This window comes from Notamacropus eugenii, chromosome X (assembly GCF_028372415.1).
Source record: "Notamacropus eugenii isolate mMacEug1 chromosome X, mMacEug1.pri_v2, whole genome shotgun sequence".
Taxonomy (NCBI): Eukaryota; Metazoa; Chordata; class Mammalia; order Diprotodontia; family Macropodidae; genus Notamacropus; species Notamacropus eugenii.
In genome coordinates this window covers 5,621,975-5,694,063 of record NC_092879.1, presented here as the reverse complement: position 1 = coordinate 5,694,063, position 72,089 = coordinate 5,621,975, and the positions used below count along the sequence as shown (strand labels likewise).

At 40.6% G+C, this 72,089-nt stretch overlaps 1 pseudogene; it reads left to right on the top strand.

The window, feature by feature from the left end:
* Positions 1-46,366: 46,366 nt before the first annotated feature.
* On the top strand, positions 46,367-46,975 carry LOC140515839 (cyclin-dependent kinase inhibitor 3-like; annotated as a pseudogene).
* Positions 46,976-72,089: the final 25,114 nt, after the last annotated feature.

Here is a 72,089-nt window from a genome sequence, read left to right as displayed (position 1 = left end):
TCCTGGGGCTCGTCTCCCGGCGCTGAGGCTTGCTTGGGTCTCAGTGCGAATTTTCTCTGCCTTGGGTCGTCTGTCCTTCCGGATCGCCTCCACCACAGTAGGAAGAATCCCCCCTTGCCACTTTTCCAGCCTCTGGTGTTATGAGACCACCCGCCCCCTTCTGCTGTTCCCGCTGATCCAGGATTAATCTGGGGAAGAATTTTATGGTTCCCTCACGGTCAACAGGGGGGAGGAGAGAGCACTTACTGATCACTCCGCCATCCCAGCTCCTGGAAGTTCAAGTAGTTGACCCACCGAAGTCCAGTCTTCAGGCTGAAGGTTTCAAGGGCTGCTGCACTGATATCTGGCGCTCAGCGGCTCTCATCAGCTCGGCTCCGCTGGTCTCGCCAGCCACTCTCGGGCCCCTCAGGTCCCCTCCGCCCTGCTGCGCCGACCAAGCTGCGCTGTGCCCCCGGTTCTTACCCCCGAGGAACAGATCCCTCCCGTGGACCCTCCAGTCCAACCTGGGCTCCGAATCCATCAAAGTCCGTCACCCACTGGATTCTACACCTCCAAAGTCTGGTCAGACTCTCCCCCCAGAGATATCCAGAGGAGTTTTCCCAGGAGCTTAGGTGAGTCGTTGCTTTCACTCCACCATCTTGGCTCCGCCCCAAAGCATAACATTTTTAGAGAAATGCCAGGGCAAGTGATCACTTCTCAAAAAGATCACATTTATTCAGAGATTTGCAGACATGAATCTTCAGTTTCCCCATCATGACACATCTTGCACTCACTTTGATGGTTCTTCTTTTTGACAACAAAGTATGCAGGTTAAACAATTTTCGGGTCAAATAATATTTTACACATTGAATGGTGATGTGTTTAATCTTCTATTCCCTTTTAAAAAATCACTGTCAAGGGTCAGTTTTCTTGCAGTCATTTTCCTAATAAGGATGTAATCCAGTCTGGAAAATAAATACTGTGAATTGAATTTTTGTTCAATAAATAAATTTTCTTTTTAGAAAGCCTTCCAAAAATCAGGGAATATAAAGAGACACATTAAATTGCCTTTCTGTCAGGATGGACCAACAGAATTGTATAAAACTAATGTTCAAACACTAAAGGAAGAACTTTAAACACACTAGTATGTTTCAGTTAGGAGAGACATCTAGTATGTTTGTGCTAAAGCTCCAATGGGGGGGGGGGGAAGGGGGTGTGTGCTGTGCTCCAAGTAGAATTAATACACCAGAATCACTGCAATCATTTTGAATACTCTGATGGTAAATTTTACAAACTATCACACACTAAATTAACCTAGAAATGTCTTTATTATGTTGAGACCATTTTTTTTTTCAGGTAGCATCAGTTGCTTTTTATAAGCAAACATCGAACATTATTTTGTAATTCAGAGTTTAAAAATTCCTTGTGGTCACCTCCACCAAGTAATTATGCAAACTTCAAACCTTTCTCCTTATAGTAACTAACAATCCTTTTTTTTTTATTATTTAACTTTTAACATTTATTTTCACAAAATTTTGGGTTACAAATTTTCTCCCCTTTTATCCCCTCCCCCCCACCAAACCCAAGCATTCTAATTGCCCCTTTGACCAATCTGCTCTCTCTTCTATTCTCCCTCTCTGCCCTTGTCTCTGTCTTCTCTTTTGTCCTGTAGGGCCAGATAGCTTTCTTTACCCCTTAACCTGTATTTCTTATTTCCTAGTGGTAAGAACATTACAGTTGATCCTAACACTTTGAGTTCCAACTTCTTTAGCTCCCTGCCTCTCCACCCCTTCCCTTTGGAAGACAAGCAATTCAATATAGGCCAAATCTGTGTAGTTTTGCAAATGATTTCCATACTAGTTGTCTTGTATAGGACTAACTATATTTCCCTCCATCCTATCCTGTCCCCCATTACTTCTATTCTCTTGTGATCCTTTCCTTCCCCATGAGTGTCGACCTCGGATTGCATTCTCCACCCCATGCCCTCCCTTCTATTGTCCCCCCCACCCTGCTTGTGCCCTTGTCCCCCACTTTCCTGTATTGTGAGATAGGTTTTCCTATCAAAATGAGTGTGCATTTTATTCTTTCCTTTAGTGGAATGTTTTTCTCTCGCCTCCCCTCTTTATCCCTCCACTAATAAGTCTTTTGCTTGCCTCTTTTATGAGACATAATTTGCGCCATTCAATTTCTCCTTTTCTCCTCTCAATATTTCTCTCTCACTGCTTGATTTCATTTTTTTAAAGATATGATCCCATCCTCTTCAATTCACTCTGTGTACTCTGTCTCTATGTTTGTGTGCGTGTGTGCATGTGTGTGTCTGTACTCCCGCCCAGTACCCAGATACTGAAATGTTTCAAGAGTTACAAATACTGTCTTTCCATGTAGGAATGTAAACAGTTCAACTTTAGTAAGTCCCTTATGACTTCTCTTTGCTGTTCACCTTTTCATGGTTCTCTTCATTCTTGTGTTTGAAAGTCAAATTTTCTTTTCAGCTCTGGTCTTTTCATCAAGAAAATTTGAAAATCCTCTATTTCATCGAAAGACCATTTTTTCTCCTGAAGTATTATACTCAGTTTTGCTGGGTAGGTGATTCTTGGTTTTAGTCCTAGTTCCTTTGACTTCTGGAAAATCCTATTCCATTCCCTTCGATCTCTTAATGTAGAGGGTGCTAGATCTTGTGTATCCTGATTGTATTTTCACAATACTTGAATTGTTTCTTTCTAGCTGCTTGCAATATTTTCTCTTTCACCTGGGAACTCTGGAATTTGGCCACAATGTTCCTAGGAGTTTCTCTTTTTGGATCTGTTTCTTGCGGTGTTCTGTGGATTCCTTGAATATTTATTTTGCCTTTGGTTCTAGAATCTCGGGGCAGTTTTCCTTGATAATTTCATGGAAGATGATGTCTAGGCTCTTCTTTTGATCATGGTTTTCAGGTAGTCCCAGAATTTTTACATTGTCTCTCCTGAATCTATTTTTCAGGTCAGTTGTTTTTCCAATAAGATATTTCACATTATCTTCCATTTTTCCAACCTTCTCGCTATGTTCTGTGATATCTGTCTTTCTCACAAAGTTCTTAGCGTCCATCTGTGCCATTCTAATTTTGAATGAACTGTTTTCTTCAGTGAGCTTTTGAATCTCGTTTTCCATTTGGCTAATTCTGCTTTTAAAAGAATTCTTCTCCTCATTGGATTTTTGAACCTCTTTTGCCACTTGAGTTAGGCTATTTTTTAAGGTGTTAATTTCTTCAACATTTTTTTGGTTCTCCTTTAGCAGGGAGCTGATCTGCTTTTCCTGCTTCTCTTTCATCCCTCTCATTTCTCTTCCCAGTTTTTCCTCCACCTCTCTAACTTGATTTTCAAAATTCTTTTTGAGCTCTTCCATGGCCTGAGCCCATTGGGTGGGCTGGGACACAGAATCCTTGATTTCTGTGTCTTTGCCTGATGGTAAGCATTGTTCTTCCTCATCAGAAAGGAAGGGAGGAAATACCTGTTCTCCAAGAAAGTAGCCTTCAATAGTTTTATTTCTTTTCCCTTTTTTTGGGCATTCTCCCCAGCCAGTGACTTGACTTCTGTGTTTTCTTTCCACCCCCACCTTGCTTCCAGATCAGCCAAGCCAGCGTTTGGGGACTGAGATTCAAATGCTGCTTCCTGCCTTAGGGCTTTTGGCGGGAGCAGGGCTGCTATTCAGTGTGAGAATTAAGTTCAGGTGGTCAGGTCGGGGCCCCGCCCACTTGGGGAGCCCCTGTCTGCAGCTGCCTCTCAGCTTCTATCTCCCGGGGGGGGTCCGAGCCATGGGGGCACCCTACTCCACTCTCGACCAGCCAAAGAGACTCTCTCACTGACCCCCGTCACCTGTGGATGGAGGGGCTTGTGCTGGCGCTGGAGATCCCGTCCCCGTAGCCCGCTCGGATCTTTTCCTCACGGTGTCGTGGCCGCTGGAGGGCTGCCCTCTGCTCCCAGTCCCGATGCCCAGTCCGCATCTCGAAGGACCCCCTGCAAGAGATTTGCAGGTCTCTCCAGAACAGAAATCTCCCTCGCTCCAATATTACGTGGCCTCTGGGTGCAGAATTCACCGTGAGTTGGTCCCCTCTAGCCGTTCTGTGGGTTGTGGGTTCAGAACTATGTGTATGTGCGTCTTTCTACTCCGCCATCTTGGCTCCACCCCCTAACAATCCTTTTTCAAGGAGCAGTAGGAAGCATCAACCAAATTGTTAAAATCAGTGTATAGTCTTGCACCCCAAGCACCTTTATTTCACCAAGTGGTATAAAAATAGTAGCAAAAAATGAATCATGCTGATTGCTTCTTAATTTAATAGATAAATAACGTGATCTTGCTGTAAAAGATAATAATGGTCTAGCTGTTAGATTCCACAAATTCTAAAAACACTAGATACATCCTTGGTTTGGAGATCAGATGTCATTACATTTTTTGAGAATTAGTCGTGAAAATCCTCTGTTTTCTCATCTTCCAAATTAAAAACACATTCGAGGTACACAGAGAATGTTTTTCTTTAACACACACACACACACACACACACACACACACACACACACAGTACAGGAGGTCTCTTAAGGAGTCTACTGCTGAGAAGGTAAAAGCATTTTGCTCATTGTTCATTTGCTAAAACAATCCAAGCCTGCTTGGTACACAGAGGGTATTCTCCAATAAATGTGTCTCTCTGGCTGCCAGCTAAGCCTATTGAAAACAGAAGGCAAACGTTCCTTAAAGAATGAGTATCTTAAACTGTTAATGTCTCTCCTCCACCCCCACCCTCCTCAACCAGTGACAGAAGCACACAGAGATGCTCAGACCCAAAATCAAGGGTTTACTCTAAAGCAGCTAGTTCTGTTATCTAAGAGATCATTCAGTATTTCTATCAAATTCCTTCTTCCCACTGTTTTGCTGCTTTTACAGGAAGTCAAAGCCACAGGGATATTGGAGAGTTTCTGCGAGCTGCTCCCAGACTCACAAAGCAGCAACTTTGGGGACTTGGCTCTCACCCATCCTGCCTCGGGAGCAGTCACGTAGAAAGATATTTTGATAAGAGAAGAGCACTTCAACTACGGTGCAAGTGTCAGAAAGCACAAAGGCAGATGCGTAAGAGTCAGGACCTGGCTAGCGGGTGTAATGGGAACAGTGAGAAGTAGTGGGGTGCGTGGATTGGGGAGTGTGTGTGCATCAGTAGACACGTTACTTTCCTTCTACCATCGCGGTTCAAGGTATGGGGATCCCTGAGCTAGAAACTATCCGAATATCCGAAAAATGATTTTGAAGGGTCGATTTCACTTTTAGGCTGACCTCCCAATAAAAAGCCCATTTTCTGGTGTTGTCTTTTCGGGCTAGAAGAGGAGTGCTTATTTTAGTTCCCGCGGGGCGTGGGAGTGGAGGAAAAAGAAGCTCACACAGCCCACTTCAGTGAAAGTGGGGGGAAATAATCTCTTCTCCCCGAGTAGGGAAAGGGGTGGGATCGGAGCCAAAGAGCACCTACCCTCCCCGCCGCCCAGGCCATGGGGGCAAGCCAAGCGGGCGAGGCGGAGAGGAAGCGTGGTCGGTTTAAGGGAACCTTGGCAGACAGGAGGGAAGGGAAGGATGCGGCCTCCGGCCTCTGGAGCTGCAGATACCGTGGGGAAGAGGGCAGCTCATTAAAGCCACAGCCATTACCTGCAACGCTCACCATCACCACTACCACCACCTCTTCCTCCTCCTCCCCCTCCCCGCAGCCAGTCCCCGCTCCCCAAGAAGACTTCTAATCCAGAGCTTGTGTCCTCCCCTTTATCCAGGAAGGGAGGGAAGGGGGCGGGAAGAGAAATGAGATCTTTCAAAAACTAAATGAAACGTTTGCACCCAAAAAAGGTGGTGGTGGTGGGTGTAGCCCAGACAGAGGTTGGAAGGAAGAGGGCTCTGCAGGTCGGCCCAGGGGTGGATACACAAGGGACTGGACTCGCACCCCGCACTGCCCAGGGGAGAGGAAACCACACGCGGTCAGCTGCACACAAAAGGGAGACCTGGTCCCTCTAATGGAAAAAAAGAAAGAAAAAAAAGAGGAAAAAAAAGAAAACCTCCCAGGGGCATCATCAGCACCAGAGCCACAATGGAGCCTTCCACGGAGTTTTCGGGGGCATTGGGGAGAACGACAGAAGCCGGAGAGGAGCGCCCAGCACAATCCAGGAGGCCTCGGACCCGGGGCCTCCCAGTGGGAGACTGCTGGTGTGGGAAGGTGCGGACCCCCGGGGGCAGCTGGGACTGCCCGATGGGCCATCTCCGTGGGCTTGACAGGGGGTGTTTCAGAGCGATAGACGGGGAGGGGAGAGGAGAGGAGAGGAAGGGCTGATGGGGGGGCTGGTGGAGCGAAAGTACAGCTGGGGTTTAGGTGCGGAGAGGGGAGCGGGGTAAGTGCGCGTCCAGGAGCGAGCTGCGGCCACTAGGCACAGATAAAGTTCCCAGAGCAGCCACCGCCAGCTCCTGGGCACCACCGAGATTCGGAGTGGCATCGCAACCCACACTCTCCGGGGCAGCCCGGCCTGCCCCCGAGCACTCCTTTCCCGCTCCTCTTCTCCTCCAGCTGGCTTCTCCTACATTTGGTGAAGGGAGCAGGGCAAGGAACCAAGAAAGAAAGAGAAGGAAAAGAAAGGGAAGGGAGGGAAAAAAGGTCTGGAGGAAGTGGCAGCCGCCGGTCATAGCAGAGGAATTTGACAACCCCACCGTGGCTGGCTCTGTGTGTGCGAGAGTCTGGAACGCTCTCTCCCATGCGTGGCACGTGCGTAAAAGCCAGTTGCGCCCATAGTCCCAGCCATAACCTCCTTAGCAAATGGTAACAACCTCAAACCCTCAGGTCTTACCTGAAACACTGAAGCACAAAGTCTCTCCAAGTCCCCTTCCTTTCCTCTCCCCCTTCCGATTTCTCTCCCAGCGATCTGCTCAGCTCCCTACACCAGAGAGAAATGCAATAGCTTGGCTAAGGTAGACACAACAAAGCACAGAGAAGAGTTGCTCCAGGGCTTTGAAACCCCTTAAGGCAAGAATCAGGATACAATTAGCTCATACCTCCACCTCCAGTCTAAATCAATCTGCAAAATAAAACTTAAATCAAATTAACTGGTCACACAGGTTGAAAACTGATCTCCTTCCCAAATAAAGCTGTATATATATATATACATATATATATATATGTATATATATATACATATATACATATATACATATATGTATATATGTATTTATAAATAGACATAAAGATGTAGGGATTTTTTTTTTGAGATTTTTTTGGGGGGTGAAGAACCAGTCTCATTCCAGCCTCCATCTTGCTTTTTACTACCCTCTTGCACAGAAAAGCCGATTTTGATGGTTGTGATTGGTTTTGAGGTAACATTTCCGCAGGCGATTCCTGAAAATGGATGGAGTGTTTCTTTGCCAAAAGAGGGAAAAGCATCAGATGATAATAATTATAAGGGTTGTGAGTTGTTTCTTATTATTTGTATCTACATCTTCCTCTTCACTTTTCCGAGTTGACCTGACATTGCCATTGCACTAAGTTCGGGCATCTTGTTGATTAATGTTGCCTCCTCTGGATCAGAAGATATGTGATAATTTGGCAATAGAGCAACACATTTTTCGGTTCCCTTGGCTATATAACTTCCCAAAAGAGGTGTATTAAAATAAGCACATGGAGTCTGACTTGCCCCAATCAAGTCTCAATCAGCGCCTCAGGGTGATACACAAACTCATTTCAAATGTTTAACCACGAAGAATTGTAAAAACATTGAAAGAGTTACACTGCTGTTTTTTTTTTTCCAAAATAGCAAATTAAAAGAAAAAATTCATGGAAATACATTCAAGCATCTACCATCCAGTTTCCTGTAATAAATGTTCCCAGACTAACTGCACCTCCTTTCCCCTTTCCTTTTCCTACTCAATGTCTCATCTATAGGGAAGAGTTCTCTTATACTTGCATTATTTGATGGAAAACCTCAGCTTTCAGGGATACTAAGCTAAAGGGATTTGATAACTTGAAAATGTTTTGATGGATTAATGTTACTTCAGTTCTTACCTCTTCTACTCATTTTCACTTCCCTTTCTTTGAGAAGTCTTTATTCAAGAAGATTGTGCTTGGGCTGTTCTTATCTTAATTTCTTTGTAGTTAGGATGGGGTGTGTTGCTCCTTTGTTGCCAAAGAAGAACACGCCATCAGAGAAATAATGACATGACTTGCACTGAACTTTGTTTTGAGTGAGGGAGTGCTGAACAGGTCACCAGCCTCACTTCTGCTCAAGAGCCATCTGAATCCAGTGACCAGATATTCATCAGCATGACTGGAGATGACTCAGGAGGAGGCAATTGGGCTTAAGTGACTTGCCCAAGGTCACACAGCTAGTGAGTGTCAAGTGTCTGAGGTGAGATTTGAACTCAGGTCCTCCTGCCTCCTGCACTGGTGCTCTATCCACTGCACCACCTAGCTGCCCCAATTAGGATGGGCTATTCAGTTCATGGGTCACCTCCCACTAGTGTCACTTACTTGGAGGATATTTTTTGAAATGCTATGCTTCTGAACACTTCACAGTCCATTAATTCAAAGACTTTGCTGACATTTCTTATGAAAAAGGCCAGACTGTAAGGCCAGAGATGTTCAATAAAATCCTAAATAAAATCAAACGTGTCTAGCAAATACCTGCAATTGGCAGCTTGGAATATTTTTTAAAAAATCATCCTTTGACCTTAAGGCAAGCCACTGCTCTAATACCAACAAAAAAGGAAGGTCTGATCTTACTGCTTGAAAATATAGTCAATCAGACTGGCTAATACCATGGCCCGATTATCACAGGCAGGGGAAAGGGGAGTTATAGGGGTCTTTATTATTTAACAGGAATACTATAACATAGCCTTCTGAGTTGAAAGTAACTACAGTTTTATAATTAAGACAAGAATGATATCCAAAATAATTATACACACACATACAAGAAGTATATTACAGCCTGGGATTCTGAGTGCATACATGTAAACATATACATGTGCATAAACATACACACATGCACACACATTGTATATATATATATATATATATATATACATATATATGCATACATATGCATAGTGGGCAGCTAGGGGACCCAGGGAATAGAGCAATGGGCCTAGAGTTAGGAAGATGGGAGGTTAAATCCAGCCTCAGACATGTACTAGCTGTATAATCCTGGGGAAGTCACTTACCATGTTGGCCTTAATCCACTAATGAAGGAAATGGCAAACCACTCCAGCATCTTTGCCAAGAAAATCTCATGGACAGTCTGGTCCATGAAGAGCTGGACATGAGTGAACCTCTACACAATAACAACATATGTGTGCATATATGTATGTCTATACACATACTAAGTAAATGTATATGCATGTGGATAGGTATGTAAGTAGATATAGACACATACTCAGAAACCCAAGCAATAGCCTATTACTATTTACACACACTGTCTGCCCAAATGTAAACACACACAGACACATACATTCAAATTCACACGGAGAGCCTAACTCTATATCATGATCTCCAATTGAATAAGTCCATAAATTCTGAGTTTAGGTTTAATTAAAAGTTGACCTTTCCCGTCACTGATAGATAAGATACAGAAAGTATAAAAATGTATAAGGAGAAAAGTATCCAAAATGGAATACCTCAAATCAATTGTAAATTTTCATTTTCATTTGGAATAATAAAATATGGTAGCCATATTAATACAAGATATGACTAAAAGTACTGTGACATTTTAAAACTAACAACATAGAATTTATGCTTTATATCCAAATGAGTGTTTGAGCTTTCTTCAAAAAAACAGCCACGTTGAAAAGTATACCCTTCTCTCAATGTTGACCAAAATATTTTTGTCTAAAGATCATTCTATTTAATTAAACACAGACACGCACACACACACACACACACACACACACACACACACACGCACAGTCCATACTCTTTAGTGGTAGTGGTTCTCCATGCTTTCACAATTTAATATTTATAAACAATTGGAATTATTCAGAACCAATTTCTGTGAATAAGGTTGGGAATCAAGTTGGGAAATATGTGTTATTGCTCAAAATAATGAGGAATAATTATAAAAGATGCAGGCATTTATTAAGTACCTACTATATGCCAGGCACTTTATACTTACTTCATTTGATCATCACAACAATCCTGTAAGGTGGATACTATTAATATCCCCATTTTACAGATGATGAAACTGAGGCAGAGGTTAAGTGTTTTGCCCAAGGTCAAAGAAGTCCAAGGCTTGGATCTGAACTCAGGTCTTCCTGACTCCAGACCTAGGGCTCTATCTTCTAGGCCACCTAGCAGCCAGTTTTTACTTAAGAGGTAACGAGAGGAATTTTCTCATCTTATTTATTAGTAGCCCTGGAAGGAATTCTTAGAAGAGAAGTTCTAAAATGGAATTTATCATAATCTGAGAAGAGTATGGCCTCCCAGTGTGGGAATTTTGAAGGGAACAATGCTCATTTGACTGTATATGTTCTGAGAGGTTTGTTTAACATAAGCACATGCAGACCTGCCCTACAACTGTTACTTTTACGTTCTTGCCGTCCCTTGTATAAACAATGCTTTCATTTTCTTTTAAAAGAACATCACTTTAAAATGATCTCCCTCTTTTCAAAAGAAATCGCTGTTTTTTATCAGTCTGTGGCTGATTTGTTGGGGTTCCCCATGGCAGATAGGCTGCAGGATAAGTCCTGATGTTATTGGAATAATGATCTTGGATCTCCCTCGTTTCAGTGGGTCCTTAAGTTTAGGTATGTGGGACTGTAGAGGGCAAACCTGGCCTGGACTAGAGTACAACAGTGAAAAGAATGGTTTTTAAATACCTGGATTTTGCTCAATACAGTGCTATAGAGATGAGCTTTAAACCCTTCAAATGAAAAGATAATGCAACTTATATAAAATTAGGAATTATTAATTCTACTTCAAAGTATGACATCCTTCAGACTGGGAGGAACACCACATCCCATCTACTAGCAATTTCTAAAATTAAAACTTTCATCAGCATAAATTTTTTTCATATTGCAAAAAGCTTAAAAAACCCATTTGTGGATGCGATCTAAGCAATACCTGTGTATAACAATCTCTTTTCTTGGGCTCTTGCTGTGTCCCTATTCTCATCACTGAAGAAACCCACATAGAATGTATATGAAATATAGTGCAGTATTCTTTTTCTAATAAATAAATGAACTAATATACCAGTGGCCAGGTATTCATTAGCAATGTGAAAGACTGAGAAAGGACAACTTCAGGAAGGAAACGTAGCTTGTAATATTTTAAGATCATAATGAAAATAATATCAAGAGCTGATTTTTAAAGGCACGAAAGCCATTTTTAGAGTATTTAGAACCAAACACAATGAAAATGAACAGAAGCTTAAATGGTGATGATTGTGGAAGAGAGACTAACAAGATATTCTTTAAAAAGAGCAGAGACTCAGCTGCACTGTGAATTCAAGACAGCTCATTTGGTAGCACTATTATCACTGAGGCCTCAAAGCACAGGTTTACACTGAATGTCAACATTTTGTCTCAGGATAACGGTGCAGTACATTACTGGTGGCAGTGTTAAATGATGTGTACCTTAACCTCTGGAGATGGAATGTGAAATTGAGTAGCCCTCCATTGTGGGACTGAGGTGCTCAGATCCAAGTTAAAGATTCCATTTCACTTTCTATTAAAGAAGTGCTTTGGTTTAGCCTTCTCCATTCGCTGCTACGTGCTTATTTGCTAAGTCAATCAACTCTTTCTGGTCACTGAACTACAGATATTTGGTTTTTAAGGTTTTGAAAATGATTTTTGTTTTTGTTTTGCTCTCTCTCCACTCTGTCTGTCTTTGTCTCTCTCATAACAAAGGAAAACAGTTTAGGACTGACAGCTGTGCACCAGTCCCTACTAGCAGTTTACCACCTCTCTGCTGAGGGGAGTGAAATGTGTGTTTGACCACTAGTTTTCTGGAACCAAGGTCAAACTTGTAATGTAGTGCTGTTTTTATTTACATCAGGACTGAGGAATGCCCACGGAAATCAGATCCACTGGAATCTATTCTCCTATTGTGGTTTCTTTGCTCTGCATGAGCTCATCCAAGTCTTCCCATACTTCTCTGAGGTCCTCATCCTTGTAGGTTGTTGTGGCAGTCATACACCACAACTTCTTCAGATATTCCTCAGTCAATGGACACCCACTTTGTTTCCTTTTTTTTTTTTTTGCTAAGGTGTTCTCCTATGAATATTTTTTATGTTAATGGAACCTAGGAAGTTCAACAACAATACCTTTGGACTTGGAGGTAATTTTAACTTGTGAGACACAACAAAACAGAAAGGCAAAGTGAGCTACTTTGTTTTTACTTTTAAAGTCTTTTGCAGGCAAATCACCTGGTTTTTTACCAGCTTACTTGAGGCCATGCATAATGCAGTGGAAAGTGAACCTTTCTTTCCCTGTACTTGAAAAAGAACATTAATGAACTCAAAAACCTGCTACTTGATTCCTGAATTTTTACTCAGACTTTCACCTGTTTATAATTAGCCTCTGAGAAACCTCACTAGTTTTCTAGATTATTGTCAAAGTTAACAGGTTACAACATCACTACTTTTTAAAAAGGAAAAGCTAATGGTAATAGTTTGAAGGTGTCTATCTGCTGAGGGCAAGACTTTTGACAACAGTAATTTTGATTGTTAACAATGTGACCCTTGTATGGCTCTTATTGAATTAATCTTACAGTCCTTTCAAAGTTTTCCAGAAAGTTATACAACTTTTATAAATATGATAATTTCAAATGAGAAAAAAGATAACATAGACATTAAATGAATATCATCTGAGAATTGTATCTGTTGGACCACAACTAAAGGCCCTTTTTTAAAAGAGGGAAACAAGGAAATCCAAAAAGGTTAAGTAGGAATCTATCTATTCATCCATCCATTTTTCTATCCATCTGTTAATCTGACTGTTTCTTCCTGTCCATCCATCCATTAGTCCATCAGTCTATCTATTTGTGTAGTTGAATATCTAGACTTTCCCTGTAGGCAAGGAAAGATGCTATGATCTGGCAGTATGGACTGAATACTTCTTATGATAGGATGGAGCACCCCTATCCACATTTATTATTTTGGCAAATGCTTATTAAGTGTCTAAAATAAAAATTAGCACCCATACCATACAAATTATTCTCAAAAATTGAGAAAGAAAGCACTGTACAAGAATCCTATTATGAGACAAATGGACTCCTAATACATAATCCATGGAAGGATAAAACGCACATGAATTAGATGCTGATATCACTCATGAAAATTGATTCAAAAATATAAATAAAATCCTGTAAAACAAACTGCTGTCAATCACCCAAGAAATCCTTCATTATGACTAAGTTGCATTTATACCAGGGATGCAAGGATGGATAAACTGCAGGAAGACACTCAAAACACTTCATCATAGTGAAAATAAAAATAACCTAACCCACAATATTATCTCACTACACGAAGAAAAAACTTCTAACAAATTACAAGACTCACATATGCTATAAACCCTACAGAAAACAGGCAAGGAAGGATATTTTTTAAACACCTTAAAAAGGGTCTAAAAGCAAAAGCAATGATGATATGCAATGCAGACACACCAGAAACTTTGCAAAAAGGATGGGACTAAAACAAGGATGCCCACCCTCTCCTCTGTGCTGTTTGATATGGTTGTGGAATTGTTAGCAACAGCAAGAAGACAAAGGAAGGAAATTGAAAGCCTACTCTGTTATATACTATTTGTCATAATGCTTCCTGGAAGATGGGGGGGAATTGGGTTAAACTTTGATTGTGTAAAAAACTTAAGACTTCAGTGAACTTTTATTTAAAAAGAAGTTTGAGAGCTCTTATCAGAGGAACAACACAAGTAATTGTTCTCAAAACTTTCAGTACCTTGAATGAGATATTGCAGGTCCTTGGAACTAAGAATTATTTGATTGCCATACTGGGGTCTTTGAAAATAGGCAGAAATACCAAGACATGGGCCTATTACTAGCACACTTGGAAAGACTTTTAGTGTTCATTCAATCATACACCCACATGGTCTGTTTGCAGGCATGGGCTGTCTTCACACTTTTGACAGATTAGTGGCAGCTGGGTGAGTCAGTGAATCAAGCCCTGGGAATGGGGTCAAATTAGGCCTCACACACTTTCCAGCTGTGTGGCCCTGGGTCACTTAACTCATCCTTTGCCTCCATGACCTCAAATGAAATTAATGGGGATAATAACAGCATCTATCTCCCTTGGTGGTTGTGAGGATCAAATGACATGATAATTGTAGACTGATTAGCATGGTGCCAGGCACACAATAGCTACTATAGAAAATGATGATGAGACAGGTGCAATATTTTCACATCCTCCCATGGTGCAAGTGTATTTTTAGGCCCAGGTTTAAACAGGTGAAGTCAAGCAAATTTATTATCAACTCATGAACCTAAGAGTGATAGTAATAAGGAGACCATGTCTCAAATATGCTATCTTTACAATATGTTGAATAGTATTGATTTTTTTTTCCTTGATAATTTCGTGGAGGATGATGTCTAGGCTCTTCTTTTGATCATGGTTTTCAGGTAGACCCAGAATTTTTACATTGTCTCTCCTGATTCTATTTTCCAGGTCAGTTGCTTTTCCAACAAGATATTTCTCATTATCTTCCATTTTTCGAATCTGCGCGGTATGTTCTGAGATATCTGTCTTTCTCGAAAAGTCCAAAGCTTCCAACTGTACCATTCCAGATTTGAGAGATCTATTTTCTTCAGTAAGCTTTTGAATCTCCTTTTCCATTTGGTTAATTCTGCTTTTGAAAGCATTCTTCTCCTCATTGGCCCCTTGCACCTCCCTTGCCAGCTGAGTTAGGCTAGTTCTCAAGGTGCCAATTTCTTGAAGATTTTTTTGGTTCTCCTTTAGCAGGGAGCTGATCTGTTTTTCATGCTTCTCCCTTATCCCTCTCACTTCCCTTCCCAGTCTTTCCTCCACCTCTCTAACTTGATTTTCAAAATTCCTCTTGAGCTCTTCCATGGCCCGAGCCCATTGGGTGGGCTGGGGCACAGAGTCCTCGATTTCTGTGTCTTTGCCTGATGGCAAGCCTTGTTCCTTCCCATCAGAAAGGAAGGGAGGAAGTGATTTTTCTCCAATAAAGTACCCTTCAATAGTTTTATTTCTTTTCCCTTTTCTTGGCATTGTCTCCCCTTGGTGGCCTGACCTCTGAATGTTCTCCTCACATCCACCTCCCCTCCTGGTCCTCCCAGCCAGCGTTTGGGGACTGAGATTCAAATGCTGCTTCCCGCCTTAGGATTTTTGGCGGGGGCAGGGCTGTTATTCAGTGTTAAATTAGGCTCAGGTGCTGAGGTCAGGGGCAGGGCCGCCTCTCTGGCTCAATTCCCTCAGGGGGTTTATACACAGACCTTCCAGAATGGATCCAGGCTCCCTCTCGTTTGGGGAGCCCCCGTCTGCAGCCGCCTCTCAGCCCCCACCTCCCGGGGGGGCCCGAGCTATGGGGGCACCACGCTCCCCTCTCAACCCACCAGAGACTCTCTCACCTACCCCCGTCAGTCACCTGTTGGTGGGGGGCCCGTGCAGCTGCTGAAGATCCCGCCTCCGGATCCCTCTCAGAACTTTGTCTCTCGGAGCCACGGCCGCCGTCGCCGCTGCAGGTCCGGGCTGGGCACCGTGTCTGCAGCGCAACGGACCTTTTGCGAGAGGTTTGCAGGTCCCTCTGTGGGTGGGCGGACCCGCGTGGCCGCTGGATCTCTTTCCCATGGTGTCGTTGCCGCGGCAGGGCTACTCTCCTCTTCCCGCCCTGGCGCCCAGTCCCCGGCGCGAAGGTCCCCCCGCCAGAGGTTTGCAGGTCTCTCTGGAACAGAGATCTCCCTCCCTCCAATATTCCGTGGTCTCTGGGTGCAGAATTCGCCCTGGGTTAGTCCCCTCTGCCGTTCTGTTGTTTGTGGGTTCGGAGCTATGTGTATGTGTGTCTTTCTACTTCGCCATCTTGGCTACGCCCCCTGTTGAATAGTATTGAACAGGCAACAAAAAATGTCATATATTTCTCAGGTTGTGAATTCACCTCCATCAAAGAGATAGACACCTTTGCTCAAAAAGTATTCACATTAACACAAGGATAATTAAAGATTATAAGAACCTTCAAATTTAAAGCATTTAATTGGGAAAGAGTCAGTTCTTAGAAAAAGACTGGGAAAGCAATTGCATTATAAAGTCTGTTTTTCTTAAATTCTTCAGTATTAGGAAATGTGAAAACGAATTAAGTTATTGAAACAAGTTCAACCTGAACTTCTAGAACAAGTGGTGTTGGTATGAATATTTCTTCAAAAGATCAGGTCTATAGTGACATCGTTTCATCATCATGATGACAGAGTAAGCCTGATTTGACTCTAATCTACAAAGACAAAGGCTCCTGGCAATTTATCTATCTGTGATTGGAGAGGCAGTATAGTTCATCATTGCTCAGCACCTGAGGCACTCCTCTCCCCCAGGATAATTCTAGCTGAGTGGTTACCTTCCTCAGGTGGAAAGAGTTTCTGTACTGAAAGTGCACCAACCCTCCCACAGCTAAAGTGTAGACCAAGACTGAACACAATACAACAGAAAAGGAGTTGTCTCCTTTCTTTCTTGTCAAAGAAATAGGACATCTTGTTCATGGTCCCCCCTCATCAACTGCTCCTGCTTCTTCTTGCCCACATCACAAACCTAAGTCCAAACTAGAATCTGGGGTGTTAAGGAAAGTAGCCTTGGTGGAGAGGAATTGGCTCCGGGCTGGAGCCAGGGGACTGGGTTTGAGGGCTGGTCTGACTAGAGCTTGCTCAGCTGGGCAAGGCATTTAACTTTCCTGGACCTCAGCTTCTCATTTGCGAAATCGAGGGGCGGGGAGGAAGAAGTAGACTACATGTACTCCCCTACAGTTGTGAATCTATGGCCCAGTGGGAGAGCCCCAGGTTGAGATAGCAGGGAAAGGATTGGAAACTAGGTCTTCCTTACAGCAAGTCCACTGCCACACACTTCCTTTTCATGCAGGTAAAGGGCTGCAGAAACCCAAGTTCAGATCTAGCTAAGGGAGGGAGGGTGAGGGTCTTAGATTCCTGGGGGTTTTGCCAGGCCTAGAGGCCTGTGGGCTACCCGAGTCTTCTTACCTCACCTCCCGAGGTCTTCGGTTGGCCAAACCGGATACTCGTATGAGAGAAAGGACGTTCCAGAGTCTAACAAGGGTCGAGCTTTATTTCAGGGTCTAGTTACAAGTGCAGGGGATTCTTCCTTAGGAGGGATAGAAGAATCTCCCAAGGAGGCAAAGATCTTACAATAAGAGATTGGAAGTAGAAGTACAAGCGGGGAGAGAGGGGGAGGGGAGAGAAGGAGAAGAGGAAAAGCAGAGCCTTGTGTCCTCTTTGGCTCCTCACGTGCTAAGAGAGCTTTCAGGCTTCCCTGATACTACTTAACTCTCCAGTCGCATAGTTTGCATCTGAATACCGTGCTGTTAGATAACAATAGTGTGCCCAGATCCGGGACAATCTCGAGGGCGGGGAGATCTCTCTCCCATCACGTTTCTCACGGGAAGAGGCGGAAATACACGAGATAGCTCGGTTCACCTCGACTCCCAGCCGTTTCCTGGGGGGGTCTCGTGAGAGCTCTAAGATTTAGAAGTTCCCACCTTTACCCGCCCGAGACTGTCCACACGGAATTGATCTTCCAACCCCAACAGGGTTTTGACTTTGACCACTCAGCCCAGTCGCCTTGCTGGTTGCTACTCTCCTGATGCAAGTCCAATCCATAGTTACCTTGAACAGCAACTGAAGGAACCCTGAAAACAGGGGGAAAAAACATAATAAAGCCTACCTCCCATAGCTCCATGTCCTGAGGAGGTGAGCCACTGGGAACTTTAAACTCACCTTCAGAAAGGGAGACCTCTGGAGGATTCCAAATAGATCCTGACCCTCCCACTAGTTCCAACTCCATTGCCACCTACCTGTACCCAGATAGGGAAAGGCTTCATGTGATCTGCAGCCTAGAAAAAGGTCACAATTCCAGTCGGCGGGGGAATGGACTGAAAAGCGGAAAGAAGGGAGGAGGAGAAAGAGGGAGGAGAAGGAGGGAGATGAATGGAAGGGGGAAGTGGGAGTTGGTGAAGGGTACATGGAAGAGAAGGGAGGAGAGGGGAAAAAGATGTAGGGAAGAGAAGGAATAGGTGGAGGGAAAAGAGGAGAAAAGGAGTGATAATGGGGGGAAATAAATTCAGATGGGAGGAAGGAAGAGGGATGAGGTAAGAGAAAGAGGAGGGGTAATAGAAATGGAGCGAGGGAAGGGGGATAGGAGGGAGGGAGGAGTCAGACTATCACATCCCCAGGCTCCAGGCCCCGACTTCACACTCACCGGCTTCACAGTACCTGGGGCAGAGAGGCACCTGTCTCACCCATTCATTCTCTTTCTCCTTGTTCTGGCTCCTCTCTGCCCCCACTCTGCAGAGCATGCACCCTGCAGTGGCTTCCACTGCAGTAACTCATTCATCTTCCAATCAGCACCACTCCTTCTCCCCCATCCAGGACAGAGGAGGAGAAGGACGCAGAACTAGAGACCCTGGCAGCGTCTCCTAGACAACCAGAGAAGATAAATGAGTCTGTAGATGAATGGAAAGGGCTGGAGACAGAAAGACTGAAGATGATTGTATCAGTAACAGCTTGCACCGATGGATCCCCAAGGCTGGCAAACTATCCTTTCCATACCTGATATCATAGGACCCTCACAACTACCCCCTTCAGTAGGAACTCGTGGTATGGTTACCTGTCTCAATTCCCAGAAGAGAAAACTGAGGCTCAGAGACCCACCTGGGATCTCATGACTAGTAAGCCCTGGAGCTGAGATGCGAGCCTAATTCTTCCTGCCTCTGACAAGGTCAGCACTCAGAAAGGAGGGAGAAGGGATTTGGACCTAGCCAAGGTGTGGGAACCCATCTGGCACAGGTAGAGGGATTTGCTGAGGTGAGGAGTCATGAGACAAGCAGGAGAGGGGGAGAAAATCACTGTAGTTAATGAGAAATTTTGAGGAGTGGAGAAAGAGAATCAAGGAAAGTGCAGTTAGATGCCCTCAATCCCCTTAGCGAAGGATGGGGCTATAACTACAAGTGACAGTCTGTGTAGGCTGTCCCATGCCTTGGTTGAGGGCTTGAGGAGACAGGGAAAGATTTGGAACAGTCATCAGGGGAAATGACGCCTACTCAGACCTCCCCACAATTTGATTGCTTTCTGTCTCTTCAGGCACAGCTTAAATAGTCACTGTACACTGTACATGTACCCAATAACTTGGTCAAACTCTACCAGTGTGTATGCCAGACCTATTTGATTTTAGATTCCCTTCCCTCTTTTACAATGTAGGAAGCACATACAAAGAGAGATCTCCATGATTTGTCAAAGCATATATTATTACACCGAAACAAAAAAAAAAAAAAATGGGTGTCATTCAGGCAAGCAATTTATTCAGCAAGGCCCTTAGTTGCAGAGACAAATTAGGCCCAAGGCTCTCAGTAGCCCAAGAGGACCGGAACCCTCTTTTCTATGGGGTTAACATACACTTTGGAGAGTGACAAACAGGATTAACGATTACGCCTCCTGGTTTCTTATTGGTAGAGGAATTCTGCAGACACTCAGGTGAAGTGTAGAGTGTATTGTTGTGGTGGGGTGATAGTAGGGAGGGGGAGTAAACTTGTGCCATCTCCAAAATCAGGTGACTTACATGGAGTTGAAACTTAACTTCAGAAAATGATGTTTAAAAAACAAAATGTGGCTACTTATGCTATTTTTAATGTAACAACACAGAGAATACTTGGCAGAGCCGAGACTTAAAACCAAGTACGATGTGTACAAGTCCAGACTTTTCCCTTTCCCTTGGGTTGTCTCTTGTTAACAAAGAGAGAGAAGAGAGCTTGAGACTCAGTTTCTCCATTTGCAAAATACGGTAGGTCAGAATGCCAGAAATTCCTACTTGACAGGGTGGTCGTGGGGCCTCCATGAGATCAAGTATGAAAAGGACAACTTTACCAACCTTTTGACTTCCATAAATGTCAGGCTTTAGCGTTACTACCACCTTCAGTCTTTTACTGGCTTGGCTACAGTCTCAAGTGTCCCCTATTCTTAAAAAAAGTCTTCCCTTCTACCCTGAAAGAGCCAAAATCGTGAAAATCTTGTCTACGCTTGAGGCCTCAATGTAGGCAATAACCAGAATCTCCTCATCTCCTTGCAATCTGGGTCCCACTCCCATGACCCTAATCAAAGTGCTCTCTCCCCCATCTATAACTTCCAACTAAACAAAAGCAGCGACCTTCTTTTCTTTCTTTTTCTAAAAATAAATAAATAAAGTAATTAACTAATTTGCGATATTCACTTCCATAAGTTTTAAATTTTCTCTGCCTCTCTCTCCTTCCCAACATGGTGTGTAATCAAAAGTATGCTCTACATTCTAATTAAATATATTTATATATACATTTTAATATATATTCTGATATGTTTTATATACATTCTCATTAAACATATTTTCACATTAGTCATGTTGTACAGAAGAATTAGAACTAATGGGAGGAACTACAAGAAAGAAAAAGATAAAAAGAAGAGATCGAATAGTATGCCTCAACCTGCATTCAGACTCCATATTTCTTTGTCTCAATGTGGATGGCATTTCTCATCAGGAGTCTTTGGATTTGTTGTAGGTCCTTGCGTTCATGAGAAGAGCTAAGTCAATCAAAGTCAGTCATGGAACAATGTGGCTAACACTGTGTACAACATTCTCCTGGTTCTGCTCCCTTCACTCAGCGTCAATTCATATAAGTCTTTCCAGGTTTTTCTGAAGTCCGCATGCACATCGCCACTAATAGCACAGCAGTATTCAATTACATTCATATACCACAGCTTTTTTCAGCCACAATCCAAAAGATGGGCATCCCTCAATGTCCAGTTCTTGGCCACCACAAAAAAGAGCTGCCATCAGTATTTTTCTACATTTGAGTCCTTTTCCCATTTTTATGATCTCTTTGGGATACAATCCTAGACGTGCTATATCTAGGTCAAAGCATATACACATTTTTATAGCCTTTGGGGCATAGTTCCAAATCGCTCTCCAGAGTGGTTGAATCAGTTCACAACTCCACCAACAATGCATTAGTGTCACAATTTTCCCACATCTTCTCCAACATTTATTAATTTTCCTGTTTTGTCATGTTAGCCAATCTGAGAGGAGTAATGTGGTATCTCAAAGATTTTTTGTTTTACATTTGTCTAATCAAGTGATTTTGATCATTACCTTCTTTTCTTCTTTCAGATTTCAACAAATATATATAAAGTGCCCACCATATGCCAGTAATCAAGTCACTTTGCTTCAGTCTCTCTCCCATCCTATCAACATTCTCCCAAGGTCAATTTTCTATTAAATGCCCTCACTACTTCAATAGTTTCCTGACAACAGAATTTTCTGTCTTAATCTCTGTCTCCTCCAATCTATCCTTCACATTACTGCAAGAATTAGGATTAGGGTTAGGCATTCTTTGGATTGTGGCAGTGCTCTTTTCCAAGACACGCAATGGTGACCTATTGCCTACTGAGTGACGATCCAACCTTTCTTCTAAACATTGGAGCCCTACAAAATATGGTCCTTCTCATTTCCATCTCAAACAAAACAGCCTACACTATATTCCAAGAAGATGAAAATACTGTGCAGTACATTTTCTAGGTCTCACTAAGTCTGGTCTTGGAATGACATGCCATTTGTCAAATTTCTATTCATCTTTTAAAGCCCAAGGAGAAACCTTTTCCAAAATCTTTCCCTGAATGCTGGCAGTGATGAGAGACAGAGACAGACAGAGAGAGGGGTTTGTTTAGAATGGAGGGCTTCCTACTTTGTTGAAGGAAAATGAAGAATGTGGTCACCAGAGGAGAATCCCAAATTCGCCACCTAGTACAATGACTACAGGAGTAGCCTCACTTACTATCTGACTTTGAGTCCTGGAGTATTTGAAAATAGGTCGAAGTAAAGATTTTGATAAATCTTGTGCACCTAGACAAATATTCACCTCCTAGTCTGATTTAACACTGGTAAAATCTCAGTCGTACTTGTGATATTTGTTTGATAATTTTCCTTCAAATTAAGAAATAATATTAAAATGATCAGCCATTCTCCTTGCTCTATTCTTCCAAGACTTATTTTCATAGATGGGCAAGAGGAACATCATAGAAAGGAATCAGCTCAATATCATCTACACTGGTTTGGTGCCTAATACTGTATCAGATAACCTTTGATAGCCATAAAAATGTAACTGGCAATTTTAAGGTGAGTTATTTAGTCTGAATTCATATTGACTGGAGGATTTCATAAATTACTTCACTTCATGCTTGGCATATTTATAGGCATTAGGGAAGGTGCTCCTCCCTCTTATGGGAGCGCTAATCCCGGCCTCCCCTGACCAGAGCCAGGGGACCTTTGATCCTCAGCCCCAGGACCCCTCCTTTCGGAGTGTCCTGCCACCCAATTCCCACCCCCCTCCCCACCCTCCTCTCTTCAGAGTCCTTGAAGACTACAGCCACCAAGCTGCTACCAGGCTCGGGCGGGGCGGGGAGAGCAGTCAAACTGGGAGGTGGGGGAAGGGTGAGAAAACAAGTGGTCTAGCTGACGGGGTGCTTGGCGGGCTTCTGTTTGGACTCCACTTCCAACATCGAATTTCCTCCAGACGCTATCCCTGACAGTTTTCTCCCCAGCCCAAGGATAGGATACCACACCTGTCAATGACTCCCCAGTAGGCCCCAGGAAGACAAACGGCCTTTCCCTGATTACGAGAGGAGCATGACCTCCGAAGACAGTCTCTGCGGACAAAAGGACTCTCTTGTCACCGCAGAACAATCAGGTATCAAAGGGAAAAACCAAAAACAAAAAAACAAAAAAACCTTGTAGCTCCTCTGACTGATGAATACTTTGAAATCCTCTCTGAAGATCAAGAAGTTGAGAAGCGCAGTACGCTATTCATCTGCATTTTCTCAGTGCTTTTCCGACCACTTAAGACTCAGATGGAAAGAGATTGACAAAGATTATCATCAGCTCAGTCTAAATTGATGGATGACTTGGGAGAACAAGAGCTGAGTTCAAACTAAGTTGGTATTAATTTTTTCCCTTCTTATATCAAGTCTGACTTATCAGAGAGTTGAAAGGATAAAAACTAAAAGCGACCAGATAAATTTCTCTGGTTTGCAGACCATGTCATTAGTTATAAGAAAAAAGTACAGGAACGGGGTCAGGACGTGTCAGTCAGCTAATACGGGTTCATCCATGCCACTGGGAGAAAACTTCAGAGAACAAAAGACAACGCATTTATTAATTCCCTGCTTTGCCAGGCTAACCTGGTTGCCATTACCCTCAGAAACAATCCGAACTCTGGAGCTTTAATACATCATCCATAATCAAACGTTTTGCTAAAGCTTAAAGATGACAGCAACAGCGACAACAACAACAACAAGCCCGCTTGAGGCAGGAGGCCCGGGTGGCAGGAGAAGACTGCGGTCTCCTCAGACCAGCTAGGAAAACAGAAGATACGGTCCAAAAGCAGAGTGAGGATGAAAATTCACAGAAGGACCTCCAACACTTAGGTCGGTAGCAAAAATTAATCGGAAGGGGATTAATCATTCCAGCGGAACGGTAGGTGTAACCACCACGGTGTTAGCAAAATGGCAAAATGGTTAGAGCATTCAAGTGCTCCTTCAAGAGGTCAGGCAGGTAAGGACGTCCAAAGAAAGCAGAAAGCTGCCACAATCTCCAGGAGGACAAACTTACGGTAGGGCAATTCATTTGAAGAAATCTCAAACCTATCAAAACCCACAACCTTTTGCTTACATTCACGTCCGGATTCCATCTCACAAGGCAAAACCCACGCATTGAAAGAATTCCAGCTGGTACGTGCAACGGGGACATTTGTAAGAATACATTTAACACGTCTACACCTGTTACGTTTTCAGGTCCAACGGGAAGAAAAATGCAGCAGGATTCCCTCCGCCTGCCCGCCCCCCCCACCTCATCAAGGCACTTTCATCCAAGCACAAAACTGCAGCACTCCAAAGGCAAGTTGGGTTTTCCAAATGAGAGCATGGCAAGAAGCGTCAGATGGCTGCGGAGTAATGTATGTTTCAGAAGTCTAATTTCCCAAGACGGAAAATGATCAATGGCAAGCTCGATCCATCTCACTTAGCAAAAGAGCCCCAGTTTAAACCGTTTGAAGCAGCAGGTACGATAAATGCTGTCGCCCACTTATAAATGGGGGTGGGGTGGGCATAGGGGGAGGCATATCAAAACGGAGGGAGATGGATTTCTGTTTAAAGCACTTTCCGCGTGGTACACGTAACAGACACTTAGATGCCGGTTTACGGTCTTCTTCTGACAAGCCACGAGTTTCAGTGCTAGGTGAAAAATTAAAGCAAGTGGGTGTACGGATAGGCGACGCTGAGAGTTCGTTTTGAAATGTAAATAAAATGTGAAAAGTGTGCTGAAGAAGAAGAAGAAGAAGAAGAAGAAGAAGAAGAAGAAGAAGAAGAAGAAGAAGAAGAAGAAGAAGAGACCAGTGGATTCATTGCAGAAGAACACCTCCCCCGCCCCCGCACCCCTCCCCCACCCCCGCCACGTACTTCAGTCTTTGAGAGGTGCCTATACCGCTTAAACCGCATCACAGCCACTGTTCATGTGAGGCTTTCCCTGACAACAAGTAGCTCTCAAGCCCCCAAAGCACTTTCAGAAACCTTCCCCTCTTAGGCCTTCTAGAAGAAAAAGTCATCTGGGTAATGCTCTGCCGAAGCTGCTAGGTGGAAGGAGTGGACAGGGAATGCTGGGCCTGGAGTCCAGGAGACTCAGCCTGGGTTCCAATCTGGCCTCAGACCCTGCTCCCAGAGCCACGTCCACTTTCTTCACCCCCTTGGTCTGAATTTTGCTAGCTGCAAAAAGAGCAGGAGAATCTCGACCTAGTACCATCATTATTGAATATCAATTCAATAGAACGTTCAGAAGGGCTAGAGCCTGAAATTAGCCAACCCGAACAAGATCCTAGACCTCAGTTTGCTCGTTCTCTGAGTCAATTCAGAGAATAACAACTCCCTCCCCCCATCCCCGCCCCTCCCCCCGCATCCTAGGTCAACAAAGCCAGGTGGGGTTGACTGAGTGTTTTTGAGGAGACCACTCGTAACCCGAGACACTATCTTGAAGAATGAGACTTCTACGGTATCTTAATATTTTCTATACGTATACATTCTTACGAAACATATTTTGGCATCAGTCATGTAGTAAAAAGCATTAGCACGAATGGGAGACCCCCTGAAAAGGAAAACAACAGCAGCAGCAGCAACAACGGCAAAGAAAATTGTGTGTTTCACTCTGCATTCTGACTCCATGGACCTTTCTCTGCTTGCTGATGTCATCTTGCATCATGAGTCCTTTGGGCTCTGTCAGCCCTCTAACAGAACCCCTCTTCTAGTCACTCCCTGCCCTCAGTCTGCCATCTCTGACTTCTGGGCTTCTGCACAGGACATTCCCCACACCTAAAATATGCTACTCCTTTTCCATGCCTGCTTCTCAGTCTCTCAGAGAAAGCATTCCCTAGGCAAAGAAGGTGAGGGAGGAGGGAATAAGTAGTGATGAAGGAAGCATTTATGAAGGAGCTCCCATGTGCCAGGCACCTGAGCCTGGCCCAGCATTGAGAGATGAGCATACAAATCTAAAAGGACAAAGGATGATCTCTGTCCTCAGGGGGCTTCCATTCTCACGGGGAAGACAACCATAAAAAGGGTGCTGAGGAGGAGGCAGAGGTGCTGGTGCTGTGCCATGGCAACTGTCGATGGCCATTGAAAAACAGCCATTTTTCAATTGTGTCCAACTCTTTGCGACCCCATTTGGGATTTTCTTGGGAAAAGGGCTGCAGTGGTTTGCTGTGTCCTTCTCCAGATCTTTTGGCACATGAGGAAAAGCATTTATTAAGCAGTAACATAGTTTTAATATATAGAATATAAAAGCATATTATTAAATGTTCTGGGCACTGTGCTAAACCCTTTAGAAAGATTGTCTCTAACCTTCACTGCCACCCTGAGAGGTGGATACTATTATTGCCCCCATTTTACTGTTGAAACTAAGGCAGGCAGAGGTTAAATGATTTGCCCAAGATCACACAGCCAGTGAGTGTCAAGTGTCTGAGGTGAGATTTGAACTTAGGTCCTCCTGACTCCTGCACTGGTGCTCTATCCACTATACCACCTAGCTGCCCAAGGAAGGAAATAGATATTTGTTAAGTGCCTAATAATTATGCCTTTGACACTATCAGTTGTGAGAGATTTGGGGAATATATCAAAATTTGGTTGCCAAGAGAAGTTCATCAATATTGCATGTCAATTTCATGATTGCATGTTGGCCCAGGTTCCGGACAATGGAAAATGCTCTTGTGCCTTCCCAGTCACTGATAGAGTGAAACAGGGCTGTGTGCTTGCTCCAGTGCTTTTTAGCATGATGTTTTCAGCCATGTGGTCAAATATCTTCAATAAAGATGAACATGGCATCAAGGTTACTACCACAGTAAATTCTTGGTAACTTCTTCAACTTGAAAAGGCTACAAGCCAAGACCAAAGTAGTTGGAAAGATGGTGCATGCAACAAAGTATAGATGAGTTCTCTGCTGTCTGTGCTAATTTTAGCCTAATAATTAACATCAAGAAAGCACAAGGTGCTCCATCAGCAACCACCACACCATCCATATGTGGAACCATCAGTTACACCAAATGGAGAAGTTTTGAATGCCGTGGATAAGTTCACTTACCTTGGGAGTGTACTATTCAGGGATGTAAACATTGACAATGAGGTTGGTTCACGTATTGCTAGAGATAGCTCAGTGTTTGGGAAGGCACAAAGGAAAAGCATAAGAGAGAAGAGCTGTTAAACTGACTACCAAATTAAAGGACTACAAAGACATTGTGCCGACCTCATTGTTCTCTGCCTGTGAAACCTGGACAGTCTACCAGCACCATGCCAGGAAACTGAATCACTTTCATTTGATTTGTCTTGCGAAGAACCTGAAGATCATGTGGCAGGATAAGTTTCCAGAAACTGAGGTCCATTCTGGAACTAAACTGACAAGCATTAAAACTCTACTGCAGAGAGCACAAATATAATGGGCTGGCCACATTGTTTGAAAACCAAAAAGACGTTTTTATGGAGAATTCACACAGGGCAAGAGTTCACATGGTGGTCAGAAGAAACGAATCTAGGTTATTCTCAAGGTCTCTCTGAAGAACATTCTGTTGTCATTCCTTGTCATTGCCCTGGAACAGAGACTTCTCCCCAAATCAGCGGAGGGGTCTTGTGGATTTAGTCTGGTTGGTTGGTTGTTGTCCTTCATTTTCGAAGAGGATCAAAATGACATCACCATGATAAAGTGAAGTTTCAGTGTATCCAACTGTGACTGATCAGACCAATATGAGCTCAGAATGCTCTACCACAAGTTGGGCACAGATAGTCCATATAAACATTTGGAGTGGATACTCCAAATCTACGCATCCTACATTTATTTTGTGCTGTCTCAATTCTGCTTTGCAGATACAGTACAGTACCCTTTCTGATCGGGGCACGCCATGCTGAGCGGTCCTGTGCTAGTGTCTCCTATGTTGAATTGTCTTCTCAGACCGATGTAGTGACCCTGGTCCCACGAGGGAGGGCTGTCGGGTGGGTGATGACGACCTTGGCTGTCGCTTGAAACTGCTGCTGGCCCTTCCCCCACCCTGATTGTGGAGGGCCAGTGGAAATTTCTGCCTGAGTCAAGTGGACCGGATCCTGCTTCTAGGGCCGTATGTCTGGCGATGACCCCAGACAGGGCACCGGGTGTTGGTTGGTGAATTTAGTTTAAGCTAAATGTGAACCCCCAAATGAGACAGATGACAGCTTGGGGTCCAGGAAAAGTCCTGAGCTGGATGGCAAGTCCTGCATTCTCAGTGATCCTGCCCCTTCCTTAGCTCCTGAGGTTAAGTGTGCATCTGCTTTTACTATTCAGAGCCTGATGCATATCATCAGGAAAGTGTATGTGTGTGTGTCCATTTGTGTGTGAGCATGCGTGTATAAGTGTGTGTGTGTGTACGAGTGTGTGTGCTTTTGTGCACGCACTTGTGTGTGCACATGTATGAGTGTGCCTGTGTTTGATATTATTTGTCATAAGCATTAACCAGGAGGGTGTGTGCTCCCAATCCAAGTTGAAATTTCTACAGTGACCAAGTGGAAACTATCCATGGAGAAGGGTATTTATTTTCCTCCTGACATTTAGGCTGGGAACAAAACAAGATGACAACAGGAAGCCTGAGTCATGTGAGAGACCAGTTAAGCAACAGGAGGAATTGGTTTGATCATGAGTGCCCTGGCCCCAACGCTGTGATGTTCTTCTCACTGGCTGGCTGGTTGATCCTCAGGCCCTTCCCCTCCTGATGTTATCTCTAAACTGCCAGCTTTCTTGCTGAAGAGCCCATTGATGATTGCAGTCAACCCAGTGGGGTCCTGTCTTCAGGTATTTGCAGAGCTCTCAGCTGGAAGAGATGTTAGACCAACGGCCTCTGTCGCCTCTGCCCCCTCTCTCCCTTCAGGTGTAGGTAGTCTGTGCTTGAATGGCTTCTTTTAACTTCTCAGGGCTCCCTAGGGACTTGGAGACTTACAGAGAAGCCGAGGGTGTAGGGGGAGCAATGGAAGCGGGGAAGGTGGAAAAGCCAGATCAGCCCTCAGCTCGGTCCCAAATCACAGGAAGGAGAAACCCCTCACTTACCTCTCCAGCCAATCCTCAGAAGGTAGCTTCACCCAGCCACATGCCCAGAGGCAGCACAGGGCCATGTTTGCAGAAGCAGAAGACCTAGGCTCATGTTCTGGCTAGTATACTTGATGATGATGATAATCACAATTGACATTGATTTAACATCTACTATGTACCAGGCATTGTGGGCTAAGTACTTTACAAATATCTTACTTGATCCTTGTAGCAACTCTGGGAGGTAGGTGCTATTATTATCCTGATTTTACAGATGAAGAAACTGAGGCAGACAGCAATGAAGTAACTTGCTCAGAGTTCCATCACTATTACATGTCTGTGGTCAGATTTGAAGTCAGGCCACCCTGACTCAAGGACAGTGCTGTCTGTCCACTCTGTTGCCAGGGTCTATTATTTGTTATGACTTACTTTTTGCCCTCATGCAAATCTCCATTGCTGTTCGACTGATCTACAGTCTTGATTTCTCTGTTCCCGCGATAGTCCAGTATCTGCAGACATATGACATTGCTAGAAGGAGATTGGTCCTTGAAAGTGTTGCGTATGGCAAAGAAATAGAGGGCTAGGTCGGGGAGCCAAGATGGCGGAGTAGAAAGACGCACATACACATACCTCTGAACCCACAACCCATAGAACAACTACAAAGAAGTAACTCACTGCGAATTCTGCACCCAGAGGCCACAGAACGTTGGAGGGAGGGAGATTTCTGTTCTAGAGAGACCTGCAAACCTCTCTCAAAAGCTCCTTCGTGCTGTGGACTGGGCGCCGGGACTGGGAGCTGAGTACAGCCCTGCCACGGCCGCGGCACCAAGAGGATCAGATCCGAACAGGCTTCAGGGACGGGATCTCCAGCGGCCCCACAAGTCCCTCCACCCACAGGTGACGGGGGTCGGTGAGAGAGTCTCTTTGGCGGGGCGAGGGGGGAGTGGGGTGCCCCCATGGCTTGGACCCCCTCGGGAGACAGAAGCTGAGGGGTGGCGGCAGACCAGGGCTCCCCAAGCAGGCAGGAGCCTGGATCCATTGTTGAAGGTCTGTGCATAAACTCCCTGAGGGAACTGAGCCTGAGAGGCGGCCCTGCCCCAAACTGAGCAACTGAACTTAATCTTACACTGAATAGCAGCCCTGCCCCCGCCCAAAGCCTTGAGGCTGGAAGCAGCATTTGAATCTCAGACCCCAAACGCTGGCTGGGAGGATCAGGAGGAGAGGTGGGTGTGAGGAGAATATTCAGAGCTCAAGTCACTGGCTGGGAAAATGCCCAGAAAAGGGAAAAAAATAAGACTATAGAAGGTTACTTTCTTGGAGAACAGGCATTTCCTCCTTTCCTTTCTGATGAGGAAGAACAATGCTTACCATCAGGCAAAGACACAGAAATCAAGGCTTCTGTGTCCCAGCCCACCCAATGGGCTCAGGCCATGGAAGAGCTCAAAAAGAATTTTGAAAATCAAGTTAGAGAGGTGGAGGAAAAGCTGGGAAGAGAAATGAGAGACATGAAGTCAAAGCATGAACAGCAAATCAGCTCCCTGCTAAAGGAGACCCAAAAAAATGTTGAAGAAAATAACACCTTGAAAACTAGCCTAACTCAATTGGCAAAAGAGGTTCAAAAAGCCAATGAGGAGAAGAATGCTTTCACAAGCAGAATTAGCCAAATGGAAAAGGAGATTCAAAAGCTCACTGAAGAAAATAGTTCTTTCAAAATTAGAATGGCACATATGGAGGCTAAGGACTTTATGAGAAAGCAAGAAATCACAGAACAAAGCCAGAAGAATGGAAAAATGGAAGATAATGTGAAATATCTCATTGGAAAAACAACTGACCTGGAAAATAGATCCAGGAGAGACAATTTAAAAATTCTGGGACTACCTGAAAGCCATGATCAAAAGAAGAGCCTAGACATCATCTTTCACGAAATTATCAAGGAAAACTGCCCCGAGATTCTACAACCAGAGGGCAAAATAAATATTCAAGGAATCCACAGGACACCGCCTGAAAGAGATCCAAAAAGAGAAACTCCTAGGAACATTGTGGCCAAATTCCAGAGTTCCCAGGTCAAGGAGAAAATATTGCAAGCAGCTAGAAAGAAACAATTCAAGTACTGTGGAAATACAATCAGGATAACACAAGATCTCCAGCTTCTACATTAAGGGATCGAAGGGCATGGAATAGGATATTCCAGAAGTTAAAGGAACTAGGACTAAAACCAAGAATCACCTACCCAGCAAAACTGAGTATAATACTTCAGGGGAAAAATTGGTCTTTCAATGAAATAGAGGATTTTCAAGCATTCTTGATGAAAAGACCAGAGCTGAAAAGAAAATTTGACTTCCAAACACAAGAATGAAGAGAAGCATGAAAAGGTGAACAGCAAGGAGAAGCCATAAGGGACTTATTAAAGTTGAACTGTTTACATTCCTACATGGAAAGACAATATTTGTAACTCTTGAAACATTTCAGTATCTGGGTACTGGGTGGGATTACATACACACACACATGCACACATGCACACATACATAGAGACAGAGTGCACAGAGTGAATTGAAGAGGATGGGGTCATATCTTAAAAAAAATGAAATCAAGCAGTGAGAGAGAATGATATTGGGAGGAGAAAGGGAGAAATTGAATGGGGCAAATTATCTCTCACAAAAGTTACCCAGGATGATGTGGCTTAATTGTGTTGTGTGCCAACCTTCATGTAAATTCATTGTTTCTCTCCGTTCTTTCTCAGTGTTTTATGAGGTGATGCTGTTCACAATCCTTCCACAGGTACCTTCACAGAATTTAAACTATCACTGACTGTGGTCAAGCAACCTACTTTTTTCCTCCTTATTTTGTCATTTATTTTATATTGGTTAATTTTCAATATCTGTTGGAGTGTATTAATATCTGTTCCTTTATCCATTTTTTCATTTTGGGTGTATCAAGCACTTGTTTAATTAAGTCATTTCAGAATATTTCAATCACGTGCCTTACCATCTTCTCACTTTTATTTTTAATGTGAGCTTGATTTTGATTTAGATTTTTTTCCCAATAAGTTGACAGGATTCATTTTATTCATTCCCCTTGGCTACCTTGTTGAATATGGTAGACTTCTTAAACTCAGTATATCCAAAATTGACTCCTGATCTTTCCCCATCCTCCACTCTTACTTTCCCTATAGATATGGAAGTTCCCACCTTCCTCCCAGTTTCACAGCCTCTCAACCTAAGAGTCATCCCAAGCTCCTCACTCTCTTATCCTCCATGTCCAATATGGTGCCAAGGCATGTCCCCTTCACATACACACACACACACACACGCACACACACGTGCACACACACACACACACACACCTTGCAGCATCTCTGTTCTATTTCACTTCTGCAGCACCTCCAATATGCCCCCTTCTTTCCTTTGACACTGCCCTCACCCTGTTCAGACCTTCATCTCACCTTGGATTATTGCAACAGCTGATGTGGAGGTAGGAGTCTACCTGTCAAAACAGGGTCTTTAAGAGTTGGACATGGATAAAATGACTGAACAATAATTTCCTCTGACTCCTGTTTGGCTTAAAATACAACTCCTTGCCATTCCTATAAGAGCTGTATCATCTGCTTCTCTTGCAACTTTTTGCAGTGTGATCTTTAATATTAAGGTCATATTTCCATTTAGAATGCATTGTGGAATATGGTGTAAAGTGTTAGTCTAAGCTTAATTTCTGTGAGACTCCTTTCTAGATTTCCCAGGAGGTCTGGAAATAAAATAAGGAATTTTTTCCTACATAATTTATGTTTTCTGTGTGGTTTTTTTGAACACTGAGTTAATGAGTTCCATTGTTTCTAATTCCCCCTTGTCTGGTTTGTTCCACTGATCTACCTCTCCCATTTTTTAACCAATAACAGGTGGTTTCGAAGACTTATTTTATAAGATAGCTTGAGATCTGCAATTACCCTTCTCCCTTTGTCCCTTTTCATTATTTCTTTTGAGATTCTAAATTTTCATTTTTGCAAGTGAATTTTGTTGTAATTTTATGGGGTTGCATAAAGCATTGGTAGTATTGTTATTTTCCTTATTTTAGCCCAGCCCAGCACTCGTGAGCACTCAGTATTGCTTTAGCTATTTCAGTTGTTTGTTCTTTAAGGAGCTCTTTGTAATGGAATCTCTACAAGCCTTTTGTGTACTTTGGTAGATTGATCCCCAGATATATAATGTATTATTTAGTTATTTGCAATGGGGATGCTTTTTGCTTCTTAATTTCTTTCTGGGAAACTATTAATTCATGGTTGTCCTGATGAACTCTGTGCTCTGACTCATGACTTTCAGCTTCATCATTTATGATGTTCTTTGATTTTTGTCTGGTGTTTCCAAACCTTCTGTTATTTCTGCCATTTTTGATCAATTTAGTCATTTCTACTCTTCAGTATTGACTTTGTCAATGATCTCCACCAAATTTTCCAGATTGTTGAGCTTTTCATGTGTCTTTTTGCCCTTTTTTTCGTTAATTTTTATGCCATTTTTATTAAAGCCTATATTTCTTAATTTCTGTTATTAAGCTTTTTTAAGATAATGGTCTTGGTAGAGATTTATCTTTATTTGAGGGACTTTGTTCTCTTTCTATCATCCATTCTTTATTTTTTTTAAATCCATAATATTCAATGTGTTTTTTGCTTGTCTGCTTGTCCATCTTTCTAGTCATGCATTTGTGTATGCATTTATAGTAGATAATATATTTATAACGTTTATTTATAATAAATCATATATATTTATTTAGCTTCTTTGTCTCAGGTGACCATTTCTCTTTTCTGTGAAGTGATTTCCCTTTGTTGAGGTTTTTGTTTCTTGGTTTGGTTGCTCTTTTGTTTTGCCACATCTCTTGCCAATTTTTGAAGTGACGTAAAGAACCTAGGTTCAAACTCAACTAATCTCTCTACTATCTTGTACTTTCTTGACGGTGTTACCTTCCTTGGAAAACAGCTAATGAAGAAAAGCAATAAAACCCATTGGCTCTTTATACTCTGATTGACCTTCAAAAGCCTTCATCACCTGCCCTCCCCTCCCCTTCCAGTCTCCTCACATGTGATACCCCATCATGCACTGTGTGATTCAGCCTCCTGGTTGTTCCTCCGACAAGACTATCCATCTCCTGATTCCAGGCATTTTATTTGCTGTGCCACAAGCTTGGAATTCTCTCCCCCCATGTTTCTGATCCCTTCACATCTCAGCTAAAATCCCACATCCTGAAAGAAGCTACAAGAAGCCATTTCTTTAGTGCTGGAGTCTTCCTTCTGAGGTTACTTGCCATGACCTGTGTACACATCATGTCAGCCTCCCCCATTCAAGTGTGAGCTCCTGAGGCCGGGGACCACATTATTGCTTTTCTTTTCATCTCCAGCACTTAGCGAAGTGTTCAGTACATTGTAAATCTTTATTAAATGCTCGTTCGTTGTCTGTCTTGCGGATAGGAACAAGTCACCATATGGACAGAGTAACCCTTGTAGACTCTGACATAGCTCTAAAGAGGGAAAATGTATTGGAGGCAGCTGAGTGGCACAGGGTCTGGAGTCAGGAAGCCCAAAGCTCAAATCTGGCCTCAGACAGTTCCTACCTGTGTGATCCTGGGCAAGTCACTTCATCTCTGTCTGCCTCAGTTTTCTCAACTGTAAAATGGGGACAATAATAGAAACCACCTCATAGGATTGTTGTGAAGACCAAATGAGATAATATTATGAAAGCAGTAGATAAGTGCAGCTGTTATCATGGTCATTATCATTTATTATTATCATTGTCCAGTTCCTTCAACTGATCTTCATATGGGATGATCTCAAGGCTCTTCACAATCCAGGTTTCTTTCTCCTGGGACTACTTCTCTTGTTGGTGTCCTTCCTAAAACATGGTGCCCAGGTGTCCAGTTGGACCTGGCTCTGTGGCTCGTTATGAGTGACTGTATCTCCATATCCTCACCATACATGTTGGTCATTGTTCAGTTGTTTTTCACTTGTGATCAACTCCTTGTAGCTCCATTTGAACTTTTCTTGGCAAAGATACTGGACGGGTTTGCCATTTTCTTCTCCAGCTCATTTTACAGATAAGGAAATGGAGGCAAACAGAGTTAAGTGACTTGCCAAAGGTCATACAACTAGGAAGTGTCTGAGGTGAGATTTGAACTCAAGTCTTTTTAACTCCAGGCCCCAGTGCTCTATCCACTGAGCCAACTAGCTGCCTCTGTTAGCCATTAAGTTAGGCCTTCTCTCTTTATCATCAAGACTTATGTTGAGCCCTTGGGCAGCTGAGTGGTGCAGTGGCTAGAGCACCAGTGCAGGAGTCAGGAGGACCTGAGTTCAAATCTCACCTCAGACACTTGACACTCACTAGCTGTGTGACCTTGTGCAAGTCACTTAACCCCAAATGCCTCATCCTGGGTCATCTCCAGTCATTCTGATGAATATCTGGTCACTGGATTCAGATAGTTCTAGAGAAGTGAGGCTGGTGACCTGAACAGCCCTCCCTCACTCAAAAAACAAAGTCAAGTGGTCAATATTTCTCTGATGGCATGGTCTTCTTTGGCGATGAAGGACAAACACTCACACACATGTTCAGCCCATTTTAATGAGGACATTCGTTCACTGCCATTTTAAGACTGTAAAGAAACATCCTCCATTTCTATTTGCATCAAGACTTGTAGCTTTATGAAGAGGGGTCCTGGGAATCCTGGGACCCTCTGCTAAGCAGTGAGTGGTATCCACTATCAGCCATAAAATGACTGTGACCAAAGCAAGAGAAATGAGAAGTCATTGCTAATGGAAATGCCAAAGCAACAGGGGCATCACCAGCGACCAGGTTGGTGAAGGGCAGCTCATGGGAGGCCACAGGGCCATGGTGGAAATAGATCAGTCACCCAGAGCCAGGCTTCTGTGGGGACTGGGCTGGTGCTGGGCGGGCAGAGGAGAGTAGGTCACCCTGAGGTCTCTGGGGATTCTAAAAGCCAGCAAAAAGTTCACCTGCTGCAAGAATCTTTCCCATCCCCTTCAATGCTGATGATTCCCTCACTGAGATTTCCTCCTGTCCACATTTTCACACTTCTACCTAGCTGTTTGCCTGCTGTGCCCCTCCTCCCAGGAGATGGTGAGCTCCCTGAGGGCAGGCATCATCTTTGCCTTTCTTCGTGTCTCCAGCTCTTACTTAGAACAGAGACTGGGGTATAGCAGATGCTTGACCAATATTGATTGATGGGTGTAGCAAATGGGACTGATAAGGGGCTACATGCCCCTTGTGAAAGGCCATAAGAAAATTTATTGGAAGTTTGAGCTAACTCAGGACAACCTTCTCCTGACTGTATTCTTTTTCAGGACAAGTGACGAATAAAAACTGATTGCCATAGAAGTGAAGGTAACTGAGTCCTCTGGTCTGAACAATGGAAACAATTGCCAACTAGGTGGTCAAGGAAAATCATATTCACCTTGAAATACCATTTCAGCCTTGATTTATTTTTAAACGCATGTATGCATGAGTGTACTGATTACTGTTTAACCACCAGTACCTGGAGAGAAAAAATTCTCATTTTTTTTCTACTTTATCAACATTTTCTCTATCACTTTCTTAAATCTAGATAAACAACACAACAAGCAAGCCTTGATTTGTTTTTTTCTTCTTTAGTTTTAATTTTATTTTCTCTCAATTACATGTAAACAAAAAAAAAATTAACGTTTGTCCTTTCAAATTTTGAGTTTCAAATTCTCTCCCTTCTTTCTCCCTTCCATGAGATGGTAAACAATTTGAAATATGTTATACATGTGCAGTCCTGCAAAATACATTTTCATATTAGTCATGCTGTGAAAGAAAACAGAGACGAAAAAAAAATCCAGAAAAAAAGTAAAAATTAATATGCTTCAGTCTGCATTCAAGATCCACCAATTTTTTTGGCAGTGGATATATTTTCCCCATGGGTCCTTTGGAATTATCTTGGATCATTGTATTGCTAAGAATAGCTAAATCATTCACAGTTCTTCATCGCACAATATTTCTGTTACTATGTACAGTGCTCTCCTGGTTCTGCTCACTTCACCCAGCATCAGTTCATATAAGTCTTTACAGGTTTTTCTTAAATCCATCTGCTCATCATTTCATATAGTACAGTAATATTCCATTACATTCATATACCAAAACCGGTTCAGTCATTCACCAATTGATGAGTATCCCCTCAATTTTCAATTCTTGGCCACCACTAAAATAGTTTCTGTAGTTTCTATAGTTTTGTACATGTGGGTCCTTTTCCCATTTTTTGTGATGTCTTTGGGATACAGATCTAGCAGTGGCATTTCTGGGTCTGGATTTACACAGTTTTATGCCTCTTTGGGCAAAAACTCCAAATTGCTCTCCAAAATGGTTGGATCAGATCACAACTTCACCAACAATGCTTTAGTGTCTCAGTTTTCCCACATCTCCAACATTTATCATTTCATTTTTCTGTCATATTATCCAATATGATAGGTATGACGTGGTACCTCAGAGTTGTTTTGATTTCTATTTTTCTAAAAATTAGTGATTTAGAGCATTTTTTCATATGATTGTAGATACTTTTTATTTCTGTCTGAAAAACGCCTGTTCATATCTTTTGCCTATTTGTCAGTTGGGCATATTCTTATAGATTTAACTCAGTTCTCTATATATTTGGTAAGTGCAGCCTTTGTCACAGAAACTTGCTGTAGATTGTGCCCTGCCTTCCCCATCCAGTTTTCTGTGTTCCTTCTAATCTTGTCTACCTTGGATTTCTTCGTGTAAAATCTTTTGAATTTAATGTAATCAAAATTGTTTACTCTACATTTCGTACTGTTCTTTATCTCATATGATCATAAATTCTTCCCTTCTTCCTAGATCTGACAGGTAAACCCTTATTTGCTCTCCTAATATGATTATGGTATGACCCTTTATGTCTAAATCATATACCCATTTTGACCTTATCTTGGTATATCATGTGAGATGTTGGTCCATACCTACTTTCTGCCATACTGTTTTCCAGTTGTCCCAGTAGTTTTGTCAAATAATATGTTCTTTTCCCAAAAGCATGAATCTTTGGGTTTATCTTCTAACATATTACTGTGGCCATTGGCTACAATACAGTGTACCTAATCTTTTCCACTGATCCACCATTCTATTTCTTAACCAGTTCCAGATAGTTTTGATGATTACTATTTTATGCTACAGTTTGAGATCTGTAACAGCTAGACTACTTTTCTTTGAGATTTCTGTTTACTAATTAGCTTAATAATCTTGATTTTTTATTCTTCCAAGTGAATTTTGTTATGATTTTTTCTAGCTCTTTAAAATAATTTTTCTGTAGTTTGATTGGTATGGCATTGAATAAGTAAATTAATTTAAGTAGAATTGTCAGTTTTACTACTTTTTTGTAAACATTCATCAATTTCACTTAGATTCTTAGGTCTGTTGGCATATATTTGGGCAAAACAGCAGCTAATAATTGCTTTGACTTCCTCTGCATTAGCGATAATGTATTCATCTTTTAAATTTTTGATACTGGTAATTTGGTTCTCCTCTTTTTAAAAAATAAAATCAGCCAATCAATTATCTATTTTATGGATTTTTTTCATAAAACCATCTCCTAAGGGAGAGGAGCCAAGATGGTGGAGTAGAAAGACACGCATATGCTAGCTGTTGCCCCACAGCCCATAAAATACCTGTAAAGAAGAACTCTCAACAAATTCAAGAACAGCGGAAGCCACAAATCAACGGAGTTGAGGAGATTTCTATCCCAGAGAGACCTGAAAGACCAATGGGATAGGTTTGTGGTACACTGGATGCGGAGCAGAGCCCAGTCCTGCCTTGGCCATGTGGCACCCAAAGGAACAGATCCGAGCAGGCTTCAGGGACAGATTCTCCAGTGATAGCGCAGATCCCTCAACCCACAGGCGCCAAAAGTCAGGGAGAAGGCATTTTCGACTGACGAAGAGGGAAGTGGGGTGTCCCCATAACTCAGGCCTCCTTAGGAGGCAGCAGTAGAGGCAACAGCAGACGGGGTTCCCAAAGCAGACAGTAGCCCGCATCCATTGTTGAAGGTCTCATGGTAAACCTGCTGAGGGAACTGAGCCCTGTGTGGCTGCCCTGGCCCCACCTGAGCAGCTGATCTTAATCACTGAATAGCAGCCCTGCCCCTGCCTAAAACCCTTGAGGCTATGGAGCAGCTCACCTGAATCTTAGCTAACAGTACGGGCTTGGGGGAACTGGAGACGAGGTGGTTGTGAAGAGGAAACTGAGAAGTCAAGTAACTGGCTAGAAAAATGCCCCAGAAAGGGGAAAAAATAAGACCATAGAAGGTTACTCTCTTGGGGAACAGGTGTCTCCCCCCATCCTTTCAGATGAGGGAGAACAAGGCATCCTGTCAGAAGAAGTCAAGGCCTCTGCCTCCAGGGCCTCCAAAGGGAACTTAAACTGGGCTCAGGCAATAGAAGACCTTAAAAAACAAGTTAGCAGCTTACTAAAGGAGAACCAAAAAAATGCTGAGGAAAATAACAGCTCTAAAAAGAGGCTAACTCAATTGGGAAAAGAAGTCCAAAAAGCCAATGAGGAGAAGGAGCTTTTAAAAAGCAGAATTAACCAAATGGAGGAGAAGGTTCAAAAGCTCACTGAACAAAATAACTCGTTGAAAGAGAGAATTGAGTTCAGGGAAATGAATGACTTTGAGTTAAACAAAGCAGTTAGTAAAGCAAACCAAAATTTTGAAAAAAAATAGAAGATAATGTGAAACATCTCATTGGAAAAACAACTGACCTGGAAAATAGATACAGGAGAAATAATTTAAAAATTATGGGACTACCTGAAAGCCATGATCAAAAAAAGACCCTACACATTATCTTTCATGAAATTATCAAGGAAAATTGCCCTGATGTTCTAGAATCAGAGGGCAAAATATATATTGAAAGAATTCACGGATCACCTCCTGAAAGAGACCCGAACAGAGAAACTCTTAGGAATATTGTGGCCAAATTTCAGAGATCTCAGATCAAGGAGAAAATACTGCAAGCAACTAGAAAGAAACAGTTTAAGTACTGTGGAAATACAATAAGGATAACACATGATATGGCACCTTCAACATTAAGGGATCAAAGGGCTTGGAATGGGGTATTTCAGAGATCAAAGGAACTGGGATTGAAACCAAGAATCACCTAGCCAGCAAATCTGAGTATAATACTTCAAGGGAATAAATGGTCATTCAATGAAACAGACGACTTTCAGTCATTCATACTGAGGAGAAGACCTGATCTGTATAGAAAAATTTCACTTCCCAAGACAAGAATCAAGAGAAGCATGAAAAGATAAACAGGAAAGAAAAATCATAAAAGACTCTCTAAAGCTGAACTGTTTACATTACTACATGGAAAGAAAATATTTTTAACTCTTGAATCTTTTCTCAGTATTTGGGTAGATGGAGTGATTGTACATACATACACACACACATACACATATATAGATAGATAGTACAGGGTGTGTTATATCAGAAGAGTTGAGAAAAAGACATTTCTTTCTATTCCCATTCAATTTTCTTCAAATATCTCCCATATCTAGCTATTCTAAAATTCTATTTATTTCCTTAATTTGAGAGGGAAGGGTTGAAGTTTCCTTCTAATATTGCTTTTACTGTAGATTTCTTTCTGTAAATCATTTAATTTTCACTTTAAGAATTTGGATGCCATACCATTCAGTGTATATATATTTAGTATTGTTGTTGTATATGACGTCTTATAGCAGAATATGGTTTCCTTGCTTATGTCTTTTAATTAGATTCATTAATGCTTTTGTTTTGTCTGAGATCATGATTGCTACAGTGCCCACCACACGCAGGGCACTGTGGGGCCATTTTACGCTTCTCTTAAGTCTTGTATTTGAAAGTCAAATTTTCTATTTAACTCCATAGTTTTCTCACCAGAAATGCTAGAAACTCCTCTATTTCATTAAATATTCATTTTCCTGATGAAGGATTTTATTCCGTTTTATTGGGTAAGTGATTCTTATTTGCAATCCTTCCTCCTTTGCAGTCTGAAATATTATATTCCAAGTCCCCCAAATCCTTTTATCATAAAAGTTGCTAAATTTTGGGTTACATTAACTGTGATTCCATGATATTTGAATTGTTTCTTTTTGAGCGTTTGCAGAATTTTCTCCTTGACCTAGGAACTCTGGAATTTGGCTAAAATATTAACGGAGTTTTCATTTGGGGATGTATTTCAAGAAGTGATTCGTGGATTTTTTCAATTTCTATTTAGTACTTTAGTTTTAGGATATCGGGACAGTTTTCTTTGATAATTTCGTGAAAAATGATGTCTAGGCTCGTTTTCTATCATGGTTTTGTAGTAGTTTAATAATTCTTGAATCTATATTTTCATTCTTTTGGTTTTGTTTTGTAATTTCTTAGTTTTTCATAAAGTCGTTAGCTGTGAGCTGAATAGGAAGGCATGATATCAAAAAAATAAAACCAAGGAGTGAGAGAAGTATATATTGGGAGAAGAAAGGGAGAAATGGATTGGGGCAGGTTATCCCTCCTGAAAGAGGCAAGAAAAAGTTTTTTCTTTCTTTTTCTTTATTTATTTTAATTTTTCCATATTCATTTTCATAAAATTTTGAGTTCCAAATTTTCTCCCCATCTCTCCCCTCCTCCACCAATCTGCCCACCCTTCTAACGCCCCTCCTCTTCCTTATTCCCATCTTCTCTCTTGTCCTGTAGGGCCAGATATATTTCTATACCCCACTACCTGTATTTCCCAGTTGTACACAAAAATAATTCTCAACATTTGTTCCTTAAATTTTGAGTTCCAATTTCCTTCCCTTCCTCCCTCCCCACCCCTCCCCACTGAGAAGGCAAGCAATTCAACCTAGACTATACATGTGCAGTTTCGCAAATGACTTGGATAATAGTCACGTTCTGTAAGACTAACTGGATTTCCCTCCATCCTATCCTGCCCCCCGTTTCTTCTATTTTCTCTTTTGATCTTGTCCCTCCCCAAGAGGGTTTACTTCCAATTGTTGCTTCCTCCCATTTTCCCTCCCTTCCATCATCCCCCTGACCCTGCTTATCCCCATTTCCCCCACTTTCCTGTAGTGTAAGATAGGTTTTCATACCAAATTCAGTGAGTATGTTATTCCCTCCTTAAGCCAAATGTGAAGACAATAAACTTCACTTTTTTGCTCTCACCTCACACCTTTTCCCCTCCATTGAAAAAAGCTTGTTCTTTCCTCTTTTATGAAAGATAATTTGCTCCATTCCATTGCTTCCTTCATCCTCCCAAATTATTCCTCTCTCATCCCTTAATTTTATTTTTTTAGATATGATCCTTTCCTATTCAACTCACCCTGTGCTCTCTGTCTCTCTGCGTGTATGTGTGTGTGTGTGTAATCCCTCCAACTACCCATATACTTAGAAAAGTTTCAAGAGTTACACGTAGTAACTTTCCATGTAAGAATGTAAACAGTTCAACTTTACTGAGTCCCTTGTGATTTCTCTTTCCTCTTCATCTTTTCATGTTTCTCTTGATTCTTGGGTTTGAAAGTCAAATTTTTTTCTACTCTGGTCTTTTCATCAAGAATACTTGAAAGTCCCCTATTTCACTGAATGACCATTTTTCCCCCTCAAGTATTATACTCAGTTTGACTGAATAGGTGATTCTTGGTTTGAATCCTAGTTCCTTTGACTTTTAATATATCATATTCCATGCCCTTCAATCCCTTAATGTAGAAGATGCTAGATCTTGTGTTATCCTGATTGCATTTCCACAATACTCAAATTGTTTCTTTCTGGCTGCATGCAATATTTTCTCCTTGACCTGGGAACTCTGGAATTTGGCTACTATATTCCTATGAGTTTCTCTTTTTGGATTTCTTTCAGGAGGTGACTGGTGGATTCTTTCAATATTTATTTTTCCCTCTGGTTCTACAATATCAAGGCAGTTTTCCTTGATAATTTCATGAAAGATGATGTCTAGGCTCTTTTATCGATCATGGCTTTCAGGTAGTCCCATAAATTTTTAAATTGTCTCTCTTGGACTTATTTTGCAGGTCAATTGTTTCTCCAATGAGATATTTCACATTATCTTCCATTTTTTTCATTCTTTCTGTTCTGTTTTGTAATTTCTTGGTTTTTCATAAAGTCATTAGCTTCCATCTCTTCCCTTACAATTTTTAAAGAATTATTTTCTTCAGTGAGCTTTTGAGCCTCCTTTTCTATTTGGCTAATTCTGCTTTTTAAAGCATTCTTCTCCTCATTGGCTTATTGGACCTCTTTTGCCAATTGAGTTAGCCTGTTTTTCAACGTGTTATTTTCTTCAGCATTTTTTGGGTCCCCGTTAGCAAGCTATTGACTTGCTTTTCATGATTTCCTTGCATTGCTCTCATTTCTCTTCCCAATTTTTCCTCTTACTTCATTTTCAAAATCCATTTTGAGCTCTTCCACGGCCTGAGACCATTGCATATTTTTTTTGGAGGTTTGGGGTGTAGAAGCCTTGAGTTTTATGTCAAGCACTGCAAAGAGGATCTCTCTTCCACAAGATGTCCTTTCTTGTGTATGCCCGCTCTTTGCTGTGCTCCTCTGTGGTCCTTTCCTAGAATGATGATGAGGACTGTCTCCATCAGGGCCACATCCTCCATTTTGGGTTTAGGCCACTAATCATTTCTTCTAAATGTCCTTCCCACAGCTGGATACCCTGATCCAGAAGGAGCTGACAGAAGCCCATTTTTCTCCTTCCCCTAGGTCTGAATTTTCTAACCCTTTCATAAGGGCAGATGAGCAACCACCTTGAGGTTCACAGGGTTGTGAGGGCCTCAGTGACTTTCCCTGTGTCACAGAATCAGTAAATGGGTTTGTGTTGCATGCAGGACCTGAACCCACAGGTCCAGATTTTGTTATTGACTGTGCATTATGATATGGTCTCTCTCACTGGAGTCTAATTGAAAAGATCTGTGTTTTCATTGGCAATCGGACCTCCTTTCCCCAGAGACTTCTTGTGACTTAGATGGGATGCGGTGGGTGGTTGTTTGGTTGGTTTTTGTTATTTTCTTTACTTTGTCCCTTAGAACTCAGAGCCTGATCCAGGAAAACATGGAAACTACCACTCTCTGCCCCATATATAGGCCCCAGGTTCCCCCTGGTAGGACCTTAGGAACCTAGGCCCAATGTGGCCATTTAATGGAACCTGCTTCTCTGCATTATAACCCCATAATACACTTGAATATAATGAATAGTAATTATCATTACAAAGGAATTATTAATGCTATTTTAATGACAGTCGCATGGTTGAATAGACTTTGTCTTCTTTGAAAATCCTGGTCTAATCTGGGAGTTCTTAACACTTGTTGTGTCACGCAGCCCTTTGATGAAACTTCTGGGCCCCTTCGCTGAATCATATTTGGAGAGGCATTCAGGAAAGGAAAATCCATTTTTCTTGGAATGTGGTTTTCAGGATATTTTACAAAACAAAGTCCCAGAGCTCAGGCCAAATGAGGCTGGTCTAACCCAGGCTTTGGAAGGCTACAGTGTCAAGTTCTGCTTTTAGGATGGCAAGGCTTTGATACTGACAGGTTATCAAGAACAACACTGACCTAATCCCTGCCTCCCCACCCCCCAGTCATTTTTTCAAAACATCTGCCTTGTTGTGATAATCTGTTTTGTCAGAATGCAGCTAGCACATTGGCATTTTTCATGGCATCAGTCAATTCTTGTTGTTGTAACTGGGAAGTGTTTCATCTTTATGTCTGTCACAAATGGGTTGGCAATGCATAGAAAATCTCCACTACGAAGATTTGTTAAAAAGTCAAAAATTGTGCCCAAATTTTTCCAGTGTAGTCATCTTTTAGGAGAAGGACCAAAGCTTTCTTAGGCCCTCAATGTCTTTCTTTTTGTGATAGCTTCCTAAGATTACTGGCTCCTCTCACCAGGAGGGAGTAGTAGCAGCACTAGCGATGGAAATTTGTATTTCTCCTCATTTTTGTCATTTTCAATATGAGGGATTGACTTCTTGTTCAAAGTGACTGAAGAGATCCTCAAAGTCTTGACCTGAACAGGTGTGACATGGTACTGCTTGGCTGATGGGGTCAACCATCAAGGAAATGGGTAGAAAGCCTCCTTACTTTTTAAAACATTGAGTCAAGACAGAAACTCTGATATGTTCATTTTGCAGCCCAGGTGGAGTGTTCGGTACTGGGCACCCAGTAAAGTCCTCTATGTTAGACACGGCAACCCTGAGCAGTCAGCCAACCACTTTACATAGAGCTCACCTATGCTGGTTTCTAGGTCTGAAGCATTTCAGTCCTTAAAAATACTTTCACAAGAAATCATTTGAGGACAGGAGGCATCAGTTTTTTAGACACTAAATGCTGCTTCCTCAGAATGTTAGGTTGAGCTTTCATTTCAAACACTTAAGACTTTTTAGAGGAAGGGAAAAGGAAAGTGAAGAAGTAATTTAATCAGTGATGATTTAGGAGGACCCAAGCATTTCCAGAGTGAGGCGGGAGATGAGCGTTTAAAGTCTCCTTAGAGAGATTCCAGCCAGGTGGGCCATTCTTTCTTTTCAGTCATTGTTTGCACAGCACTATTAAATTTCTTTTAGTCCCCAGGCCTCTTAGGTCAATGTTTGGTGATACTAAAAATGGAACACAAATGGACCCACTTTTCCAGGTGGTTGGCAATCATCTGAACTCACTTTCCTTTTCTTATGGAGAAGACAGCGTGGACAAGTGGTCTTGTAGATCATGAGGAGATCCCCACAAACCAGGGAGCAGTGTCTCTCAGTCATAAGGTGGTTGCTGCTCTGAAAGCAGTGATTTATTCTCTGGACACAACAGCAGCTGTGCCTCAGCAGCCACCCCTCCAAATCTGGTAATAACTGCTCTATGTGCCTAGATTAGACCTCTGTTCAGTCAGAAGCAAGAAGTGGACAGAAGTGGGGAGATGGGGCTAGGAAGAGCTGTGATTTTTTAGGGTATATGATCCTAGGCCAGAGACTCCTTAAACTGTAGTCTGCAAATTGGTTCTTTTCATATTTTGATAACTGAACGTCAGCATTATGGATTTTCTCTGTAATTCTATTTTATGCATCTGCAACTGTGATTTTGAGCATTTGTTTTGTGCTGAATATAGTCAGGCCTTATGCTAAGCCTTGGGGATAGAAAGATAAGTAAAAATACAATGCAATCCTTTCCCTTAAAGAGCTGCGTGCCAATGGGAGATGGCAGTCTGTATGTGGAGCTTACAAGCAGGAAGGGCATGAGGAGAAGGTGTGCTCTCCAGGATGCGGTGGCCAAATTAGGCTTAGATACCAATGAATTCTGGCTGCTCCAGACCCTATGACACAGGATCCAGGACACACACTGAACTGGGAACCTTCGTTATGAATTTGAGGATTCCCCTTTGCATGAAGCAGGGCATGCAGATGGGGATGGAGAAGCCAAAATATGCACCCAGAACAACGAAGCTTTTGTGAATGGTGCATCTTATAGGTCCAGAGGGACTAGCACAGATGTGTTATCAAGATGAAAATTTTTTTTTTAAGTAAGGGATAAGACACCCTCGTTGTGGAGATGATGAAGGTGCCCAGGACAATGTAGTAGAGTGAGTTTGACTCATCAGATGAAGGAATAAACAGACTTCATTTCAGTTATCATAGCTAACCTTTTGCCTTGTTCATTGTTCTCAGTTTCTAGGTTTATGTTCTCTTCCGGGTTGTAAATTCAACGATGTTAGGAGAAATCTTCAAAAGGACATGGAAGAACTAAAGAAATATGTTATGCAAGATATATTTGTGTTCCGTTCCAGAGGAGAGCTGTCAAAATAGATTTTAGATTTCTTTCAGCAGCCTGAAATTATCACTTACTACCATCTTATCGCAGATGGAGATGCCCCTGACATAGACCAATGTTGTGGAATCCTGCAGGACCTTGCAGTCTGTCTGGAAAACAATCAGAAAACCTTAAAACATTGTTATGGAGGACTTGAGTCATCTTGTCTTGTAGCAGCTTGCCTGCTATTACACTTACGTGATCCAGTATCACTGAAGCAGGCAATTGACAACCTTGGAAATTTAAATAGATCTGGGATCATACAGATCATAAAACAGTTATCTCCATGATGTTTGAGACAAACTGGCTGCATATCTGTCAACAAGAAACTCTGTATCAAGATCTGTACCTTGATAAAGAACTAAATCAATTTACTACACATAAATAAGGTCCTTTCTGTAAATTTATATAGTCATCAGAAACTGTTTGTAGCATAACCAATTAAAATGTAAATATGCTTATACAGATATATCTCTAAAGGTTTCTTTTTTCCTTGTGACAGTTATCATTTTTTGTTCTTATTTGGGGATATTAGATGCATAAAAATATCCTTTCTGTAAATGGGCTCCTTGTCTGTTTGTACTGTATTGTGTGATTGCATTCAATATCATTTAGACATTTGCTGTGATCCCTGTGTAGTTCTAATTAGGGAGAAGAATAGAAATCAACCTGTTTCTTGACTAGGAGAAGACAGAAAATTCCTTGGTTACCTTGGTGCTTGATTCTCATTGATCGTGATTGACTTGTTTCTAATTGTCTGCATGATATTAGAAAATTTGTCTGGTTTCACCCCCTCTCTATGTAGTGCCCCAGCTGAATTTCTTTCACTTACCTTTCTATTTTTAACCTTTAAAATTACACAGAAATCAATTTTCTTTAATGACCTTAACTCTTAATTACTTATTGTTGATTTTAACCCACCTGGATTTAACCATATGCATTGAGATTCAACTAAATTAAGGAAATCTAACTTAATTTAGCATTCCTTCTCAAACCAATTTAAATAAAGAGGTATCCTATTTTAAATTAAGCTCCTGAAAATACCCCAGTCTCTCACAAGAACTTTAGACAAGGAACACAAGAATATTCAAGATCACTTATTTAGCTATAGGAAGTGATACCATACTCTATAGAGTACTGATGTTTCTCCAAAGTATAATTAGTTTCCACTGTACTTTAACACCTAGAAACTCCAAAGGAAATCTTTGTCTATCAAACAGTCCAGCAACAGAAGCAAATTTTGTTATTGCAATAATTGTAGTACTTCAAAGAAGTGCTTCAAAGTTATTATCAGTTGTGGGAAACAAGGAAGGAGTTAAAAAAATCATAGAACAAAATAAAACAAGTTATTTAATAAATAAAACTGATTCCAGCTTTAAGTGATCAGAGTTGTGACCTAACATGGTCAGGCTGAAAAGGTTTGAAATCTTGTGGGCAGGCTTGACGAATTGCTTTAGGGGAAGCTTATCAGAGAGGAGAACATGAAAACAACTGGCCAATAGATGGTGTGGTGGGAAGTCCAAACTTGAAACAGTCAGTATAAAAGGCTTGCATTTGTCTGAACAAATTGTAGTCTTCCTGTAGCCTTACTTGAGAGCTGTCCATTCATTCAGGGGGAATGCATGTAGAAATTAATAACAGCTTTCCTGATTTCAAAACAAGTATTATTCTTTGTTTAAGGTGAACATGCTTCTCACAATTTGGGACCTCATCATGGGATCTTTAGCATCAGAGAGGAAGCTTGCTTGTAGGGGATGGGCGACACACCCAGTGGTTTTCAATGGCTCAAACTTCCGCAGGTAAGTTTCCCTTCTTCTGACTGCTAACTTCCCCCACAACTGTTTAGAATCGTTGGGAACTCAGGGATGCAGGTAAAACAATAGATTCAGTGGCCAGAGACAGTGGAAGTCAGGGACCTGAGCAACTGAAGGAAAATATTGGTGACTAAGTACTGTTTTGTCAGTCTTGGTGATCCTAGATTGATAAGTGAGGTTTGCCTATGGTCAGAAATGAGAGCTCTTTAATGTAGGACCAGCCCTCCCATAGTGAGGGCTGTGGGAGGGAGGTCTTAGCATAGAGAATCTTAAGCATGATCAGTCCTTTGGGGACCTTCAGAGTATAAGTCCTAAGATGGGGAATGAGCTTAAGATAATGGCACCAGGAAAGGGATAAAGAATCCTTTGAGTATTCCTTTGGAAGCCTGTTTGAAGGAATGCTGCCTATATTCCTTCTCCACCCTACTCCTGAAAAAGAGCAGAGAGGAGGGGGGAGAGGGAGGGTGGAGAATCTGGATTCTAGGAAGGATCCTTTTAAAATTGGCTAGAAATCAGTCAGAGTAAGTTACAACTCTGAGCTTTTGACTGGTCTGAATTCGAATTCAGAGTTGATGTGGGAAACCAGAAATTCTGTTTCCACAGTTCCAGTTGATAGGAGGTGTGACCTAGTACGGTGAGGTGAAGGTCAGAAAAGCACTGCGCTTGATCAATAAGTTGTTTGAGAGAAAACCTGTCAGAGGAGAACATGAAGTCACATGGCCAGGAGACTGAGGCCAGCGAGGTTCAAAGTTCAGAATTCCATAAGAGTCCTGCCTCATCCTGATCTGGTCATAGTCCTTCTGGTGGCTATGCTGGAAGCTGCCCATTCCTTCAGGGGAAGGGACATAGAAGGTCTTACCTCCTCTGAACTCCATTTTAAATAAATTTTCCATGAGACCTTTTTGTGTGTCCAGTTCATCTCTAACACTGATGTACACTCTATGATGTTTTGTTAAATTTCTTGTCTGTGTGTGTTTGTGAAGTGTTTCATGTTTCACGTGGCAAAATTTCTAAGGTCTGTAATTAGAAAAAGAGAATATTGGGAGAGAACTACCACCTTAGGCTTTCAGTGGGAGATTAAGATTCTTTCCTTTGTGTTACAACACTGGTCAAGTTGGAATACCCAACTAAAAGTTAAATAATAAGCAGCCAGCTGCCTTTTAGAATTGATGGAGAATCAGAACCCAAGCATCCCAGAGGAAGCAGCGGGCTGACAGGGAAAATAAGACAGGGAGGAACTCTGCAGGAAATTGATAAAAACTAACTTGCTTTTTGCAGAGTCTGGGAGGAAAAATGTGGTGCTGTTGATATGTAAATTGTTAGGTACATAACTTACAGGTTTTTTTTTAAAGGAACAAAGAAGCTGGAAGTAATTGGTAAATATTTAGTGTATTTGAAATATAAAAGAAGAAAGATATAAGTGGGACAACAGTGTGTCCATGTGCTGGGACCTTGTGCTTTTATTTAGTCCCTTTCCCTCCCCATTCCACTTCAGAAAGTGTTTAGCCTGATTGGGAAACAAATAGACAAAGTTATGGAAGGTAATCAAATTTAAAAATTTTTAAATGGGTGCTGATTGTGATAAAGATAGAGGATTACTATGATTTGTAATTATTACTATTAGTTATTAAGCTCCCCAAGGCCCATGCTTTGAATCCACACCTTGTTACTATTGATTCAGATTACTTAAGCCTTTTGTCTGGGCTAGGCTCTTCGGATAATCTGATTCAGAATTTTTTTTTTTTTGTAAGAAGTAGGGTGGTCTCTTTTTCCCTCAGGAGAGCAACAGGCCAAGCTGGTGTTTGGCCATTTCTTGCCTCAATATAATGGGAATTAGCAAGTAAAAGAAAAATCTCAGGCAGACAACTTGGAGTGAAAAGTTGAGTTTTGATTTAATGAGATCTCAAAGCTAAAATCTGTACTTTATGTTCAAATTGACTAAATATCTCTGATACCAGACAATGTGTTTAAAATTGCAAACAAAAACTAGTTATAAGGGGCTATTAAGACTCTTCACTTAGGACTTTTCTCTTATAGACTTAAATGTGATTTCTTTTAAATGCATGTTAAACATTAACTCTCCCCAAATTCTGAAAGATGAATACAAGGAGTGTGAGTACCTAGGCAGTCAATTACTTAATCTTTTGAAACTATGGAAGCTCCTGCCTAGGGAAACTGGCAATGCCTTGTCAGCGTTAAATTCCTTAGGTCTCTGCCTGGACCAAAAGTCTAATCTTAGAATATTGTCATTTTTTAAGCTAACCCAAGGAGAACAGTTGTAATTTCAAACTCCTTGTAGATTATTATTATTATGCATATTATTCTACATGCTTTTACTAGTATATCGCCTTATTCCTAAGAGGATGGAATGGGAGTAAGGAATCGAAGAGCCTAGAGCAGCTTTTTCTTGTCTGATAAGCCTCAAAAAGGAGAAAGGATTTCAGCTCTTTAAGGACATAGAGGAAAAAGGTTATTCAGAGCTGGGAAATGTCACCACGTGTTCTTTCAAGGGAATATGTGAAGTTATGGATAATGTTTTCTTGTAAGTTCCCAGAGGATTTGACTTAAAAGAAGAAAAAAAAAGAGGAGGGTTAAAATGTTTATCACTAGTGATTATAAATTCAGATTTGATATTGTGTGGGGTACAGTGACCCTTACTCAAATTAAACTCAGAGGCTTCCCAGTGTAGAAGGCAAAGAAGAATTTATTACAATATCATGAGAAGGGGCACTTCCCGCAAGATGATGAGTGGTGTCAGCAAGGGAGTGCACCTGAGTAGAGCAGAGTACAACATCATATAGTCCCTAACATGAAATCCCACTATCCTCTCTTCCCATTGACTGGGAATCCAGGCATACCGTCTAAGCATGGGAATCTGCCCCAGAGACCAAAAGCACAAAGAACATGGAAATGATCGTTGCTCAGCAATGAAGGTTTTTGTTACCAAATATGGAACTTAAGGGAAAAGTGCTGATGTGGCATAAGGGGGTGGTGAAGGGAAAGTGAAGGGGGAGGGGGGAATACACCAGGTTTGGAGACCAGAACTTTGGTGGTTCTCCTCCACCCTGGAGCATTTTATTTACATAAGGCAGATACTTAGTTATTTTAGCTTTGGCAAGAAGGGTGGGGGTTTTTGGGAATTCGCGCCTGAGGGGTCTTCACTTAACCTGATTTCACTCATGATTTAAGTCAAAATCTGTCCTGAATGACTAAAGAACAGCATCTGAGAGTGTTCCTCCTATCAGGATTAGGCAGAAAAAGACACTGTTATTTGTCATTTATGATTGTAAAGTGCTTGACACAAGGATGAGCATGTGTCAGACACGATATTGATCCAATGTAATCATTGCATAATTTTAAAATTTGGATTTTGTTATATATGAATTGGGGTTTTGAGAGGATGTGACAGAAATTTGATACTTTGAAACTTATATCTGGTTATAAATAATCGGTCATAATGCTGGTGTTTGCTATGCACGATGGTATATTTCCCATTTGAAATCTTAGCTATTACAAAAATGTGGATACAGTGGTTTTGGGTGATGGTGTGTGTCCACGTGTTTGTGAGGAGATTAATTTCTATGCAAGGTGATGTCGAAATGCATTCACCTGAGTGGATAATAGGTTGCTTCAAGTTTTTTATTTCTTTTTTATATTAGACTATTTTATTTGTTTTCAGTGTTCTACAATCACTTCCATATATCTTAGACTTTTTCCCCTCCCTTGCCCTCCTTCTCTACTCCCTCCCTGAGACGGCATACAAGTTTACACAGGTTCTACACATATGTTGCTATTAAATGCATTTTCACCTTAGTCATGTTGCATAGAAGAATTAAAAAGAATGGCAGAAATCATAAAACAAAATAAAAGAAAAGATAATACAAAAATAATGGTCTGCTTTACTCTGCAATCAAATTCCATAGTTCTTTCTGGGGATCTGGAAGGCATTTTGCCTGAAGAGTCCATTGGGAATTTTTTAAATCCTTGCATTTCAATGAAGTTCTAAGTCTACCAAAAACAATTCCTTGCACATTATGTTTGTTGCTGTGTACACAGTTCTCCTGGTTCTGCTCCTTTCACTTAGCATCAGTTCATATAAGTCTTTCCAGGCCTCCTGTTCATCATTTCTTATAGCACAATAGTATTCCATTACATTCATATACCACAATTTATTCAGTCATTCCCCAATTGATGGGCATCCCCTTGATATCCAGTTTTTGGGCACCACAAAGAGAGCTGCTATAATTATTTTTGTACATGAGGGACCCTTTCCAATTTTTATGATCTTTTTGGGATACAGTCCTAGAAGCGCTATTGTTGGGTCAAAGGGTATGCACATTTTTGTAGCCCTTTGGACATAGTTCCAAATTGCTTTCCAGAATGATTGGATCAGCTCACAGCTCCACCAGCAGTGTATTAGTGTTCCAACACTCCCACATCCTCTCCAACATTTATCATCTTCCTGTTTTGTCATGTTAACCAATCTGATAGGTGTGATGTGGTATCTCAGAGTTGTTTTGATTCATTTCTTTGTGGTCAATAGTGATTGAGACCATTTTTTCATATGACTACATATAGCTTTAATTTCTTGCTCTGAAACCTGCCTGTTCATATCCTTTGACAATTTACCAATTGGGGAATGACTTGTATTCTTGCACATTTGACTCAGTTCTCTATATATTTTAGAAATGAGGTCTTTATCACAGACCCTAGTTGCAAAAATTCTTACACAGTTTTCTGCTTGCCTCCTAATCTTGGTTGCATTGGATTTGTTTGTGCAAAAACTTTTCAATTTAATTCAATCAAAATTATCAGTTTTGCACTTCACAATGTTTTCTATGTTTTGTTTAGTCAAAAATCTCTCCATTCTCCATAAATCTGATAAATGCACTATTCCTTGCTCCACTAATTTGTGTATAGTATCAATCTTTATACCTCGGTCATGTACCCATTTTTACTTTATTCTTGTGTATGGTGTCAGGCATTGGTCTATGTCCAACTTCTAATACACAATTATCCAGTTTTTCTAACAATTTTTGTTGAATAATGAATTCTTATCCCAGAAGCTGACTCCTTGGGTTTATCAAACAGTGCACAAACAGTACACAAACAGTATCAAACAAGACACTAATGTATCCTGAGTACCTAATATCTTCCACTGGTCTACCCATCTCTTTCTTAGCCAGTACCAAGTGGTTTTGATAATTGCTGCTTTATAATACAATTTGAGATCTGGTAGGGCTAGACTACCATCCCTAGCATTTCTTTTCAGTCATTCCCTTGATATTCTGGACCTTTTGGTCTTCCAGATGAATTTTGATATTATATTTTCTAGCTCTTGAAAATAATTTTCTGATAGTTTGATACGACACTGTATAAGTAAATTAATTTAGGTAGAATTGTCATTTTTACTATGTTGGCTCGGCCTATCCACGAGCAGCTGATGTTTTCCCACTTACTTAGATCTGACTTTATGTGTGTGAGAATTGTTTTATAATTGTGTTCGTATAGTCCCTCGGTTTGTTTTGGCAGGTAAACTTCCAAATATTTTATCGTGTCTACCTTAGTTTTAAATGGGATTTCTCTTTCTATGTGTTGCTGGTGGGCTTTGTTAGTAATATATAGAAAGGCATATGATTTGTGTGAGTTTATTTTGCAACCTGCAACTTTGCCAAAGTTGTTTATTATTTCAAGTAGCTTTTTACTTGATTATCTGGGATTTTCTAAATATATCATCATCTCATCTTCAAAGAGTGATAACTTAGTTTCTTCTTTGCCTATTCTAATTCCTTCAATTTCTTTTTCTTCTCTTACTGCTACAACTGACATATCTAGTACCATACTGAATAACTGTGGTGATAATGAGCATTCTGGTTTCACCCCTGATCTTATTGGAAATGCATCTAACTTATCCCTATTGCATATAATGCTTGCTGAAGGTTTTGGGTCGATACTGCTTATTATTTTATGGAAAGTTTCATTTATTCCTGTGTTTTCCAGTGTTTTCAAGAAGAATGTGTGTTGTATTTTTCAAAAGCTTTTTCTGCATTTATTGGGATAATCATGTGGTTTCTGTTAGTTTTGTTGTTGATATGATCAATAATACTAATAGTTTTCCTGTTATTGAACCAGCCCTGCATTCGTGGTATAAATCCTATCTGATCAAAATGTATTACTCTCATGATAAGTTGCTGTATTCTTTTTCCTAAAATCTTATTTAAAATTTTTCCATCTATATTCATTTGAAAAATTGGTCTGTAATTTTCTCTTTCTGTTTTGGCTCTTTCTGATTTAGGAATCAGAATCATACTTGTATCATAAAAAGAATTTGGGAGGACTCCTTCTTCCCCAATTTTCTCAAATAGTCTACATAGTATTGGAATTAAATGTTCTTTAAAAGTCTGATAGAATTCACTTGTAAATCCATCTGACCCTGGAGATTTTTTCCTAGGGAGTTCATTGATGGCTTGTTCAATTTCTTTTTCTGAGATGGGACTGTCTAAGTATTCAACTTCCTCTTCTAATATAATTTTGTGCCTCTTCCTGTGAAGTGACTTACCATTTTCTACCTCCTCCTTTTCACATCTCCTGCTACAATCCCCTTGTACCCTTAAATTACGTTTTTATCATCATATGATTTACTTTATACCCACTCCCTCTATCTGTGTATATCCCTGTTATATATCATGATAAATGCACAATTCTCAAGGTTAACAAATATCATCTTCCCTTATAGGGATGTAGACAGTAAGTTCATATTGAATAACAAGTTTTTTTCCCTTATTTACCTTTTTATGCCTCTCTTAAGACTTGTATTTGAAGATCAAATTTTCTATTGAGCTCTGGCCTTCAAGGTCTGCAAATCCTTTATTTCATTCAATGTCCATCTCCTTATCTAAAATATTATGCTCAACGTTGCTGGGTAATTAATCCTTGGTTGTAGTCTCAGCTCCTCTGCCTTATGGAATATCATATTCCAATTCCCTCAGTTTTTTAATGTAGAAGCTGCAAGGTCCTGTGTGATCCTGACTGTAGCTCCTCAATATTTGAATGGTTTCTTTCTGGCTGCCCATAGTATTTTCTCCTTCACTTGGTAGTTCTGAAATTTGGTAGTGACATTGCTTGGTGTTTTTAGTTTGAGATCCCTTTCAGGAGGTGAACAGTGGATTCTTTTGATGATTATTTTTCCCCCTGGATATAGGATTTCTGAGCAGTTTTCCTTGATGATTTTTTGGGAGATATTGTCCAAATTCTTTTTTTCATCATGGCTTTCTCATAGACTTATAATTCTTAGATTATCTCTCCTGACTCTCTTTTCCAGTTCAGTTGTTTTACCAATTAGTTATTTTGCATTTTTGTCTATCTTTTCATTCTTTAGATTCTGTTTGACTGATTCTTGATGTCTCATAGATTCATTAGTTTCTACTTACCTGATTCTAATTTTTATCAAATTGTTTTCTTCAGTTAACTTTTGCATCTCCTTTTCTATCTGTCCAATTGTTACTTTTAAGAATTTATTTTCTTCAGTTAGACTTTGTCCTTCCTTTTCCATTTGTCCAATTTTCCTTTTAAATGGCAGAGTGAGAGCAACTACTCACCTAAGCTCTTAGACAAATTCCTTCAGATAGCTCTAAAAAGTAGAGGTGTCTGACCAGAATTTGGAGGGGCAGAATCCAGTACGAGACAGACTGTGGCAGATTCACAGCCCAGGACATACTGGAAGGTGGATGGGAAGGATCCACTGTGTGAGGCTGGAGGAGCACACAGCACACAGTGCACAGGCTGTACCAGCATGTCCCTGCCATGACAGAGCCAAGCAGGAAACCCCGGGCACTGTGAAAGAGTGGCCACACTTTGCAATGTTAGGCATATCAGTCCACAGCAGGTTTCAAGCAGAACCAAGTGAGTGAGAAGAGCAGAGCCTCAGATATCTGCAGCAGCTGGTCCAGAGACTATCAACCTGCAGATTAAATGTCTGTAAGTCACCTACTTGAACTTCCGGGATCCAAGATGTCCAAGATGGTCGAGTGATCTGTAAATCTTCTCCCCCTCCCCTTGGTTGACCTTGAAAGACCCATAAAACATTTCCCCAGAAAAATTCTGGACCAGCAGGATCAGCTGAAGGGCAAACACTCTCTTATCATGTGAGGCTAGGAAGATCAGTAAGCAGGGTCCCTCTTGCTGTGGCTGAAGGGGACCAGTACAGGACTGGAGTTGTCCGAGACAGTGCCACCTCTGCAATCTGGGAGGAGATCCAGAGCCCCAGGGAGATGGAGCCCTCAACCACCAACACAAAGACCTCAGGTGTGCCTCAGCACTCCATGGAAATCAGGAACACGCTAGGGCAGCCAGGATCACCAACCACTGAGCTTGCCTATGTTTAACTCAACAGAGGAGATCTGCTGTAGCCAGACCACCCTTCCTCCACACTTAACTCAGCTAGTTCCAGGGTAACTCTGGGGAAACCCAGAAAGACTTTGACTGGCCTGTGCTTTCTCACACCAGCCAGCTCAGCTGCAACATTTTGGCTTCTAGCTGAAAGAGCCAGAGGCCACAACACACAAAGTCTCAAGTTCAAGGCACAAGAACTGTGGGACAGAGCCCCTTGTACCCTAGAAGCAGAGATCTATTTTAAAAACCAGAAACAGGGTGATCATCATCATCGTGAGCAAGAAGCAAAGCAGAAAAGACCATAAAATCTTTCCATGGGGACAAGGACTAAAGCACGAATAACAAAGAGGTCAACATTGAGACTGTACTCCTATCTGAAACTTCAGAAGGAAATATGAACTGGTCTGAAGCACAAAGAGCATTCTTGGAAGAGCTTAAGAAGGATTTTGAAAGCCAAATTAGAGAAATAGAAGAACAACTGGCTTTGATTTTAAAAATATGAAAAATGCTTCAAGTTTTAAATATGTGATAAGGTATGTTGTTGAAATAGTAATTTATCTAAATGTTGTTATATTGGGAATTGCATTGTTAAAAAAGTGATGAATGGGTTAAGAAACTGTTATGAATTCTGTGTAAGAGCTTCTGTGTTGTAGAATTCCTGTTGAGAAATTGAGAATTCTTGAATATGTGTGTTTGTGTGTGTGTGTATGTGTGCTCACGTGTGTGTGTGTGTGATATTCAAGCCTGTTTCATCTAAGGATGTATTAAGTACGTTAAAAAGTTTATTTCTGTTACTAAGAAAGAAGTTTTATCTAAAATTATTTTTGCTATAAATCAAGCATTTACAAAAGTATGTTTGTGAAAGGAAACTTGGTAATTATGCAAAGGCCTTGGTTTTAGATCTTGTCTTGTAATTTTTGTCAATTAGGTTCAAGAGGTTTTGTCATAAATTGCAAACTGTTTTTAAGAGAGGAAAAATATTTTTTGTATGAAGAAACGTTTTGTAAAATCTTTTGTATGATATTCGGAAAGCCTACCAAATTTATATTTATAAGCTAATTTGTTATATGGAGATTTTATGGGTATTGGAAGATAAGGGACAAGATAAGGCAGACCAGGAATTTTATGACTTCTGGAAGCTGTTGTAATTTTAAGACAAAGAACCTCATGACAGTCTCCTTATTCACCTTCAAAGTCCAGTCATTATTACAGAAAGACTTCTTAAGATTAGACGTTGAGAGTTTTGCTAGGTAACTGGTTATTTGATGAATAGTGTGATCTGGAGGAAAGAAAAAATCCCGCATGACAGCTTTACCCCTATGGTTGTGAAGGACACAAAGTTATCTCACAAAGATTGAGTGCCCCTTCTAGGCACTCTCACTACCAGTTAGCACCATGTCTCTTGTAGTATAATGAACTAACAAGCTGTTTTTGACTTAGGTATTGGAGCATGACAGTGTCGTGGTTTGCCTTTGATTTCGCTAAACAAAGGTTTTTCTTCTTTGTTCTAAAATTCGGAAAACCTTGAAGATGTAAGTATCAATGGTTATATTCCCTGTATTTAGATGCATTCACAGAGTTTTGATTTCCTTAGTGAGTGACCAATGTGTTTGCATCATAGCTCAAATATTTCTACAATCTTTATTATCGTGGTGTGGAATAGAGCCTGAAGGACAATATTTATCTCAGAAAAGGAGAACTGGTTAGGCAGTCCCCCAATCAAGACTGGGGCTTCAGCTGTTATGAGGATAGGGGCTTGTATAAGCTTTTTGCAGTATTTATGCAACTGAAATGCTGACTGCATTTTGAAGGAACACATCTTTGTACACATAGAAAAAATTTTTAAAGTTTTTCTTCAATGTGAAATTTTGTTTTGAGAGACTTGCTATTTTGTTTTCAAGTACTAAAAAATCTTTTTCCCTGTATTTATTCAATATAACCATATAGAATGTTTTATAGGTGCTTCTTTAAGGCTTTTTACTTTAAAGTTATTGGATACACAACTCCACAGTGTCTCCACAGAGCATTTTTAGCTCGTTTTTAAAAAAGCTTTTATAACTTAAAATGCACTAAAACTTTTGGGACACACTGTATACAGACTCCATTGTTCACTCAAATGTCTTTTGATTTGTTTTTGTTTTTTTCTGAACTGTGATACAGTGTTAGAACACCTAAATTTGTCAGCTTTTCTGAATGTTTTAGAATTGTCTTTTGAGAAAGCCAGACTTATGAATTGTTACTAAGGGTAGAAACTTGAAATTTTTAAAAAGTGTGTGTGTGTGTGTGTGTGTGTGTGTGTCTGCGTGTGTACACACACAGTGCAAACGTCCATACATGCTTATTGGTCAATGCCTGAATTAAGACTCATCTTAAAAGATGATTCCGAGTAAAAGCTATGCAGTTTCATCGCATTGTTTTTGCACATGCAGTATATTTCCTAAGTATTGCTCTTTAAAAAAATATACACATTTAGGATTGTCTTAATTGGGGCAATAGCAAACTAAAATTCCTGCTGTTTTTTTCCTTTTTCTTAGGTTCACGTTTATGAATATTTTTTAACGCAGTGATATAGGACAAAATAAATCCCACAAAACTCTTAACCGTGTTAATTGGTTTAAATGTGCCTTGCACAAGGTGGGAGCCCTTGTTTGGCTGAATTGCAGACGAATCATTTTGTTCTCTTTTTGCATACGTTTTCTTTTTCACTGGGGAAAGTGGATTTTTAATTGAACATTTTAGCCAGTTGATAATCTTTATAGGTTTTTAAAAATGATTGAAAGTTTCTAACTAGCTAGTCTTTCAGCATCTTCTCGTTTTAAAATAAACTCACTCCAAATATAGCTCTTTTCTCCTTACCATAGTCATTAATTTATTATTAGTGTTGGCTTTTGTTAATTATTTTCCTTTCATTTCAGGAGGTGCTGGAATAGTTTAGATAGAAGGGAAGAGGTTGGTGAGGATCTGTTGACTGTCAAGAAGTTGTTTGTTTTTTTTTTTTTTTAATGATTATTAAGATCTTCCAATCTTCCAAATTGCCTTTAATATTCTACCTTGTGTCAAGACAGTAGTCTATTTTTGATTAGTACTTCCTGACCATGTAGACAGAAAATCTGCATGGATGGCATATTGAATTTGGAGCAGAACAGATAGTAGAAGGAGACAGGTGGAACTAAGCATCAAAGAGTAACAAAAGAATAACTTGCCAAATTTATTCTCTTATTTTATTTCTATATCTAATGATAGAATTTGGGACAAAAATGGGGAATAGAATTAGTTTTGTACTTAACCACTTAATTTTTATAAAAAAACATTTCTTAGTTTGTTGAAAGAATTCTAATCTTTGAGTACTGTTTCTTTTAAAAAACGTGTATACCCTACAAAATATTTTCTCATTTTGTTTTGGTTTTGATTGCATTAATATTTACATTATATCTCCAACATTACATTTATAATATTTAATATAAATGGCAAGTAGTTTGCAACTTAAAATGCAAAGGGTTCTTTTATTCTTTGTAAGTATTTAATAGATACCTGCTCTTTTCTTTTTAACCTTGTATGGTGAGTCTACCATGTTTTCATACAGGCCATTATTGTTTTCAGTGGTAGATGTAGAACAAAGATTCTTAACCTCTGGTCTGTGAATATTTTTATTTAAAAATATTTTGATAACTTTCATTATATTTAGTTAGCTTTATAATCCTCTTATTTTATACATTTAAAAAGAGAAAGTGTTCATAGACTTCATTAAGAATGTTTGTCGTAGAAGTTATTTCTATCAGAAAAATATAATCCATTTTCACACCACTTAAATAACTACAACATACATTGTATGTCAACTTGATGTTCATTAGTCAAAATCCTTAAATATTTTTAAAATTATGAATAATGATAGATGTCATTTTTACTAATTTTGCTAGTGTGAGAAATCTATATTTGCAATATTAATTCATTACATAAAGCATGAAAATAGTTAAAGTATTTTTAGGAACTTGCAGAGAGAGCATTTTAATTGTTTTTTTCATTTCTCCCACAAATGTTTAAATATCAGATATGTGTGAGGAGCTCTGTGAAGCATAGGAAGTAATCAATACTTGCAAAGACTGTTAGGTGAAATGTTACATAGTATAGAAGTTTAGGTAGAATAAGTGATTAGTGAAGTTTGAATTTTTTCTTTTGAAGAAGGCATATAGTTTTGGATCAGTTAAATTTTTCATAAGGCAAAGGGAGGTTTTTCTCTTTAATAATTTCTTTTCCTTATACTTTAAAGATAATATTTTGAATAGTTTATTTAGATTTAGTGTCTAGAAACGATAGCACTTGAAGATTTATTTATAAATTTGGGATCTATTGGATTTCACAGTCCTTGAGGGCAGGGAAGAAGTCTTTTGCCACCACGTCTTCCCTTTTGTTATGTCTTCAGCACTTAATGCAGTGCCTGCCACATCGTTAAATGCTTAATAAATGTTACATGAAAATTATAGAATAATTCCAAGGAATCTTATATATGGAGAAAGTAGTTTAAATTTAATTTCAAAAGAATATTTTAATTTGTATTAGAAGAATAAATATTAGTAAAAGAAACTGTTTTCTCTATATGTGCCAGGAAATAAAATTCAGCCTGATGCTTTACAAATGATGTTCTGCTAGCGAACAGGCATGCTGAACATTTGTATCTGGTTAAACTAAAAATAGCATTCTTTAATGATGGGAGGAATAATTCAGCAAATGTTTATTAAAGGGGCCTAATAAGTGTAGAATACTTTGCAATCTGTTTGGGTGAGGTTTTTTTTTTTTTTTTAAGTTACATAAGAAAGACACTGTCATTAACCCCTTGGAACTTAAGGATTATTGAAGCATCTTTCAAGGAATCAGCAATCTTAAAGATGTAAGAGGTTTGGGGCTTTTAATTTAGCCATATATTATATAGAGATCACTATCAGATGGCCATTTAAGGCTCTTGAATTACCAGTTCAGATTTAGAATCACATAAATTGACAAATTTCTGTTGTCTCATTATCATCTGCCATTGTCAGAGGAAATAAAATGTTCTGTGGGAATACTTGGTGCACATACAAATCCATACTTCTCAAAAATGTTGTTAGATTAAAATAAACTTAACTCTTTAGCTTTACTGAACGTAAATTAATCTTTTTTTGATTACTGAGAAGCCCTTCAAAAGGTCTCTCAAAACCAGGAGCTTATGCTTTTGAGATATCATGTATCGTTAAGAACAGAAATCACAATACATCCAACTTTATTCTATATTGATTTCCTCCATTTGTTGGGGTTCTTCGTACAATGTAGAGTCAGAAGATTTGCCTTCATAATTTGTTTGTGATTGCTCTCCTGGTGACTGTGGACAAGTATCCTTCATCCCTAGCATCTCATTTTCCGTGGCTGTAAAATGAGGGTGCCAAATTCTGAAGTTTCCTTCCAAGCTCCCAGAAAGATGATCCTGTGTTTTTTTTTTTTTTTTCTTGTACTGATTAGGGAGGAGACTTAAGTACAAGCCGGCGGAACTAAACCTTTACCTTGTAACCAACCACCACTTGTTTTACAATCTAGAAATAGAGTTTAGGAAGACTTAATAATTACTGCACTTAATTTTTAAACGTATTTTAACATCTTCTCAATTACGAGTAAAGTTGGGCATTAGAATTTTTTATTTTTTACTTATGATTAATGAAGAAAAGTAAGGTGTATAATTATAAGTAATTTGAAGATTTGAAATTCATCTTAGAATCACTTCACTGATGGTTAAAGTTAGATGTTCTAACCAGGATTTTCTAAAGCTGATCACCACAGTATTTCTTTGGCATAAGATATGGATATTTCCAACTATTGAAAAGAAGTATAATTAATAATTATTAAAGTGTAAATTGTGGAGTGAAATTAAATTGCTATTATTCTTAAGTTAAATAGGGTTACTTGGGCTTTCCTCTAGCAGACTTTCCAATTTAAAGGCTAGGGCAGCAATTATACCATGTCATTTAAAGTTTCTTCCAACGTTATGATTCTGTGAATTTTATTCCTATTAAGAGTTCCTTGAATTCTCAAAATACAAAGAAACAATTATTCTGATAGTATTTTTTGTTGTTGTTCTGGATCCATGAGTTCATCTTGTGGAGAATTCTCAGTATAGGAGCTCATTCTATTCATTTAGATTAGCAATTTTTGTAAGATAGTTACTTGTGATTGGGAGAGGTTAAAGGCTAGCTCCTAGTCATGTACCTCTTATATGGGAGAGGAAGCACTTGAACCCATACAATCTTGACCTTATCCACTCCGCCACACCACCAAGAGAAGTTTATGGGAGAAACTGAAGCACAATTTTATCTCCTTGTCAGACTCAAGAGACACCATTTTGATGGTCAATCCTCGGAAGAAATTAGAAGTTGTCAGTTAAATGAATATGCCTTTGACTAAGAAAAAAAATGTAGACTAGACAAACAGAACATTAGACAAAATGGAAACGTATCAAACCACCACAGATATACGGGCTATTTAAAAGATTTTTTAAAAGTCAACCTTGGTACAATTCCATGTGTTCCTTTATTAATGGATTGTTTTGTGTTTGTCTTTCATTCTGGAAGAGGATCATGACATCAAGATGATGCCATGACTTGCAATTGACTTTGATTTGAGTGAGGGAGGGCTGTGCAAGGTCACCAGCCTCACCTTCTCCTAAGCCATCTGTATTCAGTAGCCTGATATTCATTGGAATGACTGGAGATGGCCCAGCATGCAAGAATAAAGTTAATTGAAAATGAAAGAATATGAAAAAATTCTCTATATTACCGGTAATTAGAATAATGCAAATCTATGCAACTTTAAAGTTTTTTACTTCACACTTCACAGACTAAGAAAGATAACCAAAGAGGAAAATGACATATGCTGAAGGGACTGGCAAAATAGATAGACTGGTAGTAGTAGTACACTACTGAGGGAGCTATGAATTGATCATGACATTCTGGAAAGCAATTTGGAACTATGTCCCAAAGTTACATAATCTTTGGCCTCACCAATATGAGGCCTAAGCTTCAAAGAAAGCAAAGAAGGGGGGAGGGGAAGAAAGGACCTACAGATACAAAAATATTTTTAGTAGCTGTTTCTCTCATAGCCAAAAAATTGGAAAGTAAAGAGGTGCCCTACTATTGGGGAACGGCTAAATAAACTGTGGTATGTGAACATAATGGAATATTATCGTGCCATAAGAAACGATGAAATGAACAGGCTCAGAGGAAAGTGGGAAAATCACTATGAACTTATGCAGAATAAAAGGAGGCAGACTTAGGAGAATGATTTATACAACAACATTACAGAGAAAAATATTTGAAAAATTTTAAAATTCTAATCAACAAATTGATAAAGCATAACTCCTAAAGAATGATGACAGAACATGCCACTAGCCTTGTGACAGAGAGGTGACGAATTTAAAATACAGACATACATGAGCAGGTTTAGACAAGGCCAAAGTGGGAATTTATTTTAGCCTGAATATGCAACTAAGGTACCAGGGGCTTTATTTTTTTTTCTACTTGCTCAAGGAGGGCAAAAGTTGGTGGGTGGTACAAAATAATGTTTCAAAAACAAACAAAAATAGCAAAGGATATTTATGCTATAATGTGTCACATTTATTTCAGTATAATTTCTTGCTGTTCAGTGGTATTGCTCTGAATTAAAGCTCAGAAACATACCAAAGAAGAATGATGACAGTATACTTCATCATCTTGCTACTAATAAAACAATTACTTCAATGTCTTGCTTTGGTAGGGTAGGACTGCTAGAGATATTAGCATTATTGGTAATGAATAGAGAGTATTTATTGATAAAATGTGTTAAATGCATTGGAATTTTATTGTTTTATTTTTCAATAATCGTATTGCTGAAAACATAATAAAATTTCTTTTAAAATTTTTAAAGAAAGATTTCCATCCAAAATGGGTCTTAAAAAAAGAAAGGTTAAAGAATGTAGAAGAGAAAAGAAAAACTAAAATATTGTTATGAGAGCTTATGCACCAAATTTAACTGTAAATTGCTATTAAGAAAATTATATTGACATTTTATTAAAAGCTTATAATTCAACATTAAAAAAGAAAAGCTTTCTTTCCTCTTGGCTATGGGGGGAGTAAATTTTCATTATTTTAAACCTGACACAAACATTTTCACATAAATGTTTTTTTTTTAAATCTATTACAGATTTTTTAAAGACTATACTAAATTTAACATGACAGTACCTTGATTGTCTGTTTATCTGTTTTTTTTCTAAGAACCTACCTTGAAGTTACACAAAGCTGTAAATGCACTCAGATAGATCTACTTTTTGATTGGTGCATGAAATTCTGCCTTTAGAAATTTATTCCTTTACCTTAAAGTTTTGATCCCTATTAAAATGCACACATATGAAGAAGGAAGTCCCTAAGTCATTATTAAGCCATTATAATATAGTGTAAATGACTTATAGATAATTTCCTACAATGTTTTAAAGAGGGGAGAGAGGAAGCTCATAAGGGCACTGTGCAGCTGAAGTGAGGTAGAGAGGAGAAATCAGGGTGTACAGAAAGATTTTAAGGGGAGCTCTGGATATCAACCACACACTCATAGTTTATTCTGGAGCCAGCATATTTCTGTAACATTTACATGAGAAGCAGCATCATATGGTAGAAAAATGCATGATTTAGAGTCATTAACACAGGGTTCAAATTCTAGCTCTGTTCCCTGTCTGACTTTTGGACAAGTCATTTGCCTTGTGGCTCTCATTTTCCTCTTCAGAATGAAGATGTTAGATTACATGACCCGAAGTCTCTTCTTGTAGAATCTTATCGTCTTATATATTTGAAGATATTGTAAAATATTTATGTCACAATTGTGTCAGGTATTAATATGAAGAAATATAAATCCCCTATTGCATAGGTTTCATTGTATTAGTCATAAAATCATGCCCTTACTTGTAATAATTCATTTATCTAAAATACGTGTACTAACCTTCACTTACAAAGGAGAAAGGATTTTCTAATAAAGCTTAGATACAGATGTGCTAAAGTGGGTTTGTTAGTTATCAGAAAATCAACATTTAAAAAAAGTTTTGAAGGTGGAGATTGGAAGGTATAGAATAAGGAATGCTTTATTTGGTTTTGTGATGGCTTCTATTCCACAGAGACTTAGAAGGAACTAGTTTATCTGCTAACTTATAAAGTGAGAATTTTTCCAACTCTACTTTTTAAAATTTTATTTTGTTTTGTTTTATTTATTGATAATACTATATATATTCTCAGGAATACCTTACTGGAAAGTAACTTGAAATTTCCCATACATTTTGCTATGAAAATAACTTGAAAAATATTACTCAGCATCCATATACTGGCACTTGGCCTAGTAGCAATGGGGATTCTTCAGGCTTTTCTGCCACCACTGTACCTGTTGTAGCTTAGTTTTTACCCTGTCTATGTGGCAGGAGGGAAGGAAAAAGGGAGTGAAGGAAGATACATCTAATTATCTGTATAACCTATGCACGGCTCTGCAAATACTCTGTCAATATGTGGTCTAGGCTTTCTTTGAGCATTCAGGGAGGGCTTGTGAGACCCCTCTGTAGTGACTAGGTATATCCTGCCTCATGTTGATTGCACGTAAAGTAGGATCTGAAGCTAGACAGTGTTTCATTTGGTTTGCGTCTTGGATAGTTGGTCAAATAATATTATGGAGTCGTTTTATGATATGAAGATGGGGTTTGTTTATGATTTACTGATAATGCCAAAGTTGTCTGACGTCTCTTCTAATGAATTCCATGAAAAACCATGATTGTTGACCATTAATAGCATTTTGTTGAAATGAATTACATTTTTAGAAATCACTTCCTTAATTGAGTATGTAGAAGCTTTAAAACAGAGCTTAACTATGCCACTCCTTAGATAATTAACCATCTCAAAAACCATGATTCCGACCCAACAAAGAAAAAGGTGTCATGTCTTCTTTCCTTCCCTTACCCAGGTAACTTCTTCATAACTACTGTATCCTCTTTCGGTATATGGTTTAGTGATAAGGATAGATTTTTGTTTAGTAGTTTTAGCGATTAAAAGTGGGGAAGAGTAAGAACTGAAGTGTACCTTCACTTAAGGAAGTTTTACTGTCTTTTCTTACATAGAGAAATTGTATATAATCCAATTTTGCTGTAGAATGGGACTGTGTGGGATGGCTCAGGTCCCTACTTAAATCAAATACTCAGAGGCCTCTCAAAGTGATGACAGAAAGTTTATTTATTCGATTCTTGAGAAGCGGGACAATCCTACACCAGTTCACCAGGAGTAGGAAAGCCGAAGACAAAGAAAAGGCAGTGATTTATGTAGACCCTAAGGCAAGTCCCTCTTCCCCCACTGATCATTACCCTCATTAGCTGGGAATATGATCTTACATTCTAGACACGAAATCTAACCAATCCCTTTTGAAATGCAGACATCGAGGAATTATGTAAGTTTTATCCAATCGTTGAGACCCTAATACACTACACAGTTATATATCCTGAAATGGACAGACCGAGACAAGCACAGGCAAGAGTCAATTGAGAATTTGGGAGCGTCTTTATTAGCTGGCGCCTGTCCTCAAAAGAGGCAGCCCTGAACAAAGGTGTGTGTGCCTTTTAAGCATCTTAGCACCTCCTGGTACAGCCTTGTGGTTCCAATAGCACACATTTTTCACAGAAGAGTTTTGACAGGGGTTCCTAGGTGCTGCTAAGCAAGGGGGCACAACAGAGAGGGGGGCCCAAGCAGCTGCTAGGCAAAGGGGTACAACAGAGAGGGGGGCCCAGGCAGCTGCTAGGCAAAGGGGCACAACAGAGAGGGGGGCCCAAGCAGCTGCTAGGAAAAGGGGTACAACGGAGAGGGGGGCCCAGACAGCTGTTAGGCAAAGGGGTACAACAGAAAGTGTAGCCACTAACAGAAAGTGGCTACTAGGCCCAACCCTGCCTAGAAACTCAAGAGACATTATCTCAACCCAGGGGCTCCGGGGGGAGGGGGGATAATGTGCATTTCACTCCCCCCTTTTCATGTAACTAATCTAAATGAGGGACTCATCAGAGTCCAAAGGGGTATAACTGCCTTGACGTGTGAACAATGTATCCACGCCTTGCATCCTGCGACCTTAACCACTGATAAATTTGACAGGATCACTTGAAAAGGCACGGTCCACCGAGGTTCAAGCGAGGATCCCCGGGGTAGCTGTTGCTTGATATAAAGATTTGAGAGCACTCTGGACCTCGCGTAGAGCCTGTAAGGACTTAAGGAGGGCAACATTAGAAAAGTTGGGAAGCCAACACCCAGAATTAACAACTCAAGGAACAACCAGGGGGCTACTCCGAACATGATTTCGAAGGGGGGCCAGAGAGAGAGCCGTGGGATTGGGGGTGGGGGGAGGGTACATCTAGCCCGAAGCAGGGCAAAAGGAAGGAGACTCACCCAGGTCTCGCCAGTTTCAACCTTAAGCTTAGCAATATGCTCCTGCAGGGTCCTATTCATCCTTTCTATCTGGCCTGAACTCTGGGGCCCAAGTACATGTACTCAAGCACCCCACCTTGTCCCCCTTTAAGCAGATGGGACCCAACATATTTTGGGATAAGGGATGAATGTCTCGGCTTCTGAAACTGCTTCCTGCTGAAACTGGACGTAGAGCTGACCCTGCCTCACAGGGTCCCAACATTGGAGGGGTTAGGTCTTTAACCAGTATGAGGAACTTGACGATTCAGAGGGTGATAGGTGATATTACAATTCTCGAGAAAGGGACGTCCCTCCATCAGGTCAGGGAACCTGGTGGAGGGAGGCAACTTACAGACCCTAACGCAGAGAATCCCACTTAATTGCTCATGTGGCTTTAGAAAAGAGGGGAGGGGAAGAAGCAAGACAACAGTACAACAAACAATGGGGAGATTTAGTGACTTCCAGGTTTCAGCTACAGCCCACAGCGCTTTCACAAAGAAAGCTGGTAGCTGGTAAGGGGGGGAAAACCAACGGACCGTCCACAAGCCCTGGATACCTGAAACTCAGGTATTCAAGGAGAAAGGCTTCATGGAAAATTATATACAATCTTCACATTCTTTCCTCTATACATTCTTCCCTTCATCTATCCCCTTTTTTCACAAGGGGACTATCGCATGTTATAAGTACAGATACAGAGATTTAAGATAAAAAGGTAGATCAATGAATTATCCATTCAGAGGTTCCATCTCATCTGGGAAGGGACATCATCGGATGCAGTTTTCTGATCTAGATGCTCCTTCAGTCCATCTTCAGCACAGCATCTCTGCACATTCTTTATCTTCTTGTAGAAATTTGGATGTCCACTCTCTTACAATACTGACCTTAATACCATTTCAGATGACCCTTCTTAAGGTTTATACCTTTATCACTCTACAAAATCAAAATTGGGAGTTTGGCCAATTGTTATATTTAAGAAATCTACATTAGAACCCAGTATTTACATCTTACACTCAGATCTAAAGTCCTAAACCTGACAGCTTAATTTTAGACTTAACCTCAGATGTTCCCCTACCAACAATCTGTTATTTCATAAAATCTGATATTAAATTTACAAAACCTTTGATTATAGGAAATTGCCATTAAGAGTAGGGACATTGCAGGGAAACAACATCTCCCTAACTGCATGTCAATTCCAGGCAGGAGCAGATTGTCAGCTGCCATTCAGCCAGGCTTAAAGTCTGCCACTTGTCCTTGGGGAAATTGAGTCAGGAGAATACTACCTCAGCCCAGGCTGAACAGCCGTTCTCCCAACTTTACCATCACAGGCTTACTGATATCATGGATCAGAGGCTCAGCCCACCTTTCCTGCTATCCACACCTGGAGTTAGACTCAGAAGAACAGTCAGTTAATAGTCCCATGACATCTTAGAATAGCAAGTTCCAATAATCGGGTTTCAGATATGACTATAATTTCACACTGGCTAAGGAACATCCTTGACTCTGTTTGAATTCAGGTAGGGGTGAAATTTTCCAGTCATGCAGTATCTGTATTATAGCCAGACTCAGGAACAGTCAGGTGGGAACGATTCCTTTATAAAAGGACACAGTGGGGAAACTGACCAGGAGGATCCCATCCTAGATTGAGTCTAGAATTGTCCCCTTGGTGTTTCCTCTCCAGATACAAATTTCACCTGATAACAGTACAGGATGCGGGATCACAGTCCCCCGAGTAACTTGTGGCATGTTCTTTCAGATACTGATTTAATGCAGACAACTATACCCAAATTCAAACTTAAACAAAAATATTTATGGTCCCAAATACTTTTACCTTAAACAACATATTTCACTAATCCCAATTTAGGGCCAAATACAGTTATTTGTATTCCCGTGGAGCTGAAATAAGCAATGAAGATTAACAGGACTCACATACATAAGAGATTTCATTTCACAGTCTTCCTTCTCAAATTTAAAACTTCTCCTGATATAAAAGCCAGTTGTTACAACTTTTGAGCAAGTCACATTCATTGTTAATGAATTATATAAGCCAAACAATTTTCTTAGGACTGATGACCATGTGCACATGAAAGGAGCCTTGGCAGTTTTACAAAATAAAAGGAATTGGCATGGATCCCATGCCTGCCAATCCCAAACATATAGGAGAACTGTTCTGAATGGGCAGAACCAGCCTAAATAAATTATTACTCCATTAATTTCTTTCCACACATAGTAATCAATTAACAATTTTAGGTTTAGCATTAAAACGGCAGCTTTTTAGCTGTAGCTTTTTTAACAGGCAAAGGTGAAAATACCTGGTTTTCTATATAACATAGCAGACTTTACACAACTATTCCAACATCTTTTAGTTTCAACAAAATTCAGATTACAAATTGCTTTCTCTAACACCATTTCTGGATTATAGGGTAAAATAAAAATCTTGGTGGTTCTAACTTTTATTCAAGAAAATTTCGCATCTGTGTCCACTCCTTAAAAATGTTTTTGAAAGAAAAAGTTGTGAAACTGCAAGTGGAAGTGAGGGAGACTTGGGAACAAAGTCCAGTGGTGCCTAGTCTCCTCCTTTTCACTTGGGAGTTTCACAGCCTTATCTCTGAGGTGTCTTTTCTTTTCTTTTTTCTTTTTCTTTTTTCTTCTTTCTTTTGCCTTCTTCCCCCTGTGTGGGGAGGCTTTAGAGAGACCTTAGGGTTAGGGCGGGGAATCAAATCTATCCAGATGTTGATATATGGGATGTGATCTGGATGGCCCAGATCCCCATTCAGTATTCTCTGCACCCATCCTGCAATGGATTTATCAAAAGTCCCCTCAGGTGGCTAATCCACCCCGAAGGTGGGCCACTCTTGTTGACAGAGTAAAGTTAATTTCTCCTTGGAGACTGTGTACCCATAACCAGCTGCAGCTTGTTGGAATTGTTTAAAACACTTTATCATGAACTGCATGAACGGGGTCTTGGGACCTGAATGCCTTTGGCCCATGAGACCGGGAAAGGAGAGTAAGATACAAAGTCCGATTAAACTGGGGGTCAAACAAAAACACAAAACAAGAGACTGACAAAATGCACAGACACAGTTAGACAGTCCGGACTCAAACAAAGACACAAAACAGGAGACAGTCAAAATGCAGAATGCAGACTCAGTCAAGTGGTCCAGACTCTCGGAAACCGAAAAATACAGGAGAGCCAGACAGATACAGAGTGCAAGGTCAGGCAAGCAGTCCAGGACTCTCAGAAACCCAAAATACAGGAGAGTCAGCACAGGACCTCAAGTGGCGTCCCACGGAGACCAGTAAGGGCGTTTCCCGCTGCGTCCAGCCTTGCCACTTACTCCACAAGAGTACTCACCTACACAAACAGGGCGCTCAAAATGGTTAGATCAGAAGAATTTTGCTACTGGGAGCCTGGTTCTCATGGCTGTGGTTTGAGATCAGGGTCGGGGAACATCAATCCCGGTGGCCCCCCCCTGAAGTCAAAGCACAGTCTGGCCATCCAGGGCAGACAGTTTGCCTGTGCAAACAGAGCCAGAGGCTGTCTCGGTTGAACGGATAGAGAAAAAGCACGGGCAGGTTGCCCGTGCACACAGAGCCAAAGGCCATCTCGGTAGAACCTCCAAGTGAAATGGACAGACGGAGACAAGCGCAGGCAAGAGTCAATTGAGAATTTGGGAGCGTCTTTATTTGCTGGCGCCTGTCCTCAAAAGAGGCAACCCTGAACAAAGGTGTGTGTGCCTTTTAAGCATCTTAGTACCTCCTGGTACAGCCTTGTGGTTCCAATAGCACACATTTTTCACA